The following is a 66,630-nucleotide window of genomic DNA, read 5'->3' on the forward strand; positions in this document are numbered from 1 at the left end:
ATGTTCTTAAGCCAGGTCTTTAGGTGATAAAGAGTTTCCACCAGGCAGAAGGTCATAGACACTTAGCTCTCTGGCAGCCCACTGTATACTGTGTCTCATAATGTAAGTCTATTTGCATTACTGAGCCTGATGCTAATGAATGACATCATGTGAGAGAAGATCTGCAGGGGGAAAAAAAACCAACAGCAGGGGGTATCCTGTTTACAAGTAAAGACAATGGATTTGGGGGCTATAACTGGCATGCCGAAGAACACCTGGGGACCTTCATTGAGGAGATGAACTGCCAGCATGTTCTGTCTCATGAAAGGAGGGTCACAGCCAACTTGGCCAGAAAATGCTGCAAAGATTTTGGGTGAGCTTAACTTTATTAGACAGGGGAATAGCTTGTTAATTAAATCGAGGCTCTAGAATGAGTGTTATGATTTTACTTGACATGTAACTATTTGTGTCCACTTTACGTGCTACCTCTCAAATCCTTATACTTTGCTAAATAAACTTCTACATGATTTCACTATATGCATATATCTAAGTGCTGTGTGTTAAACAGTTGTATGCAGTGTGAGTCCCAGGAGATTATTGTCAAGGAATGGGCCACCCAAATAGCCCAGGACAACCTGCTTCAATACAGAAATAAAACCCCCTCTGACCGCAGACACCTAGTTGTCACCTGCCACCCCACACTGGAACCCAGACAGGGTATCAGCAAACAGTTTTTTTCTTTGGGCCTTCAAACACCCTCCTGTGACACTGGACCAGAGCAACCAGCAGGCTACATGGCCCAAATTCAACATTTAAAGACATATTAGAGAAGTATGTAAATGGTAATTAGCCCATTCCTGATAAATAGCTAACAAAGCCGGGTTAGATAGACTAGCGCTCTGAAATGTAAACCTGTATTGGCCACACTTCTTATTTCTATAGCACTATAAGTTGGCATGATCCTTGAGAGACCCGTAAAAGACGTCTCCACCCAATGAGCTCAGCCTTAGTCCCACTGAAGGATGTCATTAAGGGATATGCCTAGTAGTAATGTTTTGAAAGATCAGGTTCTAACGTATGAGGGATAATGGACAAACCTCTAGAGCTTAAAAACAAGTAGCTACAGCAATAACATAACGCAGCATCTTGCACAAAGCTTAAGAGCTACTGCAGACATCTTGCATCCTGGCATCTTGACAGTTAACTTGATTTTTCTACGTGTATTTTTAACCTGACAGTACTAGACAAAAAAAGACTATTTTGGTTCTGCTTTGATTCCTGGGCTTTGTTAGACCTTGGGGGAGTGGAGAAGAGAAGATAAGCTGGCCTCAAAGCCTTCTTTCTTTTGGGTTTATATCTACCAGCCTTGCTGCTTATCATTGCACCATTTAACTCCCTCTCTATTAAGCAAAAAGAAGGAGAAAAAATAGACGTTGTCTAGCCGACCCTTGAACTCCTTTGTACAGGAGACAGGCAGAGCTCAGACAGTGCGAGGGTCTGCTGGGATAAGCACCCTCAAGTTGAGTCACTTATTTAAGCTGGCCAAACCTTTTTGAGACTGAAAAATGGGGCTGGTTATCACATAGCAGCAGCCTCTCTGGAGGTTTCTCTAGGCACGACAAATGGTTGTGTCCATCAACCCTTTTGCTTAGTCACCTTTTAAGAGCTCTCAGAGCCTGCCAGCAATAGTCATCGGACAGGATAACTTTCGGGCTTGCAGCTACTGAATTTTCGCTCTGATTATATAATAAAAGGCATTCGCCCATCTCAGTATTTATCTAGGTTTTGTTTCACCCTAATCTTATCCCAAGGTTATTCCATGCAGTCGAGGGGACCGTGCTAAGATAAAGGGGCTCCCTTTTGGAATGTGACGCTCAGTAATTACCTGCTTTGGTGTCTAATTATGACCCAACTACTAAGTCTCAAAGCAGGCCAGGGTTCAGCCTGAGTGTGGGGGGAAAGATTGGGGTGGGATTAGTGCTCGTGAAGGCCTTGTACCAAAATGCATGACCCTCTGCTACCTGAGCCTAGGAGAGGTGCTCAGACTAACAGCCTCCTGGCTCGAATGGGAGGGCACTGAAAGGGTGAAGGGTGCTTAGCAGAAGACACCGTCTCTGTCCTGAGGAGGGGACAAACTAAATTTCAGACATGACACAAGGGTGGTTGGCAGAACGAGGGGTGTAGTGGGACAGACCGTGCAGCTCCTCTGTGGAGATGCATGAGCATCAGGGGGGTTGCGTTCAGGGTTTCTGCTAGTTTCTTTTTATAAACGAGCAAAGATTAAGATCCAGGACAGAATGTTGGAAACTCATTTACTGTGGGCCCTGCTGAAGGACTGAGAGTTGCCATGAGGGATTTAGAGACAAAATCTAAGGCTGACCGAAGTCAATGAAAAGGCTTCAATTGACATTGGTGGGCTCGTGCCCTAGCAGAGAGCAGAGCTTGCTGGAGCGAGCGAGGAGAGTGTTCCATGGAGAAGAAATGAAATGCATGGAAAACACAAACACACACACAGAAGATGTGAGGGGGGGGGAATGGACCAATGGGGCATCAGGGCTCTTGCTTTGGGCTCTCACTGCTCCCCTTGCTCCAGCTACCCCCCAAACCTGTTCCTCTTCAGTGCACTCTGCAAATCATTAGCAATGTCCCTAGACTTGTGCAGAGAGGGGCGCCAAGGGGAGAAGGGGCAGGGGTGCCAGGGGATTGGGTAGGAGGGTGGAGTTTGCACATTGGTTCAATTTGTAATTTTTGGTGCACGTTTTCCACACAAAGTTGCCCCCGGTCCTAGCGTGTGGGCGAAGTGACAGAGATAGAGCCCTGGCTCTGAACATCCCAGCACTGCACGGCAGCCGAGATCTGGATCTAGAGCTGAACTCTGAGGCTCAGGCCACTCTCTAGGCTGGGTTCTTGTTTCATCCAGATTGGTTTGTTATTTGCTTCAGTGCCCTTCCTCTACTGTGCCTGGTGCCTGCTCTGCAGGGAAAACCGCTGCTGGAATTTTCCAATTTGGCTTCATGCCCTGATTTGGGACTTGTGCACGCTAGATTCCAATCTCACAACTTCTCCGCTTCTGCTGGAATTAAAGCCCCGCTAGAGAGGATATGTTAGATCTCATCCGGGCCGGTGAGAGAGAGACACCTGCCTCTTTGACCTCGTGTCCTGAGGAAAAAAAACAAACCAATGATCCCGGTGCTTGCAGCCACTTACGGCCTTGCAATCCCCCATGAAGTGATTGGCCCTGCCCTGTGCACAGCAAGGTCACTGAAGCAGTCAGTGCCAAGTCATGTCCTCTGACCTTCTCTCACTACTGGCCTTGCACCTTCTCGGAGGCAAGGCGACGTTTAGCAGCCTTCTCTTATAGTGTTGTTTTGTGCTGTGCTGCTCACTGAGCTGCAATGAGTTATGGCTGGGGGTCTCTACCCCACCCAAACTACTGCGCAAGTGGTAGATGAGGGCTCGAACGAGTCAGCGACATGCTGTTCAAGGGGAAATACGGGCTCCGGCCGAGTGGTTCTGATTCCTTTATTCATCTAACAGGCGCAGAGGGAGAGAAGAGGCGCATGGTTTTCCACACTTTTTCTAATTATAATAATTTTACAGATAGCAACTGAAAAATCCCGAACTAGCTCATAGAAAATAATCATGTGTTCTACCTCGGTGTAATGCAGCCATTGCTGGGGTGGAGGATGACAGCCAACAAGAGACAGCACACTAGCAGTGGGGAAAGACATTTTAGCTTTGGAGCAAATGCTCACTCCTAGGGAAAGTGCCTTGAGTTTATGAATACCCACAGAGAACAGACAGGACCTTGGAGGATCCTGGGCCTAATCCCCCCGGGGGACGCAGGGGCTGTAATACAGAAAGATAAAACACTACGCTAGCCCTGTCATGTTGACAATTTGTGGGTCCAAGGAGTGCAGTGGTTTCAAACCTGAAGCTTCCACCTCTAAGCTATCTGCTCCTCTAGTTAATTGCGACTCCTTTTTCTGCTCTATTGGAAGAGAAGTCAATGCTCACATATCAGGGAAGAAAATGAAAATGATCTGTCAGCCTGGCAAGGTGATTCATTCACTTAGGACAGCAGGAACAACAATCTCTTGTGGCCCAGCATAGTGAGTCTAGGAGGGAGCCAGCGTCCATGTGAGTAAATATTTAATGTTTTACTATGCCACAAATTAGGGCCGTGTTCCCTCCTACAATGAATTTACTGAATGCTCTGCAGTTTTAGAGGAAGCCTTTTCAGATTTCTACTGACCAGACCTGCAATTACCCTGTCCCCATTTAATTGCTCAGTTTGATAAATAACACAGTAGATAGATTTTGTGTGTGTGATTGGTGGGTCTATAGGGGTGGAAGTATCGGATTTCTGCTACACATACTGCCTGGGGCTTGTGTGCTATTAATATTCCACTGGCGCCTTGAGCTCCCAGCTGAAAGAGAACACCCATTGTGCTAGGTGCTGTGCATTCATATGGTAGTAGACAGTCCCTATTACAAAGAGCCTATAATCTAAATAGACAATACAGACAAAGGAAGCATGATTATCCCCATTTTACAGATGGGAAACTGAGGCACAGAAAGATTAAATGACTTGCCCCAGGTCAGACTAGCAGTCTGTGGCAGAACCAGGAATTGAATCCAGGCCTCTTTACTCCTTGTCCAGTGCATTAATCTTTACCTGATTAGAAATGTGCTATTATTTTGCCTCTATTTTCACTGTGCTTTTACACATTGGAAAAGGGTACACAGACCATCAAAGAGATGCTCTTTAAAGATCTATTTAAATCCTAATGAGTGTTTTGCACAATAATTTATTCTTGTAATTAAAAGATTTAGTAATATTTTACATACTGCCATATATTTAAACACTTTACCATGGAGTAAAATATATTCCCTGCTTCCAGGAGTTCCTAGAGTAAATATCCCCAAGCTCACAAATATTTGTACAAAGCTTGAATGCCTGTCTCTGCAGTGTTTCTATTGGCTAGAGGAGTGACTGGGAGCAGACTAAAAAGGATACGTTGTTTCAACCACTGTCCTAGTCTGCACTTATCTGCAATTAATCTGAGACAGAACTATAGCAAAAATCACTTTGAGAGCTACATAGAAAGGAGCTGTGTGGAAGCTGCTTTGAATTTGGTGACTAACTATTCTGTTCATCTGTAGTAGAGAGAGGCCACAATGAAGGATAAGCATTTGATAAGGAAATCTAACTGAGAGTTGCTGGGTTTTTTCAGTCCATATCTGTTTTACATTCGATGGTTCCCCTATAGACTTTAAAGGATTTCTAGAAAAGAGAGTGCAGGAAATTAAAAGAAAAAGCTACAAGAGTTTGGAATTAGACAGCCTGAGTTTGTTAATTTCCAGAGGCCTCACTGTTGCCCATCACACCAAAAACCAGTGCACATCCCCTTCATGGCAGGAGTTGTACTTGCTCCATATCTCACCCCCACCTACAAAACTGCCAAGTGCGCTTCCAGCCCCTCTGAGCCCTCACAAATATTTCCAGCTCCTTCTCCTCAACCAGCCCCCCATAAAGCTGAGCCACCACTCAGCTGCCCTAGCCCCAGGTTTGCTATATAACCTTGTGCAGCTGGCCTGCCCATCCCCTGGCCAATCGCAGGGTGACAGCAATCATGCTGTGCAGGTTATCCCAGGCACTACAATTAACCCTAATCAGCTGTACCCTATAAATTAACTTCTAGAGGAGCCTTCACTGTTGGGCTTGTAAATTGGCTTTATAAGTATGAGATTGAAAAGGAAACAATACATTTTAGGTTCTTTTTATTTGCATTTTGGGCATTTAGGATGCATTTGGGTCACATTTTCAAGCTTTTCTCTACAACCATGTGTGACCCAGGAACCTTCTGATGCCAACTGGCAAAGGGGATGCAAATTTTGATTTTAAAAGCTAGCTAGAGAAAACCCAACTCTCCTGCCTTCTTGCAGTTTGTCCCAAACACCCACAAGCCAGGGAACACATACTGGAGGACTGCTTTTACAGCTGTGCTGTTGTAGGGGGATTCTACCGAAGATAACTCTGGATGTACAAGGGTGGAAATGTGATTAGACTCCGGCCCAGTAATGGCACATGGATATCTCTGCATGCCGCAATGTAGAATAGATAGGGAGAGGAGTAGGGCTGGGCAGGGGGAGAGGAGGAGTGTTACTGAGGAGACTCAGAAAAAGCAAGAATGTAAAAATGGGCTGGATTCAGAAATGACCCTTTCCTCCCAATCCTTAGCTATTGAAATCAGACCATTTGATTGATGGATGAACTTTCTATTGAGTGATTTAGAGGAAACAATCAATAGCTGGCAATTCTATGTGAGGCAATTCTAAGTGAATAGTAATATCAGGGATAACTTTTCAGACAACTTGCAAGAAGAAAGTTCTGCTGTACAAAGATGTCAATAAATTCCACAATCTATACAGCCTTATAAATAAAAGTCCACTGATGATCTGTAATAACAGTCAAAATCACTGTCCCTGACAATGGAGTTTGGGGCCACTGGTGTTTTTGCAAGGGTACTGTAGGTCAGTTATATTGAGGCTGGAGAGCTATATAGAGAGATTATTTTAATGCTTATGCTAGTAATAGTTGGAGATATACCAATCTCCTAGAACCGGAAGGGACCTTGAAAAGTCATCAAGTCCAGCCCCCTGCCTTCACTAGCAGGACCAATTTTTGCCCCTGATTCCTAAGTGGCCCCCTCAAGGATTGAATTTACAACCCTGGGTTTAACAGGCCAATGCTCAAACCACTGAGCTATCCCTCCCCCCATTCAAGGAGGTGAATGCTGCCTGACTCCATTGTAGGGGTAATGCTGCATATTTGCAGTCTACGGCTCCTTCCATCCAAGGAGCATTAATTAATTCAGTGCTGCAATACCCCTCCCAAGTATTAGCCTGTTTTAAAGATAAGGAAATTGAGGCAAAGAGGAGGGAAGTGACTTATCCAGCAGCAGACTGTAGATCGGTGTTAGAACTCATGTCCCTTGATGCCTTAGTCCCATTTTTAACCACTTGATCACTGATCCGCTGGCATCCTGTAACTAAGATGAGCAGGGATTCAGCTGCTGCCACCCTGGGAGAGACTAAGCCGTACACGCTCTGTAGGGCACCACAGATTTAGCAGGGAATTTCACTCCTGAAGTGAAAAGCTCCCCAAATGCACTCACTGTGTAGAGTGGCTAGACTGGGAAAAGACCAAAAGAAGAATACAAATAAAAGGCTGAAATGGAGCAGAGAGAACGACACAGAAATCCAGACACGGCGGTAAGGGGAGCAGAGAGAGGGAAATGCTGATGAACAAATAAGAGCCACACACACAAATACATGCCTGAGATTGGGTGCCCTGCTTAGGGAATCCTATTTCCCTTTCCCGGGTGTACGGTACATGGCTCCTCTGGGTAGACAAACAGCTTTGGTTTTGTTTAATAATGAACGTATTTCCCTTGGAATAAAAGCGAGTTTACGTTCTAGAGGGACGGCACTAACCATTCCCAAAGTCAATGTAGTTCAGTGGTTTGAGTATTAGCCTACTAAACCCAGGGTTGTGAGTTCAATCCTTGAGGGGGCCACTTAGGGATCTGGGGAAAATCAGTGCTTAGTCCTCCTAGTGAAGGCAGGGGGCTGGACTCAATGACCTTTCAGGGTCCCTTCCAGCTCTAGGAGAGAGGTATGTCTCCAATAATTATTATTATTAGCTTTGCAACCCCCAGGCAACAGGTTGACAGCTTTGCGAGATCACCTACTCCACAAGTTCCCCTAATTCTTTGCACTTTGGCAGTGATTTCAGGTGTGACACCTGCACCAGCCACCCATGGCCGTGCCAGCAGGAAAGAAGTGACAGCTATACATTTAAAGGGGGTAGAAGTGAGCAGTGGGTTTTTTTTAAAACAATGGTGCTCATGGTACACCAGTAAGTGTCCATTCTAGGTTGGTGATCCTAGGAGACGATACGTTTTGAGTGCTCCTGAGGCAAATCCTGGAGTCCATCGTTAAGCTAAAAGAGCTTCTCTCAGGAGTGTAAGTGCTAAAGACTTTTGATTTTGGAGCTGATTCAATACCCAATCCTGTCCACACTAGCTGTGTTGCCTGTATTTACAAAGCCACAAACCTGATGTGCTGTGTGTAGTAACACTTGGAACATTTCTGTTCTTCCTTGTCCAGATACCCATCAGCACTGTTTCCCCTGGCCCAGTCCAACCAGAATCCACCGTCCCGAGCATGTTTATACAGTCTGGAGCAACAACATGGCTCCCCATCATTGCAGGTGAGTCTCATACCATCCTTCCGAGTCCATCAGGACAGAATTAGGCCCCAAGGGGATTTGCTTCTAGAGATTCTCCAGAAGCCAACTTCCCAAAACGCAGCTCCTGCTGATGCATCACATCAGCTCTGCTGACTTCCTTTAAAAGCCTGACCTAGGAACATAAATTCCCATCAAGGCTGACAAGGATATACCCTTTGTGGCAATAACTAATGCCGCTGATGTTTCTTTGTACAGAACATCCTTTTCACTTTGGCATTGTGTGTATATCATTGAGATTATTAATGCATGAATCTCTCACTGATATTAATGAGGCTGATGCACGCATACATGGAGGAATAGCCCCCTTTTCCTTGTGCATTTCCCACTCGCTCTGCAGTGATCAGATAGTGATCATCAGCCTCCTCTTTGTCAGGAGAAAGGGTGATTTGTTGCAAAGGACTCATTTCTTAATGTCTTCACTTTCAGCAGAAAGCTCAAAACAGCATTACTCATCCCTTGTATTACAAGAAATATCCTAAAGAACAGTGTCTGCAGCTACAGCAGCCAGGATGGAAACACCTGTCAGGGATGGTCTAGATCATACTTAGTCCTGCCATGAGTGTAGGGGACTGGACTAGACGACCTCTCGAGGTCCCTTCCAGTCCTACGATTCTATGATGGCCATCAAACTAATCCTAATGCTTCATGGCACCGGCTGGAGTCCAGAAGGAATCTCTCTTCCATGACAAAGCTATTGTAAAAAGGGGCATGGTATAGTGATTGTGGTGACAGAAGGAGCAAAGGGAACCACACTTTGACATATCCAGCATGAGCCACTGCTGAAGATGAGCTACTAGCTATAATAGCAGACAGTCATAGGCAATCCAAAGAACATTAATACAAATAAAGTTAATATAATCTTCTCACCCTCTCCTCACTGCTCCGTCCTTCAGAAAGCAATCCTAGAATTCAAGGTCAATGTTATTTTTTTTATACAGGAGATTACTGCCTTTGGCCATTTTTTAAAGGCACAGACTTGTTCTAATGTGTTACGTTAATTACACCTAAAAATATTCCCAGCATTTTTCCAAAGCCTAAAGTCCAAGCTCTACTTTCCTTCAATGAGACTTTTTCCAGAATAAGGATTTAGTGGTAGCAGGGTCAAGCTCACCATTGTTCCAAGTAAAAGATGATCATCTATTCCTAGCACACTGAGACGTTCAATAATTCCATGCTCTCATGGATCAATGCGACACTGAGTCGAGGATCCTTCTCAGGAAACTCTCTGCCTTTAGCTCCCTTCCACTTAAACCAAAGATACTTTTTGCCTGGGTGCCTCAGCTGATCTCTGCTGCATGTATGAGTTCAGGAAAACAGTGTGACGGTTCTCGGTGCACCCAGGATTGTTGTTACTCCCTGCTTCTTGCAAGAGGGAGTCTTCTTGTGGTAGCTCCCCTGCCACTGCCACTCAAGCATACATCTCACAATGATTAAGAGTTTTGACAAGTTATGAGCTTTCTGTCGATATCTTATATGTTACTCTTTTGGGATATCCTGTGCTTGTTGTAGAGTTTGTCAGATGTGAGGTGAGAGCTGTTTGCAGAGAACAGGGGACTCTTTGCCAAGAGGTCTTTGTGTTGCAAGTGGATTGAATCCAGGCAGATGGGAACCACATTCCTCAGCGCTGCGGCATGGTAAGATTCAGGGGCTATCTATAAGCCTGAATCTGGATGCACTGCTGGGTCAACAACCCTCTCTGAAGTTCAGCTCACGTGCACATCCTGGTATACTTGTAAAAGTCTTCCAGTTGGGGCACTGATCTGCTCATTAATTTTCAGTGGACAAATGAGTACTTTGGAGCTACCATTTCTCATGTTCTGAGTCCTAGCCGTCAGCCTGGAGCTGGAAAGGTTTTGCAGTTTGCTTGGTGCATGACTCAGATTTTATTGGCACTGTAGCGCTGCAGTTAAATACTTAAAATAATTTTATGGTGCAATTGTTAAGTGACAGTCCTGGAGACTGAGGTCTTTGATTTATTCACAGGAAAGGTACAACACAGGTGGAAGTGTTGTAAGCATCACCATTTCTCCCAAACCGAACCCTCATTGCTATGCCTTTCTTTTGCCCTGGTGAGACCATCTCTAAGCGGGGAAAGGAAAGTCTGGCTTCCATGCTGATCTCAAGACTACAACAGGGTACCAGTGAGGATAGCACTTTATATGATACAGACAATTATTCTCTGGGTGCTGTAGTGAAACAAGCACCTAATTCCCCACAGATATTGAACATACCCAGCAGCAAGCAACTTCTGTCATTCTGAGCCTGGGCTGGATTCAACCTAATGAGCTAGAGGAGAAATGCTGTGCACTCCGCCAGCCAGTCACCGGAGCCAGCTGGTGCTCCCAGAACGCACAGCTAAGAGATACAGCCACAGAGTGTTCAGCCACTGAGCCGGGGCTGGGAACCCCGTACCATAAAACGTGCTGCATGAACTATTCTCCTCCCCACAAAAGTGTTTTCCTCCATTAATACAATTAATGACACAGTAATATCGGATAGTTTTTCCTAAACTAATGAACTATCCAGCAAAGACTACCTATGGGGATTGAAGCATTAAAAACAGGCCGCCAATTAGAAAGCCCTGGAAACATTTTGCAATAACATTTCTAGGGCCATTGGCCAACTGTTCAAATGTGCAAGTCTGCTGATGTATGTCAAAGCAGGAGAAGGAAATGATGTGGAGCAAATAGTGTATACTAGAGACCGATTATTATTGGTACCACAGAGGTACCACCATTACAGAGAGAGAGAATTAGAACTGGTGACAAGACGGTAAACACTTTCCATTAAAAAAATTAAAATGAAAGTTCTTCAATTTTGGCTGTTTTCATTGAAAAATGGGGACATTTCTAAAGACATTTAAATGGTAGTTTAAAATAAAGGTAATTTTTCATCAAAAATGTTTTTTTAACCAAGTCTAGCTATGCCCCTCTGGAACCCTGTCTAAATTCTAGTCTACCCTAGAATTGCTACAACAGTGCAGCTGACAGATGTAGCTGGTACCTAGAAGATCTGACATTCAAACCAAATGACCTATTTCACACTAAGGGCAGGGGGCGGGGGGAGGAGGTTCCTCCCAGCCCTGGTAACCCCGGTAGTGTCCTAGTGTGCGCATAAGAGAGATTTCCAAAGGCCCGAATCAGAGGGGTTTAGGATCCGACTCCTATTAACTTTCAAAGGGCTTTGGGTGCCGAATGGCCATTTGTGTGTTTGAAACTCTTCGCCTCTCTTCAGAGATGAAAAAGTCAAAGGGCTTTCACTTTTTAATTAAAAATCATCTGGAGAAGCTTGAAGCTACTGCTCTTGAACTGAAAGTGAAATGCTTGCCTGGAAGCCTGTCGCATCTCTTTAGTTTTATTTATTGATTGTTGTAATAACCCATCTGAGAAAGAGATAGGAAGAGTGTGAATTTATAACTGCATCACCTCGAGTTAATACTCCAACCTCCCTTATCAGTCTCTCCTTTATGTACACTCTACGCTTCCTCAAAATCTCCCTTAAAACTTTCTATGCTTTGGGTTAATCATTTTTTAAAAAAGGTCCCAAATGATTTAGTTAGACCCTGGTTTAAACTGATTCCCAATCTCCAATTCAAAACCACCATCAGTGACGCCACAGTGATGTAAGCATGCTAAATTTGACCTTTGACCTTCCGTTTCTAACAGCCTCTCTGACATGATGCTGTAATGACAGTTTCTCTTAGAGCAAAATGTATGGAAAATGCCCTGGAGATGCCGGGGGGTGAAAAATGCAGCCTTTCCCATTTCAACCTTCTGAGGGAAAAGTCACGCACATCTCTGCCAATCAGTCACACAAGCTCTTTGATTTGCATCTTCCAGTCACACCAAGTGAGAGCTGGTGGCTGAATTGGAATGTCATTCAGAGCAGATTGCATTTGTATAAAGGAGCATAACCTTGTGCAAATGACACGGAGCCAAAAGGAGCTGTTGCATCTGCTGTCAGCGAATCAGACCTCTGGGCCTGGCTGCTGCTCATAGGAAATTGCCAGACTGGGTCAGACCTGTGCTACTGGCTCTCATGATGGTCAGTACCAGATGTTTCAGAGGAAAGTGTAAAACCCTGCAGTATGGAGATATGGGGTAATTTGCCTGCCGTGAGTGTTGGTTTACACCTGAACCAGGACGTTTTTATTTCTTCCAGAACTCTTTGTCGGCATTAACTATTATAACTCTGGGTGGCCTTGTTATCCATAGCAACGTCCAATCCCTCCTTGGACCTTACTAAAGTCTTGGATTCAACAGCCTCTTGCGGCAGCTGTCACAACCTGGTCCTGTCTTTCTTCTCTCCATGCTCAGCAAATGCATGGCTGCAGCCAGCTCTGCACTTGGCTGTTGTCGTAAACTCTCATCCCCTTCCTTCCGAGGCCAAGAGCAGAATGCAACAGGGGCTACTGGAAAGAGAGAGATGGTGAGAAGTGTCTGTGCTGTCCTTCCGGGGCTCGCTTTGTTCCCCTCTGCATTCAGCAAAGCTGATGACTGCTCAGCCCAGAGTTCAGGAGGTAGATGAGGTTGTCTCAAGGAATTGCTAACCTGGTTTTCTGCCTGCCATTTCTGTTAGTGAAAGACGTGGATACTTACTTAATAGTGAATTCAGGGCTGGACTGAGAACTGTGGAGAATAAAGTTTCTTCCTTCCCCAAAAAGCAGGTAGAGTCTAGGAAGACACAGTGCAATCTCCCCATTCTGCCTCACCAGAGTCCAGTTCTGGAGTGACCACCTGTAAAGATTAAAAAAATCCTTTGTTCTTCAAGACCTATTCAATCCTTGGTTAAAAAGGCAGCTGTTTGTCTAAGCAACGGGACATCCCATTGCCACAGCCAACAGATTCGCTTGGAGAGGAGATGCTGTCACGCATTTACTGGGCATGGAGAGAAGACAGACCTTTACTTATGAGAATGCTCAACCAACTTACCACATATTCATCTGACATTTGATAGGGGGTCAGGCAAAAGTAATTTGCTAGTCAGCAGGCGGCTTAGTTATTGCGCCGAGATGGCAGACAAGACATCTTTGGGTCTGTATCCTCCCAGTGGGCATGGTAACCTTCAGACACCTGACTCATCCGCTACATCCCTCACTTATACTGGTGAGATTTACACCAGATTTACATTGTGAAATTTGACCAACAATAGGACACCGATCCACGAGGCCCCTGCCTTGTTGTTCACAAGCCCCTTTGTCATTCACTGCACACCACCCAACTTCTGCACTGAAGGAGGCTGAGGGCTTGGCTATCACTGGGACTGAACCAAGGACGTCCCCAGCTGAAAGCAGCAGTCTCTACAGTGTGAGCTAAAGAACCAAGCTCTGCTGCTGTTGCCTGTCACAGACTTGTATCCTCTGTGGCTCACGCTGATCAGCGGGTTGCATAATTATGTCATTACAAAACTGCATTGTAGTGCAGAGCTTAAGGGCAATACCTGTAGAACTGGTCAAAGGAAATCCTTCAAAGACCACATGGAATTAGGGCTTGTACACATTAGCGCTTGCTTCGGTATAACTTAAGTCACTCAGGGGTGTGGAAAAGCCAGAGTGACGTAAGTTACACTGACCTAAGCACCAGTGTGAACAGCACTATGTTGGCAGGAGACGCTCTCCCACCGACAAAGGTACCACTGCTCGGGGAGGTGGAGTGATTATGCCGATGGGAGAGCTCTCTCCTGTCGGCGTAGAGTACCTAGAAGATCTGTCTTGCTTGTGCCTGGTGGAAATCAGCTCCCTGAAGCCACCACCCTCTGGCAGCACAAGCCTGGCCAGGCCTCCACGGGCCTTATTCTCCATACAGGTAGCATTACCAACCCCCGAGTCCTCGCAGTGGTCCTGCAGTGTCCAGTCCACTCTTGAGTGAACACTCTCAGAATGACCAGGCCAGCTGTTCCCAAAGGCTCAGGACACACCTGCTCGTCCCATTCACTCAGGACCAGCACTTTGCTTAGCACTGCAGCTCTTACATATACTTACAGTGAAATCGAGAGTACGTGTATTATCCCAGGCTGGAGATGCAAATGATGGTGAGTAAGAATATTGGAAAGAAATGGCTACATGCAAAACAAAATCAGAACATGCTTCTTAGAGACTAAACTTAACTAACAAGTTACGCTTGACTAGGCAAAAGAAGCTTATCTCAACCATAGTTCTCGCCAGCATTTTCAACCAAGCCTGGTTGAGATCCCACTTTCATAAAGCAATTTCACTGTCCGTTTACTTCTTACATAAGGGATGCTAGGCTGTTCCCCCACTCCCCTTTCAAATACAGTAGAGCAAAACTTCAAAGTGCACCTGAAGATAAGGTTTCCCCCCCACACACACACACACCCGTGATGCTTTTTTGGGGTGCCCAAAATGGTAAGCCAGTGTTACACCTCTGCCTCCGCAAGGGTGGGCTTTGCTGGGACTTATCCTGTATGTCAGCGTCCTGCCGCACCAGCAAACTCCTCCAGACTCTGCCAGTCGAAACCTTGCAGGGAACATTCAGTGAACTCAGAGATGTCACCCTGCAATCTCCAATCCCTCTCCCTGGCCACTCCGAAATTATTAAATGTGCTGTCTCCAGAGAGACTGAGTGCTCACCCTTTCATTCAGTATAACAGCGCTGAGAGGTTTTACACCAGGGTTTCTCAAACAGGGGCAGGCGCGTGCTTGGGGCGGCAAGCCGCGGGGGGTGCTCTGCCGGCGCCGCAAGGGCGGCAGGCAGGCGGCAGGCAGGCTGCCTTCCGCGGCTTGCTTGCGGAGGGTCCGCTGGTCCCGCGGCTTCGGCGGACCTCCCGCAGCAGCCTGCCTGCCGTGCTTGGGGCGGCAAAATCCCTAGAGCTGCCCCTCAACAGGGGTTGTCGCTTGTGTAGGGAAAGTCCCTGGCGGGCTGGGCCGGTGTGTTTACCTGCCCCGTCCACAGGTCCGGCCGATCACTCCCACTGGCCGTGGATCGCTGCTCCGGGCCAATGGGAGCTGCTAGAAGCAGTGGCCAGTATGTCCCTCGGCCCGCACCACTTCCAGCAGCTCCCATTGGCCCGGAGCAGCAATCCACGGCCAGTGTGAGCCGCGATCGGCCGGACCTGCAGACGCGGCAGGTAAACACACCGGCCTGGCCCGCTAGGGGCTTTCCCTGAACAAGCGGCGACCCCAGTGTGAGAAACCCTGTTTTACAGTAAACTCAAACCTCCGTTCTCTGTTAATACACTTGGTTTAAGTGATACCGAGCAGAGATAGCAGAAACAGAAAATGGTTACAAACAAAACAAAATAAACATGCTCTCTCGTGTCTACAACTTACCGTTAGCAAGCGACAATCTTCACCTAAACAGCTTCCTCACCTACCTCAAGCTCCCAGCATCTCCAGCCCTTCTGGCAAGAGGATCAAATATTCACAGACTCAGAGGGTGCTGCCCCCTTTCTCTCCTAAGTGGGGGATGGAACTTGGGCCATGTCTACTCTGCACCTAGACGGGCCAGCTGTCCTGGGCTGCGGGGCTCGGGCTGCGGGGCTGCTTCGTTGCTGGGTAGACTTCTGGGCTCAGACTGGAGCCTGGGCTCTAGGACCCTGTGAGCTGGGAGGCTCCCAGAGCTCCGGCTCTTGCCCGAGCCTGGAAGTTTACACAGCAATGAAACAGCCCTGCAGTCCGAGCCCAACTCAGCTGGCACGGGCCAGCCGCAGGTCTGTCTTTGCTGTGTGGACAGATCCTAAGGGTTCTCGCCCATTCTCTGCCTTCTGCTGAAATGCACCCCCAGGTACGGTTCTTCTCCCCTGCTGTTTCCCTGTTGACTCATACGTAAATGTAACTTCCAGTGTCTCTGGCATCACCTTCTCCAATTTACATTGGAGATGGACAAAACAACATTCCTTTGTCTAGGGCAAACTTGTTTATCAAATCTGCCCCCAAAACATATTTTAAGAACATATTTCCAGGACACCTACATGACTCTTTACACACCAGCTGTGCATACCTCACACAATGACATTAATGATCAGCGTGTTATCAGTTTTTACGTGATCCCTTACAAGCCGTGGTTTGGCTAAATATTCATGACAACAGCATATTGGGTGTGCCCTTCATGTGGTCATGAAGGGACTCTGAGGGTCAACCCCCCCCACACACACACACACTTTTTCTCTTCCTATTAGTTTCCTTCTGAAGGTCTCACAATCCTTCATTTGCATTTAGCGTGGACTCGATAGGAGACCCGTTGTAAACAAGACGCTACTCAGTTTACATGTAAGCGGATGGATAAACTTCTCTTGTCTGACAGGAAACCTCTTTGTCACCTTTGCTGGTGACCAATCCCTACACCCAGACTGTAAGAATACATTTTCAGTGTATATAGACAACTCCTTATACAACTGCTGTACATGCATTTCACAGTGACAGTGGTGACCGATGTGATGAGTCGTTTATTTGTGACCTCATCCCAGACTCGGGTGATTCCTGGGCCCATTGCCATGGGCACTAGGTGGTTCCTGGGTCTCTCTTACACACACACACACACACACACACACACACACACACACACACACACACACACACACACACACACACACACACACACACCCCTATACACGAGTGATTCTAATCTCACTGACACTGTAGCTGATTCTGCTTGATCCTGGTGTAAATCAGAAACAATTCCACTAATGTCAATAGTCAAAGCCATGAGTGATCAGTGTAAGATCAGAATCTGGCCCACTGACTTCAGACTGCAAATGTATGCCACTGTACTGTATATGAGGTCAGAATCAGGTCCACAATAGCTATGTTAAGAGCATAGATGAAATACAACACACACACACACACACACACTGCATTGTGTATACTCAGCAATGAAAAGCTTGCAGTTGTCTAGTGTATCATTCCCTAGGAGAGCAAACTCTGTGCTACCTGCATATCCCTGACTGCTGAGTTCTGCCCCTGTGTCACTGGGAACTCGTCCAGTTGCATGAGCATGCAGGTGATAAGATTGGCAGACACACAGCAGGGGCTTTGCCTCCTCTGGGAGCGGGTGGCTAAACTCTAGAAAGACTCAGAGCCCTGTTTTCTTCAATTAGTTTCTTGGAACTAGATGGAGAACCCCTTACTCACAAGAGTAAGCCTGAAGTCAGCGAGGCTACGCATGACAGTGGGCTGGAGGAGTAGACAGGCTGCTGATACAGAGCGATCCGGATCATTTGGTACGCTGGGTGAAAGCGAACAGTATGCATTTAACTCAGCCAGATGTAGACCTAGATCTAGGAACAGAGAATGCAGGCCATTCCTGCAGGATGGGGGACGATCGGGGAGGGGAGGAAATCCGCTGAACGTGAGCTCCAGTGCAACGCTATGGGCAAAAGGGCTAATGCAATCCTTGGCTGTATAGAGGTGGGAAGCTGGAGTAGGAGTGGAGAGGTTCTATTATGTCTGTATTTGGCACTGGTACAACCGTTGCTGGAATCCTAGGTCCAGTTCTGGTGCCCACTTTCAAAAAGGATGTTGATCAGTTGGAGAGGGTTCGGAGAAGAGCCATTAGGATGATTAAAGGACTGGAAAACCTGCCTTATCATGATAGACTCCAGGAGCTCAATCTGTTTAGATTAACAACAAGAAGGTTAAGGGGTGAGTTGATCCCAGTCTGTCAGTATCGACGTGGGGATGAAAACTCGGATAAAGGGCTCTGCACTCTAGCAGACAGAGGTATAACAAGATCCAATAGCTGGAAGCTGAAGCTAGACAAATTCAGACTGGAAATGAGGTGCACGTTTTTAATAAGCAGGGCAATGAATCATTGGAGCCACTTGCCAAGAGCTGTGATGGATTCTCCAGCACCGGCAATGTTTAAATCAAGAGTCAATGTTTTTCTAGAGGATTGGCTCTAATTCAAAGGCGAATAAATTCAGGGCTATGTCTTGTCGTATGCTGGAGGGCAGACTCGATGCTCGCAGTGATCCTATGGGCCTCAGTTCCCCCTCTGCACAATGGGGATAGCAGCACTGCCCTGCACCACAGGGGTGTTGTGAGGATAAATACACTGGGGAGTGTGATACACTTCGGTAATGGGGGCCATATATATACACACCTTAGATACATACATATATCCACTTTGGACCCGAGCTTATGTCAGTGCATGGAGATTCCAGCCCATCCCCCCCCCCAACCTCTCTAACTGCCCCCATCTCTCTCCAGTCCACCTTCAACCTCCACACCATGGATCCCTTCTGTGCACCACTCCCCCAGTGCCCTGAGACTCCACCCCCGCCACCCTCAAAAGCCAAAGCAGTGGCAGAGTGCCAGTTTGGCCTGGCTCCCGCTGCGGCTTCTTTAAGATTCTCCAGCGTCCTGCGGCGTCCCCATTAATCTTGTGCCAGAGAGCGTCATGCAGCTCTGACGGGAAAGCCCCAGTTTGTGCCGATATGAAAGGCACATCCGACTGACCTAACATCTTTACTGAATGTCAAAGTCCTCTGGCTCCTTCCAGCCCAGATCATTATTTGGAATGCATCACTTGTTCCCTGCCAGAATTAACCTATGTTAATCTTTCCATCATCTCCCACGCTGTCCTACCTTACATCCCCTTTCCAGCATTTTCTTTAATCAATATTCCTGCCAGACACTAAGGGCATTTTTTATAAATAAACCTGTACCTGGTACCTAGAAGATCTGACATTCAGACAAACCAAATGACCTTCTTTGGCTAAACAATGTAAGAGGTTTGCCTCCCTTATCAAATACTAAAAGTATCAGCCATCACCAACACAAGACACTTGTATTTTACTTTGATTTATATTTAATGTGCATTCACTGCTTGTCAGAAGTGCTGCATAGACAGCCCTGGAACCTGAAAGCCTCTCCACAGAGCAGATGTACCACAAGTGATAGCAATGCAAGATTTCATGGATTTTAGAACCAGAAGGGACCTCCTCAGAAGTTTGACCTTGTGCATCACACAGGCCAGAGAACCTCACTCAGTGATTTCTATATCAAGACCATCTCTTGTGGTCAGGGGCGGCTCCAGGCCCCAGCACGCCAAGCGCATGCTTGGGGTGGCAAGCTGCGGGGGGCGCTCTGCCGGCACCACGAGGGCGGCAGGCAGGCTGCCCTCGGCGGTGTGCCTGCGGAGGGTCTGCTGGTCCCGCGGCTTCAGCGGACCTCCCGCAGGCACGCTGCGGAAGGCAGCCTGCCTGCCGTGCTTGGGGCGGCAAAATTCCTAGAGCCGCCCCTGCTTGTGGTTGAGCTACAGCATATTTTTTAGAATCACCCAATCTTGATTTAAAGACTCCAAATGATGAAGGATCCGTCACTGGATTTTGTTTTCCTGCCTTCTGCTAAATTAAAGAGCCCTCTTCAACACTGGATGCTTTTTCTAAAAGATACAGTGTAGGAATTATTTTGGGGCAGGTCTCTGGCCTGTGTTAAACAGGAGGTCAGACTAGATGCTCACAAGGGTCCCTTCTGCCCTTGGAATCTATGAGTGTGAGCACCAGAAATCTTCTCCCCTAGAGGTATTTGTAGATCATGATAAAATCACCTCGTAACCTTCCCTCTCATAAATAAAATAGATTGAGCTTCTTAGGCCTCTAACTATAAGGCAAATTTCCAACCCTCAAATCATTCTCGTAGCTCATTTTGGAACCTTTCCCGTTCTTCAACATCCTTTTTAACATACGGACACCAGAACTGGACATACAATTCCAGCAACAGTCTCACTAATGCTAAAGACTGAGGTTTCCCACAATGCCCCGCTCATGCGCCTCAGTCCTGACCCGCAGATGCCGTCTCCAGGGGGGATTCATGCATTCCGCGATGGAGAGGGAGCCCAGACTTGAATAACCCTGACCCTAGGGGAAGCTGGGATCCAGGACTGGATCTGGATCCAGACTTCAGGATTTGCCCCTTTCTCTGTAATGTGCTGAACCCAACCCAGGACCTGAACACCCTGGGACTCTGGATCTGGATCGGAGCTCTGCAGCCTGGATCCGTGTCTATTGACTGGCCTTTCTGCTGAGGCTTCCCACAAGGGGAACCAATTAGTGCAGGCCTAGTAACGTACGTACGGGTGCAATGCTCCGAGGGAACGGTACCGAAACCCTCGTTCCCTGCCAGGAACTGCACGTCACTGATCAGCCAGCCGAAGGTCAGAACTTTCACTTACAAAATGGTGTGGGCCAGACTGAGCCGCTTTTCCTTTCTTCCCTTTTTTAAAAAAATTCCTTCCTCTCTGCAGGTTTTTTGCCACCACAATCACAGGGACACGGCTCTGGGCTGGCAGAATCTGACCAGGGATCCATCGAGTTCATTATCCTGGTTCTGACAATGGCCAGTAATGGGAGCCAGTCCCAGCTACTTCAGAGGAGCTGGTGCTCAGAGAAATTTCCTTCCTATTCCCCCATTAGTCAGAGATTGCTTCCTGCCCTGAAGCAGGGAGTTTATATCCTTCCAAAACTCGGCCTGCAGGTTTTTCTGTTTTCCATAGAAGTATCCGAGTGCCAGAGAGTATCCAGAGAGATAGTAACTGAACCAGACAAAGAAGAGAAACGTTCTCTGGTGCGTTCTCAACTCCCTGAGCCATCCAGTGCCACCAGAGGCCTTCCATTTCATTCCAGTTTCACCAGAACAATGGGCGGCGCTCTTCCAAGCAATGCCTAGGGAACAGAAATGGGAGAACAAAGAGCCATGCAAGACTTGCCTTCCCTTCCCTTCTGTCTCTATATTACTAACTAGGGCGAGAGACTGGCTGGCTTTTCACTGCCCCCACCCTGACGTCCTGAGAAGCATCTGGGGGCTTCTAAAAGTAGACGACCTTCCTTCATGACTGGGCACCATGAGGGCTGTATAGGTCATTCTAATTCATTACTGTTAGGGAACGAGAGCTGTTGCCATCTAAACTAATGAGGAGATTTTTCACCATGTCATTTATATAGTGGAAGGAATTGTAAAATCGCTCCGTGACAGATAGCAGTACTGCCGGAGTTCCCTTAGTTTGTCATTGCAAACAAAAGAATCTCAGCAACCATAAAATTAACTTCCTCCACACTGCAAGTGCTCAGCAGTGAGATGAACCAATTTTTCTGCTAATTGAATGCACCGAGTTAGTTATATATTCATACTGAGCCAGCGCTTTCAGCATCACTGAGTTCTAGCTCTGCAGGGAGTCTTCAGAATAGCAAAAAGTTACACCTTGCAACAAAATTTACTTTTGATAGGTTCAGTGGGTGGGTTGGCATTGCAACCAAGTTAGCTAGACACCAGCCAGAAACAGAGGTGTGGTTTGAAGACAATAGTGCATATTCTGAAAATGCAGTGTTGCCACTCTTGGATTTTATCACGAGTCTCGTGATTTTTAGTATCAGAGGGGTAGCCGTGTTATTCTGGATCTGTAACATGGCTACCCCTCTGATACTTGAGACCATGCAAGTCACTGCATTTAGCCGTTTGGAGTGGCAATCCATCAACCTCATGAAGAAACTTGCACAAGTACAGAAAGATATCATTTTCCTTTCCAAATGCAAACAGATGGACATCATATCTAATGGACTGAAGGCGAAAAATCCATTGCTATCTACATACTGCACAGACCACAGTGAGAGATTATGCCATACACTAATCAAAGAAACTGAGGAACCACCTGATCGTGATTTTTAGTGTTTTTCTTAGAGCCCCAGCTGCTGAAACCATGATTCTGTATGAGAATCTCAGCTTTCATTTTTTTTAAAAGTAAGTTTCTCGTCCTCATGGTTTGCAAAGAAAAGCTTGAATACATGAAGTAAGTAGATCCTAATATTTCAAAACCCCAGCAAAGCAAAAGAACCCAACTTTCTTTTTGTTCTTAAACTCATGAGTTTTAGGCCAGTATAATGATTTTTTGGTGCTCAGATGCAGGATTTTTGTAGGCTTGGTTTTGGCAATACTGGATCTTATTTTGGAGGGAAGGGGAGGATGTAGCTAGTGTGGACAATGAACGTATGCAGCAGGAAGTGCAGAGGCAGGAGGAAGTAGTCATAGGGAGAGATGCGAAGGGAGAGTTTAGAGATTCTCAATGGGAGACACTGAATCCAGCTCCATCCCCTGTGCTGTTGATGGAATAATTAAATAAAAGCATTTCACCCAAACCTGAGAGTCCCTGCACCCTCAAGAACTCAGCAGCTTGGACAGACAAGAAGCCATAAATAGAGCATCCTGACAGTAGCACATGGCAAACGTGGCATTTCATACACAAAGAGGGAAGTTAAAACACAGGCGTGTGAGTCGGCACTCTACCCCCTCTTTGACCCACCATGGACATGTCACTTGACCTCAGAACGAAGGAATCTCTCAACTGAAGCCCTGGTTCCCCCAGCTGTACGATAGAGATCAAAATAATTGCTGCTGAGCTTAGCAAGCTCTCAGAACAGAACTTGTGTTCATCAGGAAAGAAAGCACAGGGTCATTTATTGAGAAGGAAACTGATTCCATGTGTATTCAGCTGCTTATGTGGTGGATGTGCCTTCTGCTGGCCCTCTGCCCAGAGATTAATTTGACCCTGAATGTGCAAGCACTCTGGTCATCCTGAATCTGCTCAGGCTTCTGGAAATGTTTTGTTACCACTGAGCATGCATCCCAGGCGTTAGTTTAGTCACTCGTAACAACATAATGTTAGCTTATTTCAATAGTAGCTCCTATGTTAGTAGCTTGCTACCTCACCTTACTCTTCCTACATCACAGGGGTGTTGTGTGCTCCTCACTGTAGTATTTAGGCAGCACACTGCCAGGAAAAATGAATGGATAAAGGATGATCAAGAAGTATAAAATATTCTGTGTGATTAACTAGTTTATTTTATCTAGCATCAGAGCTGCTCAAATGTCCTTAATATAATTTCATTGAATTTTTATTTAGCAGTAAAATGACTTTCAGCCATACTTGCCTTCCTCAGAGCTTAACAATCCAAGTCCTTAGTCATTCCCCTATGCAGAACATCACATAGTTCCCATCCCCCAAGCTTAGGCATGTTTTAACTGATTTCAGCCTCCAAGCTGCAGCCAAGCTCCCCCCTCCCAATACTGGGGCGTCCTAGTAGCTGGGTTACTCTGGCAGAAACTCTGCACTCAGACGTGTTTCCAATGCAGAGGCTCAGACTTTGCCCTTCGTTCTCCTGCAAGGCTTGGGGAAGCAGCTTTACAGTGGCTGCCAACCCACCCCAGCCCTCCCCAAGGTTCAGTTTAGCAGCAGTTCACAGAAAGGAAAAGCGAGCAGGGGTTGGTGGTGGGACAGGGTGGGGGATCGGAAGGGGTGGCTTCTGTCCCGTCAAAAGTTTGTTGGGTCTGAGGACCCAAAACTCTGCCTGCGCACAGTTTGCGTAGGGTCTGGCTGGCTGAGACAAGCCGCTGGAATGGCACAGCTCAAGCTGCCTGTTCCAATGTGTCAACCTTGAGGTGTCTGAGTCACTCCCACACATGTCGTGTGCTGCTGGGATCATGCCATGCAGGTCTCACCTCTCCCTGCTCTGCTTCACCACCTTTGCCATCCTCCCTAGCAATGTCATTCCCTGCTAAGAAGGGTTAGAGACTTGTTAAATTTCAGTGCATCGGAGCATGTAAATAAGCAGCTCATCGGCTTTCACGGCATTGTCTGTTTCTGTGAAGATTATTGCCTTTAGCACAAATGGTTCACTGTTTCTCAGACTGTCTGAAGCTAAGTGTTAGGATATTTATGTCTCCTGCAACCACACTAACCAAGCAGAGAAACAGGAGAATGGGTATGTGTGGGAGGGTTGAGAGGTGGTGGAATTAACATGATACTAATTTATAGCCTCTACCAAGAAGGAAACCTCTTACGATTCATCCCTTCCTAGCAGAGATGAGTCCAGAGCCTTCGCTCCCTGGGACCTACACACTTGGGAGTGTTTGAAATCTAGAGCCCAACTTTTTAATTATTGATGAACCAGAGAGGTGATCCCGTAACCCTTGGCAACACCAGTTGCCTTCATTCCCCTGAGGAGTGCCACTAAAGTCAATGGGGTATTTACTGCTCACCTGCATAGGCACTGCATGCAGGAGCAGGGCGAGCAGGCTTAGCTCAGAGGCAGCCTTGCATCATTTCACCATTTGAGAGTTGTCACGGCCGAGCAGGCGCTTGAGAAGTGACTGGCTCTCAAACTCCGAGCAGAAAGTATAGAACAATGCTACTGACTTTACATATTGAACAGCGGGGCTGTGCTAGTCAATGGAAAAGGGCAGAGAACCTGTGTCCATCCTGGTGGAATCATTCCTTGTTATGTCACAAATGACCGGATGAATCACTTGAGTTTCTCATTGAGGCTCATCGGGAATTAACAGGACTTCACTGGAACCCAGATGCTGAGCGTCTCTTGGTAAAATTGTATATAAACAGCAGTAACATCTACTATAAGGGTCAAACTAATAGATGGGGGTAGGCGTCATTTTCAATACACAGCAGCTGTTGCTATAGAGGGAGAGGAAAGAGTTAAGCAAGGCCTGAAAACTCAATTTTGTTGTCCGTCTTTTGGATGTTCTTCCCTTCTGGCTCCACTTTGCTCCACACTGATCACATCCTTTAACCCCCAAGCTAAAGTCATTCATCTTCCAATGCCAGCTGCTGGCCACTGGGAATTGGTCACTGCAAGCAAAGCGGCAGAGTCTTAGCAACCCTCCCTCCTGCAGCTGTTTTCTCCTCTCTCCCGCCTGCCAACAGTGGCCCAGGTGCCCTCCCTTGAGATCCAGGAGAGGCCCCCGGGTGGCTGAGAGGAGCCAAGCTGGGCTCATGGGGTAGCTATAAAAGTGAAGGCGCTAGAGGGTGCCAGTTCAGCCTTCATACCCTGCCAGGCCTCCTGGCCTGTGTTCTGCCTGTAGCTGCGTTTTGCAAACCCAGCGTCCGGGTTCTCTGGATGTAAAGGGAGTGGTGCTCTGTGCGTGCGTATTGGTGTGTCCCGTGGAAAGGGAGAACTGGGCCCACAGCATTAAGCTCTGCTCCCAGCTGCACCAGCGTATGATGGGTCAGCCCGGGATAACTCAGTGCATAAGCTCACCCGTTGCTTTTAAAGGATCCTGGCTTTGCCCTGTTTAATACATGGAAATACTCACTGGCAGCAGCCAGCAAGTCATTTTACAATAGCCTACACATTTCTCTCTCTTCGTCCAAGGCAGCTGGTTCTGTGTGTCTGTGATGAAGGGAATTAGCCCCCTATTTTTAATGCATTTATTTTCCAGTTCACACCTTCCCCCCCTCCACCCCCCGCAAAGGAACTGAACGTAAATGAGTTTGTCATTTTTCGTTTGACATCTAAGATCTTTGGGGCTGCGGCAGAACAGCTGCTGGCATGACACAACGGCAATTCTTGCAGCTACCCTGATGAAATCCTTGAGCAAATTAAGTCAGCCAACAAACTCCTTCCCCGGTGCCGAGCTGCCAGAGACCATCAGGTAATGAAACGAACAGGAGAATGGGCTTGCTCATGGAAATCTATCAGACATTCTGCCTCAGAGACACGCCTGGAAGTGTGACCCCAGAGCTCCGTCAAGGGAGGGAGGGCGATTACTAATAGGGGTTTGGCAGCTGAAAAGTAAATGCAGCTGAGGACCCAAACCCTCGAGGCTGGAGCCCCTTTCAGGCTCAGACAACGGCCACATTCTTCCCTCACTCTGCGTTTCGGGCGGGTTTACACCGGTGTTGGGGAGAGGAAAATCAGACTCAGAATCCACCCACCCCACACAAATGAACAGCTCTTTCCAAGCTGAGAAAGCCACCTTCTGCCTCTGCCTCCCTGGCATTTCTCCCTGGGCCTCCATTCTGTACACACCCCCGATTCCCCCTAGAATTCAAGGCAGGACACACAAAGACGGCAGGGTCAGCTCCCCAGTTTGTCCTCCTCTGCCTCTAGTCACCTCCTAGAACGTGCCTCCTAGAACGTCTCTTGGAGAGACCCCCGTTGTGGGGAGCGTGCTCTTGACTACGCAGAGTGGGGGGAAACCCACTCTGTGGCACCAGCCTCACTCTTCTGCCTCGGCTCTATGAATGGAGAGGTGATGGAAACGTAGGAGAGCGGAGGGTGGCTGGCAGGCCTGGGCTAGGGTGTGTCTGATTCACCTCAGCACCGGGGGTCAGCTGGGGAAATCCCTGAGATGGTGGATCCAATGGGGCTGAGAAGAGGGCCATGGGGCCCAGGAGCCATCATGGGTAGATTCCCTTCCCCTTCCTCAATAAGGACAGTTCATCTTGCCTCTTCCTTACCACCACCTGCATGAAAAATATTCTTCTGCCCGTCAGCACCCGGAATCAGCTACAGGGTGATACAGGCAATTACAAGAAGCCAGGTATTTTCTTTCCTTTCTGAGACCTGCTGTGAAAACAGCAAGTGGCCAAGTTTGCTTATCCACAGGTTGGTCCTCTTAACTATGTGGTGCCACTGAGCTGTCATCAGCACCTCCCTGGAGCAAATGAGAACAGGTGTGAAAGATGGAAGCACCAGCTGCAGTAACCCTGCCAGAAAGTCAGCCGGTATCTCGTAGCTATCGATTGACTCGGAATCAGGGAGATGTCTGACAACAGGTGCTGGCAACCAGCAATGCCTCCTAACTCACCTTCCAAGGGCAGGCCTGGAAAACAATCTTTCCAAGGTGCTGCAAGCACTGATCAATAAAGCAAACAAAGTGTTGTGTTGCTCCCCTCGTCCTTCTCTGCGTCCCCTACCTCCGCTCGCAGGAGAACATGGCACGTCACTGGGCAAGGTACATTTTGCAGCACCATCTGTCATGAGGACTGAAGAGACAGCAACAACAGTAACACTCGGGCAGCAGCTGCAGCCACACACAATTGGGGAGACCTCCCTGGTGGGCCTCCCAGGTTGGGGGAGAAGCTGGTTGGTTGGGGAAGAGATCTGGAGAGCTCGGCAGGGTGGGGACCAGGTCCTGTGGTTGAGGGAGGAATTCTCAAACTGAGACGCAGCGCCTCACACCAAGCATTGTCCAAAACGCACTCCTCTAAACCTGCGATCAGGCAGGGCCGGAGCGCCAGATGTCTCGATTGCTAAATGAATAGCGGGAGGGAAGTGAAGAGTGCCCGGAGGTATGGCAGAGAAGTGCGCCAGCAAGGGAAAGCTCTTAGCAGCTGGCATGACTGGGATGTGGCTCAGCATGCCAGGGCAGGTGGACAAGGCATCCTCACTGCAGATATGGACCAGGAGGGAGGACGCTCGCTGGAATGATCTAGAAGCCAGTCCTACAGTGAGCTGTGCACAGACAGGCACCTACACCTGCGTGGAGGTCAGTGCAGGACCGGGGCTATGCTGGTCCTGGTCCTTCAGGCTGTCGTGGTTCACACTGGACCCCCCATCCCCCATGGTCTCTGGTGGCCTCGAGTCATTATTATTTATTTGTATTACAGTAGCACGTAGAAGCCTCAGCTCGGGGCCCCATTGGCTATGGGCTGTAGAGACCCACTGACCTGAGGTGCTGACAGCCTAAATACAGGACAGACCAAGGGAAACACAGACACGCAGCATGCTAAGTGACTTGGCCAAGACCAAGCAGCAGAAACTGGGACTATAGCCCGGGTCTCCTCACGGCCAGTCCAGTGCCCTGTCCTTGCACCTGACTAGCTAAGATCTCATGGAGCTATTGTGTTTTGAAGACTTGGAGGCAACATTTAACTTGGTTATTGTATGGCAACTGTGATGTCTGTCACCGCGAGTGTGATGAGCTGTCACTCCAGAATCTCTCACCTGCACTAAACTAAACAAAGTCCATTATAAAGGAAGTATATAACTTGGTATCATGGACAAGTAGCTACTGCCCTGAATGATGTGGTGAGTTCAGTAACCACAGCCCCAGATAGAGAAAGGCCGATTCTTTCAGAGAGTTCAAGGCAAAGTGAGACAGTTTCTGACAGGCAAGTTTGAATTTAAAAACCATAACAAGAATCATAGAATCATAGAATATCCGGGTTGGAAGGGACCTCAGGAGGTATCTAGTCCAACCCCCTGCTCAAAGCAGGACCAACCCCCGACTAAATCATCCCAGCCAAGGCTTTGTCAAGCCTGACCTTAAAAACCTCTAAGGATGGAGATTCCACCACTTCCCTAGGTAACCCATTCCAGTGCTTCACCACCCTCCTCGTGAAATAGAGTTTCCTAATATCAAACCTAGACCTTCCCCACTGCAACTTGAGACCATTGCTCCTTGTTCTGACTTCTGCCACCACTGAGACCAGCCGAGCTCCATCCTCTTTGGAACCCCCCTCAGGTAGTTGAAGGCAGCTATCAAATCCCCCCTCACTCTTCTCTTCTGCAGACTAAATAACCCCAGTTCCCTCAGCCTCTCCTCATAAGTCATGTGCCCCAGCCCCCTAATCATTTTTGTAAATATATTCTCTCACCATGCCCCCACCTGCCCTTTCCTCCTAGCAACACGAATGACATGACAAGCTCAGAGACAGACACACCTTCACAATGAATGAGGAGTTCAGACAGAATAAGCATAAAAGGATTTTTCTTTATCTGTCTTATTACTTTAATTTGCCCCCCTAACAGAAAGTCCAAGAAAGGCAGAAAGAAACCTCATCAAACGGCGGAGTGCTTGACAGAAGTTGACAGGACCGCCTGGTTTTTAACTGGCTCTGTCAAGGGCTGGAATGCTTTCTTTCTCTTGTTGTTAGGAACTCAAAATATCCTCTGGCCTACCTCCATGAGAACTCCCTCTTTCCCAAAGGCTTGAAGCTGGAGCTGCATCTCCCAGCATGTGACATGTACACGGGATATGGAGAGAAAAGGCGGAGAAGAGAAATTAGGAGGAATTGCAAGGCAATTGCATAGCAAGACATATGAAGTCTATGCTAAAAATGGTAAGAGGACTCCATTGGTAGGCGCTCCCCACCCAAAGGAAACAAATGAAATAGTTTTTCACAACCAGGCCTTCCTTGCAGTTCCATACAACTGGTCAGCTTCTTTTGACAGTGCATGTTAAAAAAATAGGGAAATTTTCTTTTTCTATAGCATCTTGCCGCCTCCCCAAAAAAGCCAAAGGAACAATTCAAAAGGAGGAAAAGGACGACTAATCACTGGAATTGTCTGACTGAACAAGTCAGCTAAGATTAAAACAGGCAAAAGAGACACATAAAATAGAGATAGAAACCTGGACAAGAACCACAATTCAATATCAGAGCAGTGCAATGTCACCTATTAGCCATCTCAGAAAAAGTTGACTATCCACTAGTTTGGCAATGACATAGTTTGGCTGTGAAATTAGATATTTTCCAAACCACAAAGTCAGAACTCGATTCAAAATTCTGCAAAGTTTAGCTCTGGGGTTTGAGGCATTATCAATCGTAGCAGCCACAAGGCTCCTGCAGCTTGGCCAGGGTGACCAGCCAGCAGCACCGGGATCAGAAAAGTGAAAAAGTTTTAAACCTCCTTTGTGTGTGCACACGCACACATTCACACGCACACACACCAGGACATGCTGCACGTTCAGAGAGGGCTTATCAATCTCTCCTTAACGGGTCACGCTAAAGAGAATCACAGAAATGTAGGGCTGGGAGGGAACTCAAGAGTTCATCAAGTCCAGGCTTCTGTGCTGAGCCAGGAACAAGTAGACTAGATCATCCCGAAGCAGCACCAGACCCCACCAGAACTATAGAAACAAAACCTGCAAACATACCTCCATTGCTACAATGACCAACACCCCTCACAACACACCTTTCAAGATCCGTGGGTCCTACATGTGCCTATCACAACATGTGCCGTACCTAATAAAAGCAGCCGTACTGGGTCAGACCAAAGGTCCATCTAGCCCAGTGTCCTGTCTTCCAACAGTGGCCAATGCCAGGTGCCCCAGAGGGAATGAACAGAACAGGGAATCACCAAGTGATCCAACCCCTGTCGCCCATTCCCAGCTTCTGGCAAACAGAGGCTAGGGACACCATCCCTGCCCATCCTGGCTAATAGCCATTGATGGACCTATCCTCCATGAACTTATCTAGTTCTTTTTTTAACCCTGTTATAGACTTGGCCTTCACAAGATCCTCTGGCAAAGAGTTCCACAGGTTGACTGTGCGTTGTGTGAAAAAATACTTCTTTTTGTTTGTTTTAACAAAAGTGCACTAAATGCCCCAATAACAACAACAAGGGTGAAACCAGACAATCACTGTTCTCTCGAATGAACTTGCAGAGGAAAATGATAAAAGAGAAAAACACCCTATCACCCATGGGTGAACACTTTTACCAAAGTGATCACTCCCTATCAGTCCTCAGCCTCAAAGGAAAACTGCAGAACACCTTCAAAAGAAAAGCCTAGGAGCTTAAATTAATGACTCTGCTACATACTACAAATCATGGACTGAACAGAGACACTAGATTTATGGCTTATTACAACAATCTGTAACCTACTAACCCGCTCTTTTTGTCCTGTGATTACAGGGGTGTTAACGGGCCACTTCACTTGAATGGTCCCTTAGAATATGTGCTAATTACTTATGCTAAACTATCTGCTCCGCTTTGTAATTTGCTGTGGCACTCTGAGTACCTTTCGCACCAACAGAAGTTGGTCCAATAAAAGATATTACCTGACCCACCTTGGCTCTCTAATATATTGGGACCGACACGGCTACAACACTGCATAGACCATCCCTGACAGGTGTTTGTCCAACCTGTTCTTTAAAACCTCCAATGGTGGAGATTCCACAACCTCTCTGGGAAGCCTGTTCCAGATTAACTGTCCTTATAGTTAGTGTTTCCTAATATCTACCTAAATCTCACTTGCTGCTGATTAAGCCAATTACTTCTTGTCCTACATTCAGTGGACATGGCGAACAGTTAGGAGTCCGGTGGCACCTTAAAGACTAACAGATTTATTTGAGCATAAGCTTTCGTGGGTAAAAAACCTCACTTCTTCAGCCCTTAACATATTTGAAGACTTATCAGGTTCCCCCTTCAGTCTGCTTTTCTCAAGAATAATTTTTTTTTTAACCTTTCCTGGTAGGTCAGGTTTTCTAAACCTTTGATCATTTTTGTCGCTCTCCTCTGGACTCTCTCCAATTTGTCCACATCTTTCCAAAAGTGCAGCACCCAAAACTGCACACAGCACTCCAGCTGAGGCCTCAGAAGTGCTGAGAGGGACAATTACCTCCTGTGTCTTACAAACGGCATTCCTGTTAATATTCCCCTGAATGATATTAGCCTCTTTTGCAACTGCATCACATTGTTGACTCATATTCAATTTGTGATCCACTACAACCCCCAGACACTTGCTAGTAGTACTATTGCATGGCCAGTTATTCCCCATTTTGGAGTTGTGCATTTGATTTTTCCTTCCTAAATGGTGTACTTTGCGCCTGTCTTTACTGAACTTCATCTTCTTGATTTCAGACCTGTTCTCCAATTTGCCAAGGTTGTTTTGAATTCTAATCTGTCCTCCAGTCTGCTTGCAGCTCTCCCAGTGTGTAATGCTCTCCCAGGTGACTTCCTATTTTAGCCTAGAGGATGTGAAGTCAGGAATCCTGGCTTCTGTTCCCAGATTTGTCACTCGTTCTGTGTGTGACCTTGAGCCCCAAAACAGCGAAGCAATTATGTGTTAAAAAACACGTGCTTACATGCTTTGCTGGATTGAGGTCTTGATCTGTCTTTGACTCAGTTTATCTGCCTGTACGAGTATAGCTCCATTAAACGTTTCTGGATTGCTTTGAGATCGTAACCTCAGAGGAGTTATAGACATTCCACATATTAGCATTAACTCCTGCCTGAACAAGAGAAGGACGCCATTCAAAATTATGAGGCAGCCACTGCTTTTCAGGCAGTTCAGGGACACGTCAGCAATGCGGGGAAATACAGTCTGTCCCCAGAGTTTTTTCGGAAGCCCTGCTGTCCATAGGTACTTGTATAGTTTTCTAACTGGATATGGGCCATGTCTGTTAACCAACGTGTGGCTCATTGCACAGGACGAAGTTATGCTGGGGGTTGCTCAGAAACTCGACACGTTTTCAACTTGCAATGTGAGTAGCTACACGCACAAGGTAATTAGTGTAAAGTCTGAGAACATTTCCCATGCTGAGGGTGGGCTGGATGCATTCATTTACTGTTGGCTTCTGCACGTCACAGCAAACCCTCAAATGTAAACCCTGCAGAGCTGAAATTCCAGGGGCACAACCCACACTGGGAGATTTACGGAACCCTTTAATTTGCAGGAGAGGCTGATGTTTCCAAATGAAGAGAGTGTCCTGAAAAATCCTGCCACCTTCTGTCAAGGAAAAGCCAAAGAATCTAGAGGGGAAAGGGAGTGGATTTGACCCCATCCTTCCATTTCTTTTCCACGCGGAGGGAGGTTTCTGTTCTAAGTGGTGGTGGTGGTGGGAGGGGAATAGAGGGGCTGTCATGCACTGAAAGTGAAAGTCTGCTCATTTGCACAACAAGAGCTGGGCTCAGTAGTGGTGCAGCAATTCAGCCTTGAGAACACGGAACATACAATAATACTGCATTGCACCAGGGATTGCATTCGAGAGATAAGTGAGCTACGGATAATAGACAGCTCAGGCTAAGCAGGGGCCTGACTCCGGGTGGGAATAGACTTTCCAACTGTTGGCCAAATAGGAAAACAAACTATCAAATAAAATAAAATACAATCAATATCCCCAGAAGACAATTATATAGAATTTTGATAATGCAAATATTATAGCAGTGCAGGAAGCAAAGAAGCTCCTGGATGCATTGATATGGTTAAGTTCCTATCAACACAGATGTTGTGATTAACGGCCTGTCCTACTAAATACAGTTGTGGCAAGGGGAGGATTTATTTTTTAACCCAAGCACACAGATATACACATGCTGAGGGCCTGATCCAAATCCCACTCAAGCCAATGGGAATCTTTCCATTGACTTGGATGGGCTTTAGATTAGGCACTTACTGAGCATAACAGCCCCCCCAGAAGTCTTTTTAGAATGAATAATATTGATCTTGCTATTTATTGCTATGACTGCAGCACCTTGGAGCCCCAGCCATTGAGCAGGATCCCATGGCCCCGTGTGCTGTACAAACACAGACCAAAGAGGTGCTCCCTGCCCCAGGGAACTTACAATCTGAGTGGAAGGGCTGGATCTATGCTGGTGTTGTCATTCCAACACACCTGTAGAGGGAATGCCATTGAGCACAGAGCTCTAGGAACAGGTATTCCCAGGCAATGCATCCCAGGCTCCCCTGTACATGTTCATGGGGCTACTGGACAAGGAGCACCCTCTGCTGTGTTTTTGTAATGGCCTACATGTGGGCTGACAGCAGGGCCTGCCGAGTGACAGTAGGAACCACTCCATCTTGAGCCGAAGGACGAGATCCCTTCACCACCAGCTGCATGAGACTCACTAGCCTGGTAAGTGCATAAGCTACTGAAGGGAGACAAAGCTCCTGTCTCCTAGTGTGGAGACTGGTCTGGGAATCAGCCGGCCTTGCTGTTGTAGCCCCATGGCCAGGGGCGGCTCTAGGCATTTTGCCGCCCCAAGCATGGCAGGCAGGCTGCCTTCGGCGGCTTGCCTGCCGCGGGACCAGCGGACCCTCCGCAGGCATACCTGTGGGAGGTCTGCCGAAGCCAGGGGACCAGCGGACCCTCTGCAGGTAAGCCGCCGAAGGCAGCCTGCCTTCCACCCTCGCGGCGCCAGCAGAGCGCCCCCCGCGGCTTGCCGCCCCAAGCATGCACTTGGCGTGCTGGGGCCTGGAGCCGCCCCTGCCCATGGCACAGGTACCCTCTCAGTCACCACTTTGGGAAATTGGTCCTGTACACAGAGTCAGCTCCAGCTTTTTTGCTGCTCCAAGTGGCGAAGAGAAAAAAAAAGGATAAAGCCGTGATCGGCGGCACTTCGGCGGCTGCTCTGTCGCACTACTTCATTCTTCAGTGGCAATTCAGCGGCCGGTCCTTCCCTCCAAGAGCGAATGAGGGACCTGCCGCCGAATTGCTGCCGAAGACCCAGACATGCCGCCCCAAGCGCCAGCTTGCTCCACTGCTGCCTGGAGCCGGCCCTGCCGGGACAAACTGGGCCTGGAAAAGCCTATGTCACAACAATGACCTGGATTTTTTACTGCAGCTGCCTTTTCTCAGCCATGCTGCCTTGGCTACACAGACATCCTCTCCGACCTTCAGTGACCGTGTCTTTAAAAGAGCACTGGCTAGTTCTTTGTCTCCTCATCATGGGCCTCTCCACAATCAGGGGCGGCTCTAGACATTTCACCGCCCCAAGCACGGAGTCATGCTGTGGGGGGCGCTCTGCCGGTCGCCGGTCCCGCGGCTCCAGTGGACCTCCCGCAGGCGTGCCTGCAGAGGGTCCTCTGGTCCCGCGGCTCCGGTGGACCTCCCGCAGGTGTGCCTACGGAGGGTCCGCTGGTCCCACGGCTTCGGTGGACCTCCCACAGGCATGCCACCGAAGGCACCCTGCCTGCCACCCTCCCGGCGACCGGCAGAGCGCCCCCCGCAGCATGCCACCCCAAGCACGTGCTTGGCATGCTGGGGCCAGGAGCCGCCCCTGTCCACAATAATTGATTATTAAAACAATAGCTCATAGTCCTATGTGCCCGGTGCTTTACAAACATTCACTGATCTCCAGCCCACCCCCTGAGGCGGGGAAAGTATCTCCATTTTACAGATGGGAAAACTGAGGCAGAACTCTGATCTCTTCCCAACCATGTGCTCATTTGTCTAGCCCTCCTTGCCATTTGCACATCCATACAGGACCAGAGACTCACAGATATTAGGCTAGTTCTGTCCCACAGTCGTGCTATTTCCAGCTGTATTCCATCAGCCGCCTTAAGGCGACCCAGGTCTGCTGTGGATGGTTGCATGGATAGCAGATGTCTAAAGAAAACCCAGGTTCTTTCAGAAGAGGGTTGGTGGCACTTTTCCCTCTGAGATCTTGTCTACACTACAGGACAATTTTTTAGCTGGTGCAAATACTCTTGTGAAGTCAATGGCCTGCACCAATGTACACCAGCTGAGGGTCTGGCTCTACCGCAACAAACACGTCAGAGAACCCAGTTACAACGTGATGAGAGTGTCCTGACCACGTTACAGAACAGTTTACTTTTGCAGATAGACCAGACCAAATCATCTCATAACCATGTTAGGTGAATCATGCAAATACTCCTTCGCTTGACAACTGGGTGTACAGATACCTGATTTGTATGAAAAGCCACAGTAACTGTGCACACATATTAGGTGTGCAATTGCACAGCTCTTCTATGAAAACAGTGACATGCTTTTCTTTATTAGTCTGACTCATAATGATTTTGTGACTGTTCTGACAAGATTGCAGGGCAACCCACCTGATGAAATACTAAACCTGATACAAGGAATTACATATATAACCTTTTAAAGTCATGTTTACGACACCCAAGTCTGCATGGGACTTATTTTATAGCACATGCCTTGTAAATGAAGTGCCTGACAAGCCCATTAAATGAGTAAAAATAAGGTTCAACCATGGTAAAATATGACAGCCATCAGCTTTGCTAAAGAATGTATTTGATACATGAACAATGCTGCTTGGTGCAAATGTATATTATATTGGCAGCACTCCATGCTGTGAAATTGCCTGACATTAATGCCTGAGAAAGGAATAAGCCCATTACCACAATACTGTGTATTGAGGAGATGTCTTTAAAAGGCCGCCACTGTATTACTAGGTGATAAACTCCATAATCTAATTAATTGTCCACAAATTCTGTCAGCCAGAGAACTTCCTTGCAGGGCAAAGATCAAAACTCTAGGCATCTCCTCCTTCACCCAGAAAGAATAATTTACTGTACATACCTTAAGCTTATTAGCAAATATTTTGCCTCCCAACTCAGAAGAGTTTTCAGAACACGTGCAACTGAGAATTTTTGGTATGCCTAAGAAAATGAATCCTTAAAGTTAGAGGCTGCTTCTCCCTCCCCGTCTTCTCTGGAGACGCATCGTGATGCTGTCACTTATGCTTGTGGAGGCTTTCAACGTTCTGCTTCTCCCCAGCCCCACCACACTAAACGGTGGCACCAAGGGCCTGCGACGTCCATTGACTTCAGAGAGATCTGGATCACATGGTAATCTGGGCTCAAGCAAATATGCATTTTAATACGGCTACATGTAAATGGATACATCTAGGAACAAAGAACGTAGGCCAGATGTACAGGATGGGGGACTCTATCACTGGAAGCAGGGACTCTGAAAAAAGGTGTGTGTGCATGCGTGTGTAATCAGAAGAACATGGGCTCCTGGTGCGACACTGTGGCAAAAGTGCTAATGTGATCATTGGATGCATAAACAGGGGAATCTTGAGTAGGAGTAGAGAGGTTTTTTTACCTCTGTATTTGGCACTGGTGTGACCGCTGTTGGAATCCTGTGTCCAGTTCTGGTGCCCACTATTCAAGGAAGATTTTGATAAATTCAAAAGGTTCAGAGAAGAGCCATGAGAACGATTAAAGGATTAGAAAACTTGATTTCTAGTGATAAGCTAAATAGATTGAGCTCCTTGAGTCTAACAAAGAGAAGGTTAAGGGGTGACATGATCACAGTCTATAAGTATCTACATAGGGAACAAATATTTAATAATGGGCTCTTCAGTCCAGCAGAGACGGGTCTAACTTGATCCATGGCTGGAAGTTGATGCTAGACAAATTCAGATTGGAAATAAGGTGTAAATGTTTAACAGTGAGGATAATTAACCATTGGGACAATTTACCAAGGGGTGTGGTGGATTCTCCATCACTGGCAATTTTTAAATCAAGAGCTCTGCTCTAGGAATTATTTTGGGAAATTCTCTGCTCTGTGTTATACAGGAGGTCACACTAGATCAGAGGTGGGCAAACGACGGCCTGCCCGTGGGACCCTGCTGCCCAGCCCCATAGCTCCTGGCCCCCGGTCCCTCCCCCGCTGTTCTCCCTCCTCTGCAGTCTCAGCTCACTGCGCCGCTGGTGCAATGCTCTGGGTGGCAGCGCAGCTGCAGAGCCCGGGTCTGACTCGGTGCTCTGCGCTGCGTCGTGGCGTGGCTGGCTCCAGCCGGGCGGCACAGCTGCCTGTCCTGGTGCTCTGGGTGAGGGCAGGGGTCAGGGGTGCGGATGGGGGTGGGGCGGTCAGAGGGCAGGGAACAGGGGGGTTGGATGGGGCAGGGGTCCCGGGGGGGAGCAGTCAGGAAGGAGAGGAGGGGTTGGCTGTGGCAGCGGGGCGGGGGGAGTCAGGGGCAGGAGTTCCAGGGAGGTCAGGGGATAGGGAGAAGGGGTGGTTGGATGGGGCAGGGAGGGAGTCAGGGGTGGGGGACCTAGGGGTGGTCAGGGGACAGGAAGTGGGGTGGGGGGATGGGTCAGGAGTCCTGGAGGGGAGGGTCAGGAGGCGAGAAGCAGGGGGGGTTGGATAGGGGGCAGGCACCTCCCCTAACCAGCCCTCCATACAATTTTGGAAACCTGATGTGGCCCTCAGGCCAAAAAGTTTGCCCGCCCCTGCACTAGATGATCAGAGTCTTCCTTTGGAATCTACACGGGCCTTTACACGGGCCCATTGTACACAAAGGCAAATGTCACCCTAAATGGCTTCCTCAAGATCACTCCGTAAGCTGGCGGCAGGGTGGAGAACAGCACCTAGGACAACCGAACCACTAGTCTATTCCCCCACCCTGGTTTCTAACAAGGACCGCAGAAAAGGTTAACCATAGCGACGAGCCTGAGCACTCCCTTTGCAGGCCCCCTATAAGTAGCCGTCTATTATGAATGCCATAGCCTGGAAACTGAGACGTTGAAATCTAGAGATAAAACTGTGGCAGCTTTATCCAAGAGAACTGAATAATCTGTCTAATCTAGTTAATTTGATAGTAAGTCAATGAATCACAAGGAATAAATTAGAAATATTATAGGAGAAGGGGACAAGCCACTATTGATTTATAATCTGTAAACAACATGCATCTTCCAGGAGTCAGCAGGGATGCATCTGCCGCTCGTGATGGTGTGTCACTGCCTAGGAGCTTTTAATTCAGCTCTTTGACCAAGTTCTTTTCATTAACCGCACACTCCCAGCCAGAGCAAAATGAATCATTCCTAGTGCTCAGAGTGAAAATTAACTCCCACGGCAACTTCCCCTACATTTGTGTCCCCTTCTCCTCCTTCAGCTGCCCATTGCCATTCACAAAGAAGAAGATGGCAATGGACAGGATAAGCCGGGAATGTAAAAATAAAGCGTAGGTGAACATGGACCGTGTGAGGACAGAGCATGGGAGAGGATTTCTATGTAATGTGAATCTGTAATGTACCCTGCAGCCGGCTTCTACGATTGAGTCGGATCAATTCCGCGTGGCTTTGCTGGATGCCACTAAAGGAACCCGAGTAACAAGAGTGGGTGGAACTGAGTTCTTGGGGATCTCAGTAGAGAAGGTCTCGGGGGGAACCCAACAGTTACTAGAGCCACATGGACTTTTTTCTCTCTCAAGAGAGTTTGGACAAAATGAGTCTTTTCACTGAAAAAGAAAAAATTTGTGGGAAAATGTCAATTTTGGTTACGCTTGCTAGTTTTTTGAAGAAAAACAGCAACAACATTTTAACTGAAAAGCTTTTTAAGAAATGTTTTTTATTTTGATTGAAATGTGGGACATTTTGATGAAAATATAAATACTTTTTTCATTATTTCCCACAAAAAATAATTGGTACCATTCAGTTTACTATCTCGGGATCTTTTGAACAAGACGTGCTCTGAAATGTTACTATGCCAGAATGGCACCTTCTTACTGTCTGGCTCAACACTGCGTGTCCAGAGTCAGCCCTGCTGACATTAATGACTAACTATATTTCTACTACTGCAGACAGCCCAGGAAAAGTGAGCGGGATTCTACCCTCCGTGTGCCTCACCCACAGCATTGTACACTGAGCTCCAGTCAGTTGCACCTGTGCAAACCAAGAATCATAGAAATGTCAGGCTGGAAGGGACCTCGAGAGATCACTGAGCCCAGCTCCCTGCACTAAGGTAGGAACCAAGTACATTTAGACCATCTGTGACAGGGCTTTGGTCCAACCTGTTCTCAAAAACCTGCAGCGATGTGGATTCCACAACCTCCCTTGGAAGCCTCTTCCAGAGCTTGCCCACCCTTATAGGTAGAAATATTTCCCTAATATGTAACCTACATCTCCCTTGTTGCAGATACGCTAGTTACCTCTTGTCTGACCTACAGTGGGCATGGAGAACAATTGATCACTGTCCTGTTTAGAAAAGCCCTTAACATATTTGAAAACTGTTATCAGGTCCCCCCTCAGTCTGCTTTTCTCAAGACTACATAAGGCCAGATTTTAACCTTTCCTCATAGGCCAGGTTTTCTAAACTTTTTATAATACTTTAGCTGTCCGCTGGACTCTAACCAATTTGTCCACATCTTCCTTAGAATATCAGGGTTGGAAGGGACCTCAGGAGGTATCTAGTCCAACCCCCTGCTCAAAGCAGGACCAATCCCCAGCTAAATCATCCCAGCCAGGGCTTTGTCAAGCCTGACCTTAAAAACCTCTAAGGAAGGAGATTCCACCACCTCCCTAGGTAACCCATTCCAGTGCTTCACCACCCTCCTAGTGACCAAGTTTTTCCTAATATCCAACCTAAACCTCTCCCACTGCAACGTGAGACCATTACTCCTTGTTCTGTCATCTGCCACCACTGAGAACAGCTGAGCTCCATCCTCTTTGGAACCCCGCTTCAGGTAGTTGAAAGCTGCTATCAAATCCCCCCTCATTCTTCTCTTCTGCAGACTAAACAAGCCCAGTTCCCTCAGCTTCTCATCATAAGTCATGTGCCCCAGCCCCCTAATCATTTCTGTTGCCCTCCACTGGACTCTCTCCAATTTGTCCACCTCCCTTCTGTAGTGGGGGGACCAAAACTGGATGCAATACTCCAGGTGTGGCCTCACCAGTGCCAAATAGAGGGGGATAATCACTTCCCTCGATGGCGGCAATGCTCCTACTAATACAACCCAATATGTCATTGGCCTTCTTGGCAACAAGGGTGTCATAAACTGTTAGTTAAGGGTTAAGGGTTTTTTTCGACCTGTAAAGGGTTAACAAGCAGTACCTGTGGACACCTGACCAGAGGACCAATCAGGGACAAGATAATTTCAAATCCCTGTGGAGGGAAGTTTTTTTTTCTGTTCTTTGTTTTTAGAGAGTCTCTCTTGGGAATTAAGGGAGTCAAGACATCTTAATCAAGTCCTCCCAGGTTTCTGCAATAAATTCTTCTATTCAAGCTAGTGAGTATTAGCAAGGAACTGGTATTCTTATACTTTTATTTCTGTATTTGCAATTCTGTGTTTTGCTATAGAATTTCTTTAATTCTGTACTGTTATTGCTTTTACTGAGAAAGAAAGGAGGGGGGATTCTCTCCAGAGATTGATAAGTTTAGACCCTGGGTATTGTTCTATCTTGGTACTACAGAGGCAGTTACTTTCTTTTTATTCTTTAATAAATCTTTTCTGTTAAGGACTTGGTTGATCTTTCCTTGGGTGAATTCTCAGGGAAAGGGGAGGAGGGAGGAGGACGGCATCCCTCTGTAGTTGGATCCCGGTATCTCTCCTAGGAAAAGGGAGGGGGGAGGAAGCAGGGGGGAATGGTTTATTTCTCCTAGGTGTAAGAACTCCATGGATTTGGGGCTCTTGGGATCCCCAAGGATTTTGGGGAAGGACTGTGTCCCAATACACGTACATTATTGGGTGGTGGCAGCTTTTACCAGATCTAAACTAGGATTTTAGTTTAGGGGAGTCAATGCAGGTCCCCATTTTGGAACCCAACAGCTCTAAGTGGGGGTGAGACCTATGACAAAGGGCACACTGCTGACTCATATCCAGCTTCTCGTTCACTGTAATCCCCAGGTCCTTTTCTGCAGAACTGCTGCCTAGCCACTCAATCCCTAGTCTGTAGTGGTGCATGGGATTCTTCTGTCCTAAGTGTGGCACCCAGATCTGGATGCGGTACTCCAGCTGAGGCCTCACCAGTGCGGCAGCTCCTTATAACTGTATTATCCTCTAGGTGCTTACAAACAGATTGTTTGATAATTTGTTCCAGTATCTTTCCAGGTATCGAAGTTAGGTTGACTGGCCTATAAGTCCCTGGATCGTTTTTGTTCCCCTTTTTAGAGATCAGTACTCACCCTTCTCCAGTCCTCTGGGACTTCACCCATTCTCCATGAGTTCTCAACGTTAATTGCTTCCAACTCCAAGATTACTTCAGCTAGTTCCTTAAGTGTTCAATTAAGTATTCAATGTTACAAGCAAAGTAATACACCTTACATGGAATGATTTGATCTACTCCTACACTGTACTTGGGTTCTAAAGTAACTTTCAACTCAGCAAAAGGCCCCAGAATCACTGTCGACAGCATAACATGCATCAATGGTAAAAACACAAATCTTATGGCATGCCAGGGAAAGGCCTAGAAAACACAGACGGCATTATGCAAGACAATCGTTCACTCTCACACAGATAACCGTCTTCAGCACTTGGCACTGGATAGCACAGAACAGAAAGATAGTCCCTGCCTCAAAGACCTTACAATTTACGTCAAGAAACAGATGGATAACGACATATAGCCTGGACCCTTACTGAAGATGGTTGGGGTTGCACAGGTGTGGGTGGGAGGATGTGCACAGAGGGCATAACATGAAGTCAATCGAGTCGCACAGGTGTTCTGAGAACAGATTTTGGTCTGCAGAACCTTTCTTGCTGGGGATGATGTAGGAGAAGGAAAGGACCCAGCTTGACTCCCAGGTTCAGTGTGCAGTGCTGGTAGTTAGAAAAAAAATAATTTTACTTATAAACTGAGCACATGTGATCTGGAGCCAATGAGCCATAAAAAACATGGAATCCCACATTGCCATTTATACAGTTGGTCAGATACTCATTTGCCTTCATGTAGGCCAGGCAAAGCAATGGAAAAGGGAAAAGCTTTCACTCTTGGTGGAAGCTTGGGGACCCATCCCACTATAAAAACAGGGTGTGGATTTAAATCTGTGTAACGCTACCTGACTGCATAGTGACAACAGCTGGGAAATTCGGAACTTTTTAGTCACCTTTTTCCTGGGGAAAGAAAAGCCGAGTTATTTTGAGAAAATTCAATAATTGTATGCAGTGCGAAGGTTTGGGTCAAGCTCTGCAAATCCCCAAGTTTATAGAATCATAAAAAATCAGGGCTGGAAGAAACCTCAGGAGGTACCTAGTCCAATCCCCTGCTCAAAGCAGGACCAACCCCAACTAAATCATCCCAGCCAGGGCTTTGTCAAGCTGGGCCTTAAAAACCTCTACAGATGGAGATTCCACCACCTCCCTAGGTAACCCATTCCAGGGCTTCACCACCCTCCTAGTGAAATAGTGTTTCCTAATATCCAACCTAGACCTCTCCCATTATCCAGCTCCATTGTATTTTGGCCTATCTACAAATTTTGTAATGTGAATGAGACTTACACTTACGTGGGAGATCTCTCAGCACTTTATACACTGACTTACAAATGTATTCACAGGGAATCATTTCCCTCATTGTTGAATTGCAGCTGTCTCTAGTGTGACACATAGTAGCTGTTAAACAGCTTACAACAACATGGCACTACACTTTTTAGGACACAACATGAAGAACAGAACAACACTTAACTGAAAGTAAAGGCATAATTTGAGCTAGGCAGAATATAATGAACGCCACTGGAATATGTCCAATGAACATCTTATTCTTGGGGAAAGTGCCAGGCAGTCTTTAATGCTCCCAAAGTTGGGAAGGTCTCAGTTTTACAGCTCATCCCAAAGCAAGCATCTAGGCAACCAGAGAAATATCATCATCTGCTAAGAGATACCCAGGTTAGTTACTGAACATATTTATGGCAGTGATGGAGAACTGAGGAAATGGAAGACTCTTGGATGTGCATGTTATGGGTAGCTCCATCTTATCTATCATGACATCCCCCATCTGTGTAATTCATATCAAGATGCCAACCCACCAGGCAGAAATGTAATGAACTTCTAGGCTGTCGCCTTGCAATAGGTCTGAAAAATTAAACTACATGGTGCCAAGTCTATAGGCAGACATTATGGGAAGCAATATACCAGCATTGTCATGGCAACATCACACCGTGACTTTGATTTTTTCAAGGCCAGGACAATGTATGCATTTGACAGAAGCAGCTAATTGACTAGCTCTCTGCTTAATGCACATCAACACAGCAGCATATTTTTGCTAAATGTCTCACTATTTGAGTTTTCCTGCCTCCAGCTACCATTAACATATTTTGCATTCATGCTTTGTATAAATTCCTGGTAATGCTTCCAGCTAAGGGTCCTAAATACACATTTAATTTATATTTAATGAGACAGTTAGCATGAGTTAAGCAAATGAGAGCTGGTTAATTAAAGCATATGTAGAGAGGATTGTGAAGATTAATCAGTTAATATTTGCAAAGTGCTTTGAAAAATATATGCACCTAAGTTTTGTATTATTATTATTACTGAGTTCAAATGAAGAGATACAGTCTATCACATAGCTGTTAATCTTTAATCAATCCGTTTCTCATGTGGTAATTTGTGTGGTGTCTAAAGGGTTAGGTGTAATAAGACATTAAGTGCAGGTTATTTGAACACCTGGTTTCTCGGCTGCTCGCTTGCTATTCATTCTTAATGGGCTAAATCATGAAGTATTAAGTAATTTTACATGGCAGTTTAACTGAATCAGTTAAACTGAGTTAAGACTGAGCAAAAGTTGACTCAGCGGCTGAGTATTCGGCCCGACAGGCAATGGATAACTTAGCTGCGAGAGGCAGCGTGCGCTAATGGCTCACACCTGGGCTGGGGGGAAGGATTCCTTGTGTTTTAATGCCATCTAGGCCTCAGCTTTACTGTGGGGCTTCAGGCAAGGAGGCCAAATTCCTAATGTAGCCACAGGTTGTAGGCGACTCAGTGTTTGTGTGTCCAGAGCCCGATGGTTAGAGCTCTGAGCACCTGAAGCTCTGATACATGTTAGCATTGGGGGCTCAGCACCTCGAAATTCAGGCCCCACGTATCTCAGGTGAAGAAGCCAAAAACGGAGGCATTCGTTAATGGACAAGAGGCCCTAGCTATGCCAAGCCTCAGTTTTTTCATCTGTAAAATGGAGCTAGTGATACGTCCTTACCTCCCAGGGGGGTTCATTGGTATTCTTAAAACCCTCTGACTTTGAGGCGGACCATACGCACCTGTAATGCCTATGTGTTGTTGTTTCACAATACGGTAAGTGAAATAGCAGCAGGTACAGAGCACTGGACTGGGACTTGGGAGACCTGAGTTTTATTCTCAGCAGTGCACCCTGGCCTGCTGACCTTGGCAAGTCACCTCCCCTCTCTGAGACATGGTGTCGCCATCTGTACAATGGGGACGTCCTTTGTAAAGTGCTCTGAGATCTGCTGACGAGAAGAGCTAGGTGATATTATCACCCGTCCTCACAGATGGCCCCCAAACACCATCGGTATCCAATCCCAGCACCCCCCTTCCACAGGGGCCAGTCCCAGGAGCTGTCAGTCACTCCCCCCCCCACTCTCAGTCACCTGAGCCCTTCTCCCCAAGTGACATCACTGGGATGCTGAGATGCAGCAGCACAGGCTGTATGGGGGCCTTGGGGGGTGGGAAGGGAGGGCAAGTGAGTGGTGTGGGTGGGGGTATTCCTGAGCGGTATCAGGCTGAACGAGGGTGCAGGGAATCTTTACCCCAGCTCAGGCAAGCAGCACACAGAGGCCCTGACGAATTCTCCTCTGCCATCTAGCCAGGGCTGTATTCGTTCCCCAACCCCGACTTCTGCTTCTCTTAATACCAGTCCTTTAAATCCCCGTGGCTTTGGAAAGCTGCCTGGCAGAGCGAATAAAGAATAACTGCTGTGAAGGGCTAAGGGAGTTTTCTAGCCGAGTGTGCCAAGGGAAACCAGAATCTGCTTGGTCAGTGTTAACTCTGCTAGTGTTCACACAGTCAGACCGGCGGGACCACCCTGCCCACAGACTGTCCTGCTCAGCTAGGAAATGACAACACACACATCTGGCTGCACAGCTGTATGTGTCCCACCGTCGCCATCCATGCCCCAGGGCTGGATGACAGGATGCAGATGTACTGGCAAGAAAGTCGCTGCGCAATGAACCCCCACCCCATTCCTCACTTGATACAAACCAAGCTACAGGAATGTGGGTGACGGGTGTTTCAAACGTTCAGTGCTCACGTCGGACCCACTTTTCAGGTCACCCAGCAAGAGCATGGGACGGAGCGAAGCACAGAAATCTCCACCACTCCATCAGACTCTGAACTAGGTTTAATTGACACAAATCGCTCTCTGGGGTGTCTCGCCTGTAAAGCAAACAATCTACTAATGGCTAAGTGCCACCACGTGGCAGACTCCATGCACTGCAGCCAGTGCAACAGCTGCTACCCGTGAAGGATGGAGGATACAGTGTTATTTCCAGGGTTTATTTTCAATGTCATCAGAGGGGAATACCTGCAACCCTGACTGATGGCAAAAGAATTTGAGCCAGTGCTGAGAGATGTGCAGGCTGCTGCCACTCATTCCACTGTCAGCCGATTATAGCCAGGGTTTAAAAAGGTCCCAGAAAGTCTGGCCAGAGCTGGATGCTGATTTGTTCCCATTTCTTGCAACCGGGTCAGACAAATGCCCCCTGCCTGCCTCAGTGTTTGGTTTTTGTGTATGTGGGGTCTGGAGCCCGGCCTGCAATGCACAGAACCTTAGCTGCCTCCATCAGGGAGCCCAGTTCTGCATGTGGGGCTTCCAGTCAGCACTTCCCACAGGCATCCGAATGGGAACTGCACAGCCCTGAAAGTACCATGTTAATCATCAAGTGCTCATAATCAGAATGATTGTTATTAGGCGGGTCAGACAGCTACAGCTAAAGGCCACGTAGTCCTAAGAATAACGTGTCTGCAGTTTGTGTGGCTACTATCTACTGTAAAAGCAAAACAAGGTATTTTATTCTTTTGTAATGAGGCCGGGCCTGAGGCCCTATTTACTCTCAACAGCAGGCAGGCCAGTGCAGGCTAATAGATGCTAGGATGGTATTTCAGTCCATCTGCCCACTGGGTGGCAGCAGTGCTGTTGCACCGGGCGAACGAGAGAAGCAGTCGTGTGGCAGTGAGCCACGGTCTTCAGGTGCTCGGTCCGGCTCCACTAGGGCCTGGTTTTCAGAAAGGCAAGCAATACCATGGCACACCTCATTTGTATGTGCATTTACTCTGATTGTGCATGTAACTCAGGCAACTGTGTTTGCAAACCAATTTCATGGGTCCTCTCAGGGGTCACGACCTGCCGGCACATGAGTTGCACCCTGAACGTGGCTGACTGTGAAGCCCAGAGTTTCTGAAGAGAAAACTCAACCCCTCCCCCCCCCCACGCAACTCCCCTGAATGCTGCTGGTTTGCAGCCGGCAAGAGGTGACATCTCATCTGACGTTCCCCAGGTGCCCAATACATTTGACAGGATCCCACTTCGTAAAGGATCGCTCGATGATTTACTAAGCAACTGCACCTTTCTGCCCCCTCCGAGATACCCAACGAGTCACAATGGAGAGCAAGGTTCGCTTTGCTGATTAGAGAATGCTCATTTAGAGACGGGTGCTCCATCAGGTTAGGCCTTTTGAATATGTCACGCCAACGGGCACTAGAAATACAGATATGGGGTATATTTTTCCTTGTGTCACAAACAAATGGGAGTGAACCAGTCTTGGCCAGTGGCCTGTGGGCGTGAGGAGCGGTGGTGGTGGTTACTGCTTCGCCTGCTTTCAGCTCAATGGACCGAGCATGCGCGGTACATTCGGAATCTGCGCAGGGCAGGCTGCTGGTCTGGGGTGTTACTGTGGGATTTTGTTGAACACAAATAAAAGTTGGATCCCTGTTCTGTTACCTGGCATCAGACGGCTAATAGTGATCACCACTGACAAAGCATGGGCTAGATCGGTACCTTAAATGGCATCTTACTACTAAAGAGCTCAAACCACTTCCCGCCCAATGAAAGCCTTGCCACGAACCTGTAAGGGACCATAGGCAAGCGCTGTAGTTCCCGACAGGGAAAGTGAGACACGACAATTCACTCTGCCGGATTTCTCAAATACGCTTCCTCCTCGGCGTCTGAGCGCATCGGCAGGCTGGCAAGAATTCAGTGCAAACGAGGAGACTCAGTTTGCTGGGCCAGTTTAACTGGAAAGTCTGACAAAGCGCGTCTACAAGAGGCCTAGCCAAGGTCCCACAGCAGCCAGAGGCAGGAATAGGACCCAGGAGTCCTGTGCCCGAGACCCTTTCCTCCAGGGTCTGATCCAAAGCCCAGTCACTTCAATGGGCTTTAAATCAGGCTGGTCCCCACCAGACCACACTCCCGATCGAGATAACGGTGAGCGCCACACACAGATTTGCATTCCGTAAGATATTGTTATGAATGACTGCTCACTGCTCGCTCTGTAAGATTCCCAGCAAGACACTGTAGGTATCGTAACACAGATCAGTCACACGGCACATCAGCTCTAAAGAGCGGGACCAAACTCCATAGAAATCTTTTATCTGTTCATTTCATTGGAAATGATATTCCCTCCAAATGACCCAGATCATTTAGATTGCTAAACCGAACAGCTATTCTGACTCCCTGGGTTGGCCGATGTGACGAAGTGGGGATTTTCTGTAACACTTTGACCATTCCTGTGTGCGCTTCAGCTTCCCTCTTGCTGTGCATTGCTGCTCATGGAGTGTAAAGGGTTTAGAGGTGGTTCTTGAGGCAGAGTCGGAGACAGGAGATGTTGGTCACAAAACTGTCTGGGGGGGGCTACGAATAGGTTGGTAAACTGCCCCTATCCATGGCGGATCCAGAAAGGCAATGGGAACGCAAGGACTGAAGTGTTGACACCTATCGCCCCCGGGCAGGCGGAACATGTGAACTCAGCATAACTCTGCAGAAGGAAGACAATGGAGCAAGAGGTGACAGGAGGGTAGGATAAGCAGCTTGGCTGGGTGGAGCCTGACATTGGCTAGCTGTCTGAACCTTTGCTCCTCTCCGCTAACCTGAGGGCTGCGGACGCGGGGTTCCCCTGGACTAATAGACCCTGCTCGCCATGGAAAGGCTGCCTGGTGTCCCTGCAAATACTCGCCGAGATGCATTGATCCCTGAAGAGGGCAAAAAGTCTCTGACCAAGAATGTGTCTCAGGTGGACTCACCAGCCAGAGCTCGAGGTTAGAAACAGGAAGACTGGAGCCTAGAGGTTGAGTCTTGGAGGCGTTGGGGTCTCATGGTCTGCCGTTAAAGAAAAGTGGGACTGCTTGGGGGTCTGACACACTGAAGGGGCTCCTCCACGGGCTGTTTAAAAGCTGGGACGTAACACCGATCTTGGGGATCTGTGATAGCTTCCATTCCCTGAGATCAGCCTCTTTGTATCAGACAGGTCCCTTCATCGGAAATTGTTTGATGCAAGATGGGTTTGTTCAGGTCTGCAGGTGCTTTAAGAGGACAATAGCTGGCTTGGCTTCGAAAAGAAGCCACAAAGGTCAGAAGCACAGGCACAGTCTTGGAGGGAACTGCTATGTCCCAAGCCAGAGCAGAGCTAATTTTCACAACAGATAATGTATTGAACTCATCCCACCACTTTCTCTTGGAGAATTCTCCATGGATGAAGCACGATTCTCTCACACACGTTTCTTATTCAGAATTATTTGCCAGATCATTTATTCATGTAGTCCTTGGCCCCCTGGGCTCCTTTGCAAGCATTTCACGGCATACCTGAAAGGTGAGCAGGTTTCAGAAGATGCAGAGGTCACCTGGTATGGCTTCCGTGTTCCTCGGCTGGTGTCAATCAGCATTGCTCTGTTGAAGTCAATGGAATCCCACCAATTTGCACTATTGAGAATATGGCTCCAGAGGTTTAGATGTAGGATTTTGCTCCAAGCCAATGACTACTTTCTGTCTGTGATGGGCTCCAAAGGACTTGGAGGACGGGGCAGGAGATACCTTCATCTTTAATAGAGTTATCGGCTCCTCTGGGGAAATTGCAGGTACCCGGAAAGCTCAGTGTGAGCCTTTTGCCACAACAGCTCTTGCTCAAGTCGCCCTGGGGCCGTGCAGCACCTGCTCAATGGAGCCGTTTTATTGCAGCCTCTGGCTTCCTGGTTCACCACATTCCTCACTCCTGACTCATTCTCAGAGTTTCTGAGGCTCTTGAATATTACACACGCTACAACCTTTAAAATATACATGTGTTAGAGGATCCAGATGGAAAGCCAATAACGAGGTAAGACGAACAGACTGCGTCCGATAAAATAAGAACCAAGTAAGAACCTGAGCCAAGACAGAACCTTTTATGAAATTAGAAAAAGGTCGTTCACTCGTTTTAAGGATTCTTTTTCATTCCCAGGTGCCTCTGTGCGTTTTGACTAAGACAGTAATAGATTTGCTGATGCACCAAGATAAAGCCTTTTGCCTTGGTAATTGAGGCCCTGGAAGAAGCAAGATTTTAAGCTTTTCAGAACCGGGCCAGTCTTTTGTGTTCACCATGCCTAGCATGAAAGAATCCTGTGGCACCTTATAGACTAACAGACGTTTTGCATCCAGACTAACACGGCTACCCCTCCGATACATGCCTAGCATGGTGAGTGGGAGTGTCTAGGCACAACCGCAATACAGACAGTAATAATGAGACTGGAAATTGCCTTTCCTGAGACATTTGCAGCCTGGTTTTGTAGACCCAGATGGCACCACTTCCATCTTATCTGGAATGAGCCACATTTGACCTGATCTATTTCCCAGCCCCTGCCAGGCACAGGGAGAGCACAGAAACACAGCATGTGTCTTCAGCAAAGAGGAGATGTGGAGCTGAATGTTATTGGCATATGGAACCCCTGTGGGAGAGCACACAGCCCCTGCGGAATCTCAGTGAGGGCATCTTTCTCCATCTACTCCCACCAGATCCTCAAGTGAGTCAACAAAGCCTTACAGCCGGTGGTATTGAAGACGGCTGACTGATGTAACCAGATGGTCAGGAGGAGATTATTAATCACACTCCATTTATACCAGCACCAACTCTGTCCTCAACTCATGCCCCAAACCAAACCAGTAGGTAGAAGACACACATGAGCATAAGATGCAACTGGAGTTGTTTCAATAGCTCCTTCTTAATAACGTCCCCCTAAAAGGATGTCATAGACTGGGATGTAACCAACAAAGCTGATCGTATCAAGACTTTGTTTGGGTAACGTTGGTTTTGTGGTACCAGGACAATTGGTGCCTGACTTACCTTCGGATACCCCTTCAGGAATACTAAGGGCACAGAAGTAGGCACTCTAGATCCTGCACGTTTCTAACAAAAATAACTTTGCATATTTTGCCTGTGCAATATTGTATGTGCATTGTTTTTCTCTAACTATTCACTCTTATTTTTATTTTTGTCTATGGTGAGTAGCATGTTATATAGAATTATGGAATCTTTTCTTATAAAAAAAATCAAAACAAAGATCAAACAAAAACACTACACACACACACACACACACACAACACTAAACTCCCACCCAGCTCTAGTTCCAACTTGAGCTGGCTTTGTTTACCAAGGATCCCACCCTACCTAGAACTCTCTGCAGCAGCCCGAGACATCCAGTGCTGAGTATTATAATTACTTATATACACTACCGTTACAGGGAGTTTGTCCATGCAGATATATGAGACCAGTGGACACACTAAATGAAGCAAAATCAGACCCCTGCGTTTAGCAGCACCTGCTCACAATTCAGCATGACACAGAAAAAGATCAAATTCTACCCCCCCCACCTCTTTATTGCAGCTAGACTTGGCCTGATCTCAGCTGGCTCCGTAAATCTTTTATTTTCCTCATTTCCATTGCTGAATCTGAGCTCATTTTAAAAAAATACACAGAGAGAGAGAGATAGGCAAAATTTTTTGACCAAAACTGGTTTTTTTTGCCAAAAAATGCAGATTTGGGACAACTGAAACCTTTCACAAATTTGTATAGAATTCACTGAATTGTTTTTTGGGGGAGGGGGGAATCACCAAAATATCAAAACATTTCATTTCATCATTTTCAAAACAAAATATTTCAGTTTTTCAGTTCAAAGTGACTTTTCCTTTCAAAACGTACTTCCATTTTATTTTAAAAAATTTAAAATCTTTCAAAAAGCTCAAAAGCAAAATAATACATGTTGTTTGGGGTTCAACACAAACAAAAAAAATCTTTTTTTTCACTGAAAATTTCAAAAAAAATTATTTAGGGTCAGCCAGAAACAATTTTCTTTCAGTATCGCCAACGAACCAAATAATCCGATATTCACATAGCTCAGAGGAGTCCCGATGCCTTTACACCCCTGCTGTGAAGGCAGGGCTTTCCACACACACTGGCCCTGATCCTTCAATTGGGACCATTACTACAAACTTCTGTATCTTACTGGGGCTCTGCACTAGTGCCATGATCACCTGCATGGATCCATTTGCAGGACCCAGGCTGTTGTATGGTTCATTCAAGGAAGATCTTACTTACCTAAAAAACTGACTGTGTGACTTTGTTCCCTTGAATCTGTCCTCTTCTCTTCTCTCCCTGCTCCTCCCTCCCCTAGGAAGTAAACCGGTTTTTCCTGAGCTCTTGCTACACTGTTATCAGTAACACAAAACAAGCCAGAAGAAAACCCTAGGAAATATGAAAGTCATTTGCTATTGTTGCGATCTTGGGAAGAAGCCTCTTTTTCTTCTGGAAGTCTGAAGGCAAAGCTCTCGTCAGCAACTGCCTCTTCATGAGCTTCCAACTTCTAGCCATAAAGAAGTTCAGCTACTGACTTCAGTGGAAAAGCCATGGGATCAGTAGATGCTGGTAGGTCTGAGCTCTGGCAGCCTGTGTGCTGAATGTGAGATCCTGGGAAGCAATGTACCGGTTGTGGAAGCCTCATATAGCTCTGCTGGACTCAGCTTACTAAAGCAAAACCTTCTACCTAATGAGCTGGCCCAGTGGGATTTTCACTTCACTGCGTTAAGCAAGGTTAGGATGTCTGAGGCAATTGGTATGTGTGTGTGCACAGAGCCTGGGGGTCAGGGCTAGGGCTTTTAAAATGTCTGACCCAAGCAGGTTCAATTTAATTCAATTAATGACGTTAATTAAAATATTGAATGTCTTGGCAGATTAAATATTAGAAGGAAGGAACGCCAGGGCTCTGGCATTAATGTTGATTTTAAATCTAGCACATTCGTTTTCCAAACCTTGTGACTCTGGAATGTTGTTCACTGGTACTGGATATTATTAATATAGCCCCCCCGGTGCACCAGACGCTTTACAGGTGGGTAGGAGGACCTGGTCCCTGGCCTGAAGAGCTTATTCTCTGAGCAGACATTGTGCCAATGGAGGCTGGGAAAAGGGATGAACCAAAACGAGCCTGAGCCAAATCTTCTTGGACTCTATTTCTTACTTGGACATAATGGGTGAGATGTTCCCCTGCCAGCTGCTGGGGCCAAGGGAGGGAGGTTTGGGCCTGCACTGCAGCTGGAGCGCCTGGGAGGATGTCCGGGCGCCCACGTCCGAGCCGTCCTCTCCCACCCGAGAGGTGCAGTGTCTAGACAGCAGTGTGGGCTGCCACAAAAGGGTGGCGCTCGTGGCCCTGCTCTCCTGTCTGCTGCCCCCTTCTGGGCAGCTAGTGCTACGGGGGGGCAGGGGGAGCGGGGACTGAGCTCTTGCAGGATTCTGACCCACCCAGGCCAAAGGGATGAGCAGACACACCCCTCCGGTGTCCTCTAACCCTTCGCACAGCCATACAGCCGCTGGCCAGAATCCGGCCCCATATCTGCCACGTTTGATCAGTACCAAGTGAATTCAAAAGCAGCTCCCCCCTCTAGCCCTAAAGAGGCAGAAGCCCAGAGTCATCGGACAGCGGCTAAGGCTTCCTCATGCCTGTGTGCCATGCAGAGGTTTGCCATGTTCTGGGAAACGGTTTCCAAAGGAAAGCAAGGGACGTTAGAGAGCAAACAAAGCACCCGAACTGCAGGCTGACAACACCCATGTTAAAGGCAGAACTCGATGGCTCTGGATTTAGCTGCCTTCGCATGATCTGAGAAGTGCAGCGAAGGGGAAAAAGGGAGATTAACATCTTGAAATCTGATATGTCCCTAGGCGTTAGTTGCACAAAGTTTCCTAGGGAGCGCGGCACTCAGAGCCCCACATGCATGGGGACAGGCGTCCCCTCTTAACCCCAACTGCCTCAGAAGAACAACCAGTGAGACAACAGAGCAGGGGCCCAAGACGGGCAGCCAGTGACTGTGACTATACTGCAGAAGAAGGGGCATCGGAAGGGAGCTTGGGCCTGTGAAGGAGACAGCAGTGCAGGAATCACCTTTGCATCATTGGGTAAGTCATTTTAATCACTCTGAGCCTCGGTTTCCCCATGTGGAAAATGGGGATTATAATACTTGTACACCCTTCTGAAACACTTTACAAAGTATCTAGCTAACTATCTAGTACCTATCTCAGCTCAGTTGGCTTATGAATTTACAAATCACTTTGCTCACCATTGATATGCAGCCACCTCTGAGGTGGAATATGGCAGCTGTAACAGCAACCCTCCACAACAGGCTGTGGGGAGGGGGAAAGCTGAGATATGCCCCATCCAACAGGACACAACACACTTCATGCAATCCACTCTGATGAAAACAAACATTGGCTCAGTCTATTCCCACTAGATCAATTAACCCAAGGAGCTCTTCTGAGGGTGAAGCCTGCACTCCCAGGGCTCGGCTGGTTCTGCAGCACCTCTTCGGGGCCCACAGAAAATGCCTGCTAGAGATAAATTCAGCTCAGAATCTTCTCCCAAGGGCCCTATGGCAAACAGCTGACCAAACCCAGCCGATGCAGGGTCCCTTTGTGAGACAGCCCCATTAAACTCAAAGGGAAATTATGTATCTCCACTTGGAATAAAACTATGTTATTGGGGACAATTAATCTTCAGGATCAATTTATTGTCATGAGGCTAAATTTCAGTTGTGTCAGAAATGATGGTGCTGTGGTGTTAAGTGTTGTCTGGCTAGGTGACCTCCGAATATGCCGCTCCTGCTGTATTTTATATTCATAGTTTTTGCTACTAACTGTGTGTCTTTTTATGTCTCGTGTACTAATGGATGCAGCTTATTTACTGTGTCACATCCAAAATGCCCTTAATTAAGCCAAAGCCTCACTGAAGTCATTTGACAGGACAAGTGTCATTGTCCCCAGTGTGTTGCTTGAAAGCAGAGGCAGGTGCACTAAGTGAATTGGCCAAGATCACCCAGGAAGTCTGTGGCACAGCTGGGAGTTGAATCTGGCACATCTGAAGCCTCATCCTGGGCACTGAACCACTGGACCATCCTGTCACTCTGCTGGTGCTACTTCCAGCAAGCTAAAGGAATCTCCTGAGCTGGACAGCTGTAAAGTCCCTGTAGGCTATTTATCTTCCAGTCAATCCAGCTGACGCTCATCTGATTTCCACATAATCCAGTAAAACTAGGTTAATAAATTCCTCTTTGCATGGAATGGATTTTCCTTACTGCCTGGCACACTATAGACACCCAAGGTTCAAGTAGATGCTGAGACCTTTTAAAAACAGTTATAAGTAAGGGGATAAGTCTTTGAGCCAGCAGCTACTGATCTCAGTTACCCAGTGCAACTCCAGAGTAACTCCACTGGCTTCTCTGGAGTTCTTCTGGATTAACAGAGTCTGGCCCCAAACTCCTCATTTAAACAGGAAATCCCTGCGTGTGTTATTGTCCAACCACAGGTTTCACTAAGTGAGGTTACTTTGTATGTTAAAACACCATTGCAGTCATTGCTTTGAGAAGCAAATCCTCAGAATACTGTGGCTTCCCCTGTACTCTAAACATCTCCAAGAACAGTCCATTTCTTTTTTGTCCTGCTGGAATGAATTCTGAGCTGAATTGTGGTGTTGCAGCTTCAGGAAAAAGCTCTTACAAAAACTTATATATTTTTTGTGGATGTTCCTTTTTTCTTCCTTTAACAAAAAGTGAAGAATAAACTTTTCCTGCAACTAAGTAACTTTTCTTCTAATGACAATGGCCATAGCTATGGCCTCAGAAGAACATGGGTGGCAAGGCAGGCAGAACCAAAGGACCCATGAAGTTCTCTCATTTAGTCACGCTGGGTGAAATTCCTATGCAGCAGGCTAGACTGATAATGTCTGTGTACCACTGAGTCTCCCTTACGTCCTCAGAGTAGGACTTACGCAGTGCATCGGCCTTGTACTGACCTGCACACGGGTGAATTTCATCCACTCTGAAAGAGTGTAGGGTCTGCTGGAAAAAAAATCAGAACGATTATAAAACGTGTTTGAAAATCAGGGTATTAATGTCTGATATGCCCAACCTAGTTTTGTGGTTTTGCAACGTTTTTGCCTTTATGTCGCCACCCAGTGGCTGTCCTTGTAACTACACATACTATAGAGTAGCAAACAATTAGTTGGCTAAAGCGCTCTGGCACAGCAGTGCAGTGTAGACTGGTGTCAAATTTCTTCTGTTACGTATTTCACCCAATGGATGCCAATGGTTTTAAGCTCTTTAGAGCTTCAACCACAAGAGCAGCCCTTTACCCTATCCTGGTATATTTTACAGACATGATGCGTATTTTACATGGTCAAATGGAAACGAAGCAGATCTCGCGTGGGCTGGGAAGGTGTATTGTGCATTGTGTTTAGTTCCCTGCACTGAGATGAAAATGTGACCCCAGTTATGTTCTCATGCACCTCAAGTTACACATAAGAAATACACGTAGTAATTTGATGCATAACCAATTCTGTTACAAGGAAATCCCTTTAGGCACGTATGTTTGGGCTGCTATAAGCCACAGTGGAGTCCATGAAAAATTAAGGCTAACACAGACCACAAATGTGTCATGTGCTGAGAGACCCATTAGGTTGATGCATGTTTTATGTGCATTTAGGACATAATTCAATGCTCATTCATTTTAGATCACTGCCTCGGTGAAGTAACGGCACTGGACATAAATATTTCAATGAGACACTCCTCCGACCTTCTAAGCAGCAGGCAGCCTTCAGTAATACGATGCCCACATAATCCATACCAGGTAAATACACGTGCAAGAGTGAGAACTGGACGTTCTGGTGCGCAGCAGCCCCACCATTCACAAAGAGCAGGGTAAGTCTGAACCCTCGCAGCAGCCTGCTCCTCCACCCGCGGTGCATAGGCAGGAGCAGAGCCCACCGGCGCCTCAGCTCTGTAACAATCACTTTCATATGCCTGGGTCTTGCCAGCCGTTAAGCAGAGAAATATGCAGCTCCAGTAGAAGTTCAGAAACGTGTCCTCTCTGATCTCTGACCAACTCAGCTCCCCACCCGGCTGTGTCTTGTCTTAAATGGTTAAAAATTTGGGGCCATGAGCATTTTTCTGTCCTGTGTTTATCCAGCGCCTAGCACAACGGGGCCCTGAGCCAGGACTGGATGGCAAGGCACTACTGCAATGCAAGTAAACAATAAATAGCAAGAATGCTGCAGTCTGTCTTGAAAATAGCGAGACTCGTTCCCAGCGGGAAGTTTAGCGGAAGGCTCATTTTAGACACTGCTGCCCATTTCTCATCGCTCTCCAGCAGCGGGTTGTAGCTTTGCCAGGGGACGTAGCCTGGGGAGGGGTAAGAGGTAGGCTGTAGCTCACCAGGAGTGTTTGAGATGGTGATCTGCAATGCACAGCAGCTGGAGGGCAGGGAGGGATCTCAGGAATGGTCCTTACTTCAGGCTGGATTAAGAGGGAAAGGGTGGAACTTAGTCTCAAAGCCACCACCAGCTGATCCCAGCACAGGACAACACACTGGGTCTGCCCTACAACCAGTGTAAACCGAAGCCAAATCACGGGATACGGGGAAAGAGATGCGGCCCTTTGATAACAAGGCAGGGATGATTCTGAAATCCCCACCCAGGGCCCATTCTCCCAGTGCGGGAAGGAAACCCCGTCTGGAGGGGGCAGCCAACCCGCTTCAGGCTTATAGGAGCTGTGGGACCCTCCAGAGCAGATATGGGGCAAGGTGAGATGCAAGATCCTGTCACTGCCTGTTCCAGTCAGGCAGGCTCCTCCCCGGGCTCACATGTGGAGGGGAGAACGGATCCCCGGGTTTCACACAGGCAAACTCCCAGCCATGATTTGCCTGTGTAACAGAGGGAGAAGCTGAATAAGGCTTTGGAGCAATAACAATACCTAGCACACAAAACACGGGCTCACTGGCCGCCTCAGTGGAGAAGCCAAGAGTTGAGTGGACGTGGGGGCTGAATTCCCTTCTGTACCCTCCAGGTCAGGAGTGAGGTGTGCTCGGGCCGGGGCGGGGGGAAGGTTGCACTGTCACTGCTCATGCTTTACCTGTTCTGTGGATCCATAGGGGACTTCACTCCCCAGGGTGATCAGTCAGCACCTTTTCCCAGCTGCTTAATTATCATGGCGGTAATTAGTTAAAGTGCATGTGCCATGCTGACCTATCCTGGGTGGAATGAGAACTGCTCAACTGTGCCCTGCTAAGCCCCATGCTGCTAACAGCATCTCCCTCAGCTCATACGGGAGGGGAGCGGCGTGTGCATCTGGAGCAGGCGTGGGCGCGTTCTCTACCCAGCTGTCTCTGGGAGGCTCCAAACGGCCATGGCATGCAGCACATTCCCAGCCACACAGGACAGCGGTGCACTGCAGGCATCCATCAGGAGCCCTTATCTGCAACACTTCCAGCATGATTTTAACAGCACTTTGTATTCTCCATACACTGTTCCTTTTGCAGGTGTAGCGTGTTTGCTGCACAGCACCCAAAATGTCTGGAGATGAAACAGCAATGATGAGCCAAGATACAGACCCTGCCTCTTGGTGTGATCGACGCTACATGATTCTCTCTCTGGGATCTGAGGTTGTGCATCCACCTCACCTGAAACCGTGCCTGGAATTACATCAACCAATTTCAGTCACTGTTTTTGGTGGAGTGGGTAGTCCACTGCGTCACCTACAACTTGGTGTGCCTGATGGCTCTCGTAACACATCCAAAGTGCACCCCTGCTCAGGAAACCTGCTTTCTTCCCGGGTTACGAAGGACCAAGCCAATCATTAGAGTGTGAGCCAAACTATGCTGGCTTGAGATACTGCATGCTGCACTCCCCGAATCGCATAGCGAGTACTGGAGGCAGCCCACTGGAATGCGGCCCAGGTCAGAGGAATCTAAACACTATCAGCTGCTGACTGGCTGGTGGTCCCTATGCAATACGGCTGGTGGACTCTGCCCATTTCCGGGTGGGTAAATATCCACACAACAAAACCCACCCTCACAACTGTCAGTGTCAGCTGTGAGGCCAAGAACTGAATGGTCACGGTAGCCAAGAGGTCGTTCTAAGTGAGGGTAGAGGCATATTGGCAGAGAATGCTGTGGAGGGAGCCTCTATTGCTGCACCTATTCCATGGTTAGAGGGCTTGAGTCTCCAGCACTATCTGGAGACTAAAGCAAATTGCCATGTCCCTTTCCAGCTGATTTTTCCTGTTCTCCACAGATTGCAAGCTCAGCAAGGGGACTCATTCCGGAACGGCTGAGCGAGGCTGCAGGACTGGCAGGTCGAGAGCAGGGACTGGGCCCTAACTCTGCTCTCAGGAGTAACTCAGGAAAGTCAATGGAGGGGCCTGGGTGTGAAGCTGGTGCCAGGGGAAACCAGGCCCATCAGGCCTGTAACTTGCTGGAAAGGTGGAAGGCAGAGAAAGAAGAAGTATGTGTAATGAGGCAGCAGCTTGATTGTCCACTGACTGCACCGGATACCCAGAGAGAGGGAAATGCAACTATGGGAGAACTTGCAATTACTTCATAAATAACAATGCAAAGTGACAGACACGGGGAGAGCCAGCCCCATGGTTTTGGCTCAGTGTCCAACCTTGCAGCTGCCCCAGCTCAGGTAAATCTCTCATGGACTAGTGTTTTACCCAGGGCAAAGGTGCTGTGCCAGGCACTCTCCCACCATTCGGCAGCTGTTCATTTCCCTGATGTCTGTAGGTCCATGAGAGCTCTGAATAGGAAGCAATGGGCAGGAACAGGTGCGACTCGGGGTAGCCCATTCTTGGTGGGCCTTCAGGCATTACCATAGTGAACATCTTGCATGAGAATCCAGGATTCTCCTCAGTCTTGCACCTTCTGTAGCCAGAGGGGCGTGCAGCATGGCTGTGAACTCCTCCCACTCCCATTCAGTGTCAGGCATGCTCTACACTTCACAAGTTTTACTGCCATAAGTGTATCAGGAAAGGGGGTGGTTTCTTACCCACACAGCTGTGCTGGGAAAAGTCCTGGGGTAGGCACATTATTCTGGTAGAAGATCCTTTAAACTGGTATCGCTTATTCTGCTTCAGAGCAGAGTGAACGATGGCAGCATAAGCATTTTTGTACTAGTACAGCTGCATCTACACCGGGAAAGTTTTGTTGTTCTAACTAAGCCAGCACCGTGAAAGCAGCAAATCTTTTAAATGTAGACAAGACCTTGGTAGAGTTTTGCAGCCTTTTATATTCACTCCGCAAGGGTGGGAATGGCTATGGAAGGGGCACAGGGACCTTAATAGTCTCGGTAGGAATCTGGAGTGACACTGAGTTCTCATCTTTCTCTCTCTAGTACTGAGGTAGCTCCAGTTTCCTGAACACACCAGCACAAAACCCAGTTGAGAGAAAGCAGACAGGATAACGAGTACCGGCTACAGTCAGACACAGTAATAATAACGGTTAGTAATAGTATAATAGTGAGCAGTTAATGCCAAATGTGGTGAACATCTTACTGCAGAAAACAGCTGGAACAGCCCAGCTCTCTGTATGAGACCGCTGGGGGCAGGAAGTTTGCCCATTCCATGCTCGGCGTGCCCACTCATCAGCTAAAATACTCTTGCTCTAGTAACGTATCTGTCTCCACAGCCTGGGACAGAGCTTTTCCCTACAGGATATTCTCTAGCACTTTTGAACAACAGGGCATCTGTCATCTCCCAAGCCGTGGTGACAAGACCACACCGTTCCCTGGCCGAGTCAAACAAGGACCAAAGCACACCTTGCAATACAATGATTGGGTTTTACTGCTTCACGGGTAACAAGCCCAACCAGATGAGAGCTGCAAACAGTTCCTCATGAGCACCCTCTCCCACTGCAAGCCCATTTCGCTCCAGCAGAAGACGTTCCCCTTCTGTGACCATTTGGACCAGCACATTGTTCTCCCGGGAATATTCCCAGAGAACAAAGTTGCCAAGTTTGCAGACTGTAAGTGGTACATTGTATATAGGACAGGACATTGCTTCAGACTGCAGCAGAGCAGGCCAGGCCTCCCCGGAGCCCAGCAACGAAATAAGCCAGAGAAGCCCTTGGTCACTCCCTTCCCAAGGTCGCAGCAGCACAGGCAGGTGCTCTGCATTAATGACTGTAGTGTCGATGACAGGCAATAACAGACTAGGAGAAGTTCTGATGCTCTTGGCATCCACGAGCACGTGTCACCTCCCCAGGGGGAAGAGAAAAACTGAGCCACATACAAGAAGCAAAATACTCACATACTAGCTGAAAGAGAGGGAGTTGCAGCCTGCAGTAATCAGAGACCCAGCAGCCATCCTAGGGCTGGAGCCAGCCCACGCCCCCAGATTTAAAGGGCCAGCTGCCAGGAGAGCATGCTGGGAAGGGCTCTTATAAGCAGGAAACCCAAAGGGTGGGACTCAGAAAGCAGGAAGCTCTTAGTGAAAGCAGGCTGAGTTCCTGCCCGTGTGAGGGCCAGGGAGTTGGATGAAAGATAACCTGGGGTTTTCAGGAATTGCAGGCCCGGGTTTGAGCTAGTTTGTTTCATTAGCCTGTGTTTGTGTATTAAATAGCCAGATTGCTTTTGGACACGAATTGATTCCCTTACATGAGATTTAATTGTCACCACACATCAAGGTTTTATCTGGTATGGGAAATTCATAATTTTCAACACAGCAGGGGAACAGCGTTCCCCGAAATCTCTACTCGGGGTCCCAGCCCGGAGGCTCTGAGCAAGCCCCTTCAACCTTAATTCTTCCCCCAGAGCACACAACCTGTGCACTGAATGATGCAGGTGTCCTGGGGGAAAATAGTATGGGATCATGTAGCTAAAGACTGTAGCATGGTGCATACATACAAGGGGAGCTGAACTCAGGTTGCACAGGCAACCTGCATTCTGGCATTTCCTGAATTTTGAGTGCTTGCTTTGCCACCTACAGAAAGCTCTTTTAGCATAGTTCTTTGGCGTGTAATGGTATAAAGAAAGGAACGCATGCACCGGGCTTTGGTGCAGTATCATTAGAAAGAAAGGTGGCAAGAATCCTTAGGAATTAAACATGTTAAGAACTAAATATAGGTGTTCCCACCCACTCCCCTATAAACCCACATCAACAACCTGTATGGGAAATACACGTGCACCATCACATTCCAATATGAGGCTCCCTGGGACCCCCAGAGGATGAATTGTGACAATTGCTGGTTTCCAGCCATAGGCCTGTAGAAATTAAGTACATTATGTTAGACATGGGATATGGAGCCTTCTGCATTTAGGTGACTGGTTCAATTACAGTTACTGGAGGCGACCACAAGCCATTTCCCTTGGATAGGTGTTAAGTGGCCTACATAAAATGAGCCAGTGGTCTCAGTTCAGTTCCCAGATGGGGCTTAACCCTACAGGGTGTTATAAACTCTGACCTAATCCAGGAAAGCAAAGCACGTGCAGCCCCACTTTGCTGAGACCTTGCAGGATTGAGGTCACCGTCAGATTTGGCACTTGCTGAATCTCTTCCTTGGCAAGCTCAGCAGAGAGCCTAAAAACTGAAGGCACCACAGACAGAGCTACCTTGCTGTCACCTTTACAAGGGGTTCAACCAGACCCGGTGGGAGGCCTGTTTATGAAGGAAAGCCTACCACCGCTCTGCCTGCAGAGAAACCCTGGTATGGAATGTCAGCAGAGTTTGAACCCATCTCACAGGGTTTGTTTTGAGTCAGTGACAGCCAGTGCTGGTGAATGTTTTTTTGCATCTCAAAATCAGAGGTTTGGAAAAAGCTCCTGATTGAATCAGTCGCTGGTGGAATGATTTACTCCTCTAGTGAGAAAGACGACGACGTACTGCAGGAGGCCCAGACGCAGCGAGTGAAATACAGTGATGCACACGCACACAGGCGCTGTGGAAGGGTAGGTAATGAATAATCGATTGAACAGATTCAGGGCAAAGTTTTCAAAAGCACCTAAATAACTTGGTAGCCTAAATCCTCTTTTCAAAAGTGACTTAGGAACTTCGGCCCAGAGCCTCAATGGCAGGAAATTAAACACCTAACGATTTTGAGGCTCTGGGCCTTCGGAGCTGGAGGCCACTGAAAATACGAGTTTCTTACTCTCTTCATGAACGGCTCCCTAACAATTTTCTGCAAATACTTCCTGTGCTGTGGCTTGTTTGTGTGCAGTTTTGTTGCTAGTATTCAGAGTTCCAGCTGTTTTGACTGGCTAGGTAGGTCACGTTGGATTCCCTTCCCTGGCTGGGTGAGCGTAACTCTTCAACTCAGCTTTCTGGTGTCAATACTTCCTGTGAGTATTTGCAGTGTCTGTGAATGCAGCCAATTGCCAGAGTGTTTACAAAGAGCAAAGGGGGTGAGCACAGCAAAAAAGCATCTTCCTTTTTAACCCTTTGCTGGGCTAGCCATTCAAAGCAAGCCCCTATGCACCTGCTTGCCCTGCTACAATCCAGCTGAAGGGGTCAACACTGCAGCTACACTGCTGCCAAGCTGGGTTTTCAACTGACTTAAGCTAGCTCGCTCCATTGAGCTAAACTGAATTTAAAAAGTACCTTAGCGTGACTGATGTAAGTGTAATGAACAGAACAAGGAGCAACGGTCTCAAGTTGCAGTGGGGGAGGTCTAGGTTGGATATTAGGAAACACTATTTCCCTAGGAGGGTGGTGAAGCACTGGAATGGGTTCCCTAGGGAGGTGGTGGAATCTCCATCCATAGAGGTTTTTAAGGTCAGGCTTGACAAAGCCCTGGCTGGGATGATTTAAAGTTGGGGTTGGTCCTGCTTTGAGCAGGGGGTTGGATTAGATCAGCGGTTCTGAACCACGGGTCTGGGGCCCACAGGAGGGCCGTGAGCAGGTTTCAGGGGGTGCAGCAAGCAGAGCCAGCACTAGACTCCCTGGGGCTCAGGGCAGAAACCCACCACTTGGGGCTGAAGCCGAAGCCATGTAGCTTTGTGGGGGGCCTGTGGCCTCACGCGGTTACCCTGCTTACTACCTCCGAATACCAGCTCTGGCTTTTATATGCAGAAAAACTGTTGTTGTGACAGAGTGGGGGCGGGGGGCGCGTAGAGTTTTTATAGCATATTGGAGGGGGCCTCAGAGAGAAAAAGGTTGAGAACCTCTGGACCAGACCTCCTGACGTCTCCTCCACCCCGACCTTCTGTGATTCTATGAGCAAACCAAAGCAAAGAAAACATTTGCTTCATTTCTCGGTGTTATGTCGCTGGGAACAGCGTCGTTTTCACCAGGAACTATTTGAATGCTGTTGTCACCTTCATTTAAAAGCCCAGCAGATGTTGCAAGGAGCTGCACAAGGACAGGTCACCTTCCATCTGCTGCTGTTGCTCCTGTTCCTCTCGAATGCCTCGAGCTGGATTCTGCACCGCATTGTAGACCAATTCCACTGATGCCAGTGGAGTTAGTCCAGCTTTCTAGGGGTGTAAACATCCTCAGAGTCTGGCCTCTAGCTTGGTGGGTGCATCACTATTGCCTTTGTCTGTCTGCTGGGCCCAGCTGCCCCCCGGGACACTGCTGCCCTCTGACCCCCAGTCCCTGCCTCCCTCCCAGATACTACCAGCAGCCGCTGGTCTGCCCGGTGCCCCAGGTGCTGTAATTATTCACCCTCTTCCCCCAGAGACACTTTACCCTACCCCTGCCCCCCGTGGCATGAAGAACAAAGTCTTGGTTCCTGGCCAGCACTCCTGTGCATCAGGCCGTCTCTGCAGGGCTGGTCCGAAAGCTGTTGTGGCTGGTGCGAGCTCAGCAAGGAGATTTCACTGAGTTACCCTTAGCCACACGGCTCCATCCCTTGGGCTTGGGAGAGGAAAAAGCAAGGTCCTTGCCACGCCCCAGCCCAAGCCAGAATCATACTGAGCAATTCTCCCCAGCCTGCGTTATCACTGACCCCTGTGCTAAGCAGGAGTGAGATGCTGCAGATCAGAACTCTGCTCAGAACACTTGCTCCTGTAACGGGCTCTGCAGGGTGCAAGGCAGGAGAGGAGCAGGCCCCGTGAACTCCTCTAGCCAATGCACAATTTTCAAGACACACTTCAGCTGCCTCGTGTGTTTACACCTGAGCTGTGATGGAAGCAGTTTGCATTGTGCAGGTCTCGCGTTCCTCACTTAAGCACCTCACATACAGTGAACCTGCCTGTCCTCCTCCCTGCAAAGATCTGCACGTCCCCCCCACCGGAGGGTGACTAGATGTCCCGATTTTATAGGGACAGTCCCGATTTTTGGGTCTTTTCCTAATATAGGCTCCTATTACCTCCCACTCCCTGTCCCAATTTTTCACACTTGCTGTCTGGTCACCCTACCCCACTGCTAAGAACTGCTTGTCAACAACAACACAATTCTCCCTCTGCGTCCCTTTGAGGCTACCCCATCTTCGGGGCAGCCGCTGAACTGCCTGGCTAATGTAGAGTAGACACTGTGCGGCGCTCTCTGTGGTTGGTACAGCACTGAGCACATGGCTGGTTCTTGTACTTGAAGAGCCTTCCTTGAGGGGAACCGCCCTTGTGATGCACCACCTATGGGTCCAGCGATGGACCCACGTCAACGCTTCCCTCCCTGGAAAGCTATTCAGCATCTCTCCGCGATCTAGAAAGCAGGCAGAAATCTCAAACTCTCTTTTCAGCTGATTTCTCCAGCAAGCAGCTGCCATCTGCATCGGGTGTCTTCTGCCTCAGTGGTTCAGAAGTGGGGTGGGTGGGGACAGACGGGTGTCTGGCTGGGCTCCACCCAGGCATTGAGATTTGGGCTCAGTCTAATTGCAGTGGTCCGTACCTAGAGGCCATCGCTGATGATGCCCTGCCTCCAGCCGCCACTAAGAGAAACCTGGCTTCTGGCAGCTGCAGCATCCCTTGCTAAATGTAGCAGATACAGTGCACGCAACATGGTCACCTTCTGCTGCTCTGGCCATCCTAGCCGGGCTCTTGTCTGGCCTGGGGAGAGACTGTCCTGACCAGATGCTGTCTCAGTAGCTGCTTGTATTTGGTAGAGGAGCAGAACTTGCTTTTCATGTCCCTTTACGAGCAATACAGGCCTGGCCTTGCCGTTAAAGTCAGAGGTTGGCTGGAAGGAAGCCATGGTCTAAGAGTCCCTCCGCTCACACGCAGCACGTGCCCGGCCCTGCTTTCATCTGCTCTTTTCTTGGCTTGCAGACAAGATACCAAAAGAATTCTGCCCTCGTGTACCGCCACTGAAATCAGCTGAGCGACACCAGCAATTCAACTGGCCCAGTCTCCCTCAACAAGAAAAGTCCAGCTGAATCCAATGGTACTGCAGATCCGCAGGGTTTTTCCTTCCTGCTTCTATTATTGCTTGGCATGGGGATGACGAAGCTTGGGCTGTGGTTAAATTTTTAAACCTCATCTTCTAATCTCTAATTATTTCAGAGCAGTAGGAAGCTTTCAGTTCCTCTCTCATCCTGTCTAAGATACTGTCCTCAAACAGGGTGGGGAAGTGAGAGCTGGCACTTGGTCTCTCTGTATATTGGAGTGACCTCTAGTGGCAGCAGAAGATATAACCCTGGCAATCTTTATTATCCTTGTCGGCGCACAAAATAAACACCACTTTACACTCCACTTTATACCCACTTCAGCATGGCTGCAGTTATACGGGTATAAAGCTGCTTACACTGGTATAACTTATAGCTGCACAGGCATAGGACTGAGCTATTCCGGCATATGGCATCTTTATACCAGCATGGCTGCATCCGGATAAGGGGTTGGACAGGTACCAGCTATATAGATTTGTTTTTAAAAATCACAATTCTGCACCTCATAGTGATACCAGTTCATTCACTGAGTGGAAGCCAGGCCTTAGTAAAAACCAAAACTAAACCCAAACTATCCAGGAAAAATTGTCAAACGGGCGATCATCCTACCCCTTGCCTTTTTAGTTAGCTTAATTTCTCACTCTAGCATTTCAGTCTTCACAGGCACTCTAGGAGGCAGGGAAGTATTACCAAGCAGAGAATGGATTCTGAAGTGTTATGGAGCTGATAGAGAAAATGAGACTGTTTTTCTGGGATAATTTGAACATAATTTTAAGTTTATTCTAAACTTCACAGATTTTTCCAGTTTCTCAACAAAACAATTTGCATAGAGACTTTTTCCAGTTTAAAAAA

General features: G+C 47.8%; 2 long non-coding RNA genes across 2 annotated transcripts; one reads left to right on the forward strand and one right to left on the reverse strand.

Annotated features, from left to right (window-relative positions):
* Positions 1 to 12,472: 12,472 nt before the first annotated feature.
* On the reverse strand, positions 12,473 to 24,463 carry LOC120372259. The gene is made up of 3 exons (XR_005584821.1): positions 24,285 to 24,463; positions 12,895 to 13,032; positions 12,473 to 12,707 (listed from the first exon to the last, which is right to left on the reverse strand). It is a non-coding gene; the product is annotated as an uncharacterized LOC120372259 (long non-coding RNA).
* A 100-nt stretch (positions 24,464 to 24,563) lies between these two features.
* On the forward strand, positions 24,564 to 26,909 carry LOC120371314. The gene is made up of 3 exons (XR_005584267.1): positions 24,564 to 24,622; positions 25,557 to 25,691; positions 26,648 to 26,909. It is a non-coding gene; the product is annotated as an uncharacterized LOC120371314 (long non-coding RNA).
* The last annotated feature ends 39,721 nt before the right edge of the window (positions 26,910 to 66,630 follow it).

This window comes from Mauremys reevesii, linkage group 9 (genome assembly GCF_016161935.1).
Source record: "Mauremys reevesii isolate NIE-2019 linkage group 9, ASM1616193v1, whole genome shotgun sequence".
Taxonomy (NCBI): domain Eukaryota; kingdom Metazoa; phylum Chordata; order Testudines; family Geoemydidae; genus Mauremys; species Mauremys reevesii.